The sequence below is a fragment of the Cottoperca gobio genome, chromosome 13, assembly GCF_900634415.1.
Source record: "Cottoperca gobio chromosome 13, fCotGob3.1, whole genome shotgun sequence".
NCBI lineage: Eukaryota > Metazoa > Chordata > Actinopteri > Perciformes > Bovichtidae > Cottoperca > Cottoperca gobio.
The window spans coordinates 17,447,099-17,519,187 of NC_041367.1; the positions used below are offsets into that span (position 1 = coordinate 17,447,099).

The 72,089-nt window shown below is 40.2% G+C and overlaps 4 protein-coding genes across 5 annotated transcripts; 2 read left to right on the plus strand and 2 right to left on the minus strand.

Moving 5' to 3' along the window:
• Positions 1-8,785: 8,785 nt before the first annotated feature.
• LOC115018098 (microtubule-associated tumor suppressor candidate 2-like) lies at positions 8,786-16,945 on the plus strand. 2 transcript variants are annotated; one of them, XM_029446912.1, is made up of 9 exons: positions 8,786-9,034; positions 11,593-11,659; positions 12,059-12,273; positions 12,404-12,509; positions 12,594-12,667; positions 12,784-12,882; positions 14,856-14,975; positions 15,216-15,316; positions 15,735-16,945. In XM_029446912.1, the coding sequence occupies exons 1-9, from the start codon at positions 8,978-8,980 to the stop codon at positions 15,940-15,942; spliced, it is 1,047 nt and encodes a 348-aa protein (XP_029302772.1). In that variant the 5' UTR covers positions 8,786-8,977; the 3' UTR covers positions 15,943-16,945. The 2 variants fall into 2 exon arrangements, with proteins under 2 accessions (XP_029302772.1, XP_029302773.1); XM_029446913.1 differs by having other exon boundaries at positions 8,787-9,034; positions 15,219-15,316.
• Positions 16,946-17,104: 159 nt separating this feature from the next.
• Positions 17,105-22,435, minus strand: stoml3a (stomatin (EPB72)-like 3a). Its single transcript, XM_029446529.1, has 7 exons — positions 22,390-22,435; positions 20,873-20,976; positions 20,195-20,267; positions 19,963-20,045; positions 19,595-19,798; positions 18,679-18,813; positions 17,105-18,581 (listed from the first exon to the last, which is right to left on the minus strand). The coding sequence occupies exons 1-7, from the start codon at positions 22,433-22,435 to the stop codon at positions 18,393-18,395; spliced, it is 834 nt and encodes a 277-aa protein (XP_029302389.1). The 3' UTR covers positions 17,105-18,392.
• An 845-nt stretch (positions 22,436-23,280) lies between these two features.
• Positions 23,281-28,792, minus strand: slc25a15a (solute carrier family 25 member 15a). Its single transcript, XM_029447198.1, has 7 exons — positions 28,599-28,792; positions 28,354-28,426; positions 27,516-27,774; positions 26,529-26,669; positions 26,261-26,436; positions 25,998-26,156; positions 23,281-24,044 (listed from the first exon to the last, which is right to left on the minus strand). Exons 2-7 carry the CDS (start codon positions 28,406-28,408, stop codon positions 23,923-23,925), a joined length of 912 nt encoding a protein of 303 aa, XP_029303058.1. The 5' UTR covers positions 28,409-28,426; positions 28,599-28,792; the 3' UTR covers positions 23,281-23,922.
• Positions 28,793-29,753: 961 nt separating this feature from the next.
• On the plus strand, positions 29,754-54,706 carry foxo1a (forkhead box O1 a). Its single transcript, XM_029445971.1, has 3 exons — positions 29,754-30,724; positions 49,619-49,810; positions 50,441-54,706. The coding sequence occupies exons 1-3, from the start codon at positions 30,092-30,094 to the stop codon at positions 51,626-51,628; spliced, it is 2,013 nt and encodes a 670-aa protein (XP_029301831.1). The 5' UTR covers positions 29,754-30,091; the 3' UTR covers positions 51,629-54,706.
• Positions 54,707-72,089: the final 17,383 nt, after the last annotated feature.

The window sequence follows — 72,089 nt, forward strand, 5'->3', positions numbered from 1 at the left end:
CTCCTCAAACCTTCACCACGGTTAAGTCAGATAACGCGCTTTCTTTCCGCTTCAGCTTCCCCTCTAAAAGGCTCCAATGTATACTTTACTGGGATATTTTGTACCATTTCTAACACTGATTCTTCAGAAAACATGCACAGCTCAAGATGATAACCTACAGTCATGTAAGTTTGGCTACTCGGATGGCAAGATACAAGAGTTAAGTTCTGTGCGTTTGGGGCTACAGTGTGTTTGTCAGTTATACTCTCAGTGGATAGATGTGTAAGTGACCCTGAAGAGTGTTAAAACAATTATAATTGAGTATTCAATTCACAGAAAATGTATCATTTAAGTTGTTTATCAAGCAAAAAAGCCTTTCCAGATTCTCAGATTTGTTGCTTTTTTCTGTTTTCTACCATAGTAAATTTAATATATTATTCAGTTATTCAGACCAAACAAGATATTTGAATTCTGCCTGTATCCCTATTTTCTGACATTTTATAGACATGGTATAGCCACTAGTGACTATATATTTTATAATCCAACTTTATGCTTTGCGCACCAGTTCCAAGTGAGACTTCACAGCCGTTGAAGCAGCACAAATCTCTGTGGCACGTTATGAATATTAAGCCTCTTCTTGTCAGAAGGAAAAAAAGACCACCAGACACAATTTTCTTCAAAGTCTTTTCTCAAGAGAAGAGCTGTTAAAACCTATGAGGTGTAACAGTGCAGATCAATTTCAGTTTCACTGTACATATGTGCTTTTTCACAAAGAGATAAACTTTCTTATTGTTAAACAGTCATTTATTTTCTAAAATGTATTTGTAGGGGTATCCCTAAACCACCTATTTGCACCACACAGACCAGACAGCTCAATCATTCTAATTTAGATAAAGAGGATTGTTTTTGTAATATAGGACATTCAGCAGATATAATAAAGATAAGTGTGATTCCAAATGCAACACAAAATGCTTGTTTTTAATATTGTTAACCTTACACCAGCAGCGGAGCGTTCTTCGTGCTCCCTGCTGGTGTAACACTGACCAGGGGATGTTTGCAGCAGGGGATGGATTTGTACTGTACATGCAGGTTGGAAACAAGTATTCAGCAGTGTGAGTCAGCCTCCAACCGTTTCCTTCAGCCAATCCGCTTCTTGGCTCAGCCTCAGTTGAGTAAGATGCCTTTGGAAAAAAAGCATCTGCTCACTCTCCCATGTGAATCTGTTGCAGCGAGCAGAGTTGCTGTGATCTCACTGGAGGCTCTGGGCTATGACATCAAACGTGACTTATTTTGATTTTATATCTAATTATATTTTACTACAACAGCTTGTTGTTTCATCTGTGATTTCAGCCTCCTTGAACCATCCCCTAAATTATTAATTCTCATCATCAGAATAATTATATTTTGATTCAAGGGCACAAACCTGAGAGACCTATAGTTGTAGCATGTGTCAGCACTGTTATTGATTGAGGAGCTGAATATTTCATGAAAAGTAAATAGAGCTATCTGGTTTCACTTGCACCGACAAAGTAAAGCTAAATGCTGAATTGTCTATAAAGTGCTGGAATCCAGACACAGCTAAGATATATTTATCCTGATGAAATGAAACAGAAACAAACAAAGTATGACGATGTGTAACTACCTTGAGGATCTTCCTTTTTGTGTTGCAGGGATGTTTGTTCTTGGTGATGTTTGTTGGTGACTACTCCCTGCTACAGCCTCAGTTTGTCTATGAATCAATGCCTTTTATACCAACAGAAAGCTTGAGGCGTAAAAACAGCTGTTATGAATAATTAAGATGTTTTCAACATTCTGCTTTTTTTGCTAGTCTTAGTGAATTTCTGCAGTTTAGAAAAACTACTCTCCAAGGAAATATAACGATCTACTTATACTTGATCCAGAAAATTCAAAGAAAATACAACATGGTAATCCTTTATAGGTCATTGAGGAGTGATTTACAGCACTGTCACTAGCAGGGATCAAAAATATGATTTTTAATTAAACAGTAGTATATCTTCTGTATGCATTGATGTATACATGTACAAATGATGACTACATTGACTAAGTAAAGCTACATGCTCATCCCACAGGGTTTAATCTTTCTCGCAGTTTTACCACACCAAATTAGAGCTTTAATCATGACAAACAAGACCCAATGTGAAAATTGCAATAAATTAAGCTGCCTACGTATTTTTGTAGTGTATTGTCTGGAACTGTTAAAATTATCTTCTTTGTTTGAGCGGCCAAGTATTGTTGTCTCAAGATGAGATGTAGGCTGGTGCTGAACATTTCTACCCCCTTATTCTCACACTACATAACAAAAGAATTAGTGGAAACATGGAGTGACTGAAAACACATGCAGGTCTACACAGTCGCTGTTGTTACGTGCCACAGGGTTCATAGATCCCTGACACAATCCCTGACTATGTTTCTCTGCTTTCTGACATATTTCCTGCTCTGCAGATCCCGGCAGTGGCAGCGATGACACACCTCTCCACAGCGCCACAGCGTCCCCCGGTGACGCCTCGCACGCTCAGAGCCGGCCTCAGCCTCCCAACGCCCCCAGCCTCCAGCGCCGCAGTCTGCCCCCGCAGCGCTGCTCCCCGCTGGGTATGTAGTCCGTGGAAACAAGCGTCCGCTGCTCAGTTTTCATGTGAATGTGTAGGCTGTGTGGTGTCGGAGACAACATCCTCAACCCCAGATCAAGGTCACTCTGTCCTGTGTTTACACACCCTTGAGAACTTCTATGTTAACTTGTGCTCGCAGGAGTGTTAGAGGGAGGAGGCAGCTTAGTGTTGGAACGTACATGATGACTGATGAACTGTAGCCCTCAATTCACATGTTGGTATTCATTTCTCAGTAAGAGTCAGTGGAAACTCGCAGCTCTGTAGTCACAACACTGTTTAAACCTTCAGCATGTAATTCGCAGAAAAGACAATGTTGTTACTGTTCTGTTAAGGTTACTGAAGTCATAATGTAGCAGGAAGACATTTACCCAGCAGGGTAGTTTACAGATGCTGGTGTACTGTGTGTAACTGGACCTGCATTCTGCTTGAGGCTTTCTAGAAATGTCATTGTACTCGACCCACAATTAGACTGACTGTAACGCTGTTGGCCAGGCATAAATCAGGGAACTTATGTTTTTTTAGTGCCTAACATGCTTCAGGCAATTCATTTAAATAGTGAGACGCTCAAGCTTGTATACATTCTCTGTATGCTTAAGGTAAAAGTAAATACATTTCACCCACAAGGCCTTTGTCAGGGAATGTTTGTTTGTGTTTGAGATGCAAAGTTATTTCCATCAATCGTTATTGTTTTTATTCATAATAGGTCAATTTACTTATCTTGTCCTTCAGCCCAGAAAAATCCTCAAATTACTTTACAGACAAGAACAGGAATCATTTTCCTGTAACAGAAAATAAAGCCTCTGAGCTACATGAAGGTGACGCTGAGATGGAAACTACAAAGCGTATTCACAGTGATAAAGATTTTATGGCACCATGATTGAATGTGCCTCTTGACAGGCCGTAACGCCCTGTGTTCATTTCACTTTCCCAGTGGGGGATATCATTTTAGATTAAAAAGGAATACAGAATAAAAAATAATTAACCTATAAAAGTGAGTCCTGTTGTAATGTATCTTTACTGTTGCTTGGTCTTGCATCACTTCCGTGATAGACTATCATACATGTTCCCCCTCTGTGCTCATGTAGGCGTCTTTGTTGTTGGTTGGTGCACCATGGTAGAATCTTTGCAGTGAATGTGGAGTATCAGCACCATCCAGTGGTCCCAGAGTGTCTGTGTGAGCCTGGAGCAGCCTCAGTTTCCTGCATCAAAGTCTTGTGTGAACAAGTGGAGCAGCAGCTCCAGCTAGTGGCCGTACCTCACTGTCCCTCACTTAAACCATTTCACACTTGTCGGTTACATAAAGTAGTTCCCATCCTTTTTTGGGTTGTGAACTTTTACACTAAAGATTGATTGTCCAACCAGATTGTTTCATTAGAGTATTTTAATAGCCACAACGTTTCTCAAGAATGTTTCCAAATTAAAAATCTAAGATTGGGAAAAAACAGTATACAACATAAAATACATTTTGTGTTGTATGTTTTTGTTCTCTTCATAGCCCAGTTATCATCTCACTTCCCCTTAAATTGCAGCTCCTTTGGGGTTTCCAACCCCCAGGCAGGGAACATGTGCTTTACACAATACATGCTTAGTTGGTGGCACAGTCTAACATTTACAATTTACAGCAGCAATTTACAACACAGGTGATCTTAGAGTACTCTTGTGTGTACACTATCAACACCCCACTGGTAACACATCTGTTACCTAAGTCAAATTACTATTTTTCACAATGTCAACAACAAAGAAGTTAAATTGTACCTAATATATAAAAAATAAAAGTACTCATCATACAGAAAATACTTTTATTTCATGAATTATTGGATTATTGTTGCCGGTACATTAATGTTTAACTGTAACAGGTCAAGGGAAACCTACTTTGATCGACCAAGTGCCCTAGTTAAATAATCTTTAGACATATATCATAATTTATAAACTCATATGTTTTGCATGAAAAACATCTCAGTCTGCAAAGTGAGTTGTTACTTTAACTGTCACATAAAGTGCAATGAAACAGTAAACAATAACAATATTATCATAAATAGCATGAAACAGAAATGCTTAAGTGAGGTTTATAAATACCTGTAATGTATTTATGAAGACAACATTTATATTATTTATCTTGTGTTTCAAATGTTTACATTATAAAACATATGCACATTTCTCTTTACTACACAGCCTCTAGGAGAGAGATGCAGAAGGACGTAGAGGCTGCACCAAAGTCCTCACCTAAAAGATTTGCAGTGGTCTCGCCCAAGCCACAGTCCCCTGGTGAGTCTTACTTGTGTTTGTGTGTGTGTGTGTGTGTGTGTGTGTGTGTGTGTGTGTGTGTGTGTGTGTGTGTGTGTGTAAACACATAGGCGACATATACATGAACATATCTGATATTGTATGTCTGGTTTGTTCCAAAGTGGTACAAAGGGAGAGAGCAGCAGTCACAATAGTGCAACATCATCAGCTTCTACTGTCCCTTTAAATGTTATACTCTCTCTCTCGCTCTCGCGCTCTCTCTCTCTCTCTCTCTCTCTCTCTCTCTCTCTCTCTCTCTCTCTCTCTCTCTCTCCACACTTCATTACAAGACCCATGGCAGCCTGCTGTTGTCATAGCAACAAGCTACAGTCAGAGCTGGGTCAGATTACCACAAGAAGTCAGCACGTTGTCCTTTTCTCAGAGAGCAGACAGACTATCGGCTGTGTAGAGTTCCGGTTCACGTTCAGAGTAGTAGTTGGTCTGAGCAGTGAGAGAGTAACAGAACAACCATTTGTCCATGTGGGAGGATACAAACCAATCAGCACTTCATTTGTTTGTGTAAGTGTGAACTGCTAATTGTGTCTGCAGTGTACTACTGTTGTTATTGATTAAGCTGTTGGTTATTTCTCTATTAATTATTTAATATACATCAAATAATGAAAATAAGTCATGAATCCACAACACAAAAAGAATCTAATGTACAATCATATAAAACAAAAAAGCTTAACAAGCTGAAATCTGTTAATCTGCTCTTATTTCTCATGCAGATCACCATCTAATTGACATTTGTGAATGTATTACTTGAATATAGAGTAATGAAACGGACAGCTTGGCTATTTACTGAATTGTATCGACTGTTTCAAAATACAGTACAGCTGTTACGTGGTTTCAGCTGTTTCAAGGGCGTCTTCAACCACATGTGCTTGGTTCATGTTGTCATGTACGAAAAGACCCAAAATGAAGACTGTAAGCAGACTACTTGATCACTACGACCACATGATTCAAACAGTATGTGTATAGGAATCATTCGATCCCAAACTGTTTGATCCACAAGCAGTTGATCCCTGTAAACGTTAATGGAAGTGTCAATATTTTTTTGTTTTATTTGCCCTTCTGCTCTCTGTTTCTTCAGTTTGTGGGCGGACAGCAGCAGTTCAAGGTGCTATTCGGACTGAAAGGGCCCAGGAGTTGGACCGGGTTCTGATCCAGCAGCTGCGGGAGCGCTGTGAGCAGCAGGACCTGCAGCTGCAGAGCCTTCAGGCCCAGTTGACGAAGGCCTCCCTGTGCCTGGATGTGTTCAGCATCACTACCCAGTACTTCTGCATCAAGGTAGGCTACAGCACAGCTCTGAGAGTTGACACTTTTAGAGCCCCATAAAGGGCTTTAAAGTCCAAATCAGCTTTTAGACAGCTTTCAGCCTGAATCATAAATCAGGACTGCAGCAGGTGTCACATCCACTTCTACTCCCCTTCTGTTTTATGTGTGTTTAAGGAAGCTCTGACATCCAAGGCTTTGGAGCATTTAAATCACAAGGCTATCGGAAATAAATCCCAGAAGTATAGCATGGCTTTAATTTCTGATAAATTAGACCATTAGGTCACATGGATTTTATAGTCTCTTAAATGAAAAAATTGGATGTTCGGCAGGGAAGCAATTTGAAAAACAGATGTTTTTATCTCATTTGGTTTACATCTGGTTAAATAAAAGGTCAAATATAAAAACAGCCCTTGCTTGCAGCTGCGTTATTGTGTAACAAATATGAAAAAATATTATTGAATTTGACATTCATCATGATGGATGGATAGGTCATCTCGAGCAAGTTTCAAATCTCTGCCAGTTGGTTTTCATAACCATAACTGGTTCACTGAGGTTGGGAAATAGATATATAAGCATAATATATTGCTTTAGGTGGGTAATCGGCTAAAACATGCACAACCAGCAGTATGGTCTTTGAATATTGTCATGGTGTCATGCAAACAGAACCCTGTAATATCACAGTTAATCTTGCTATTTATGATTTTTTTGCAGCCATGATCCAGGCTGATACACACAGGCCTGCTGTTAAAAACTACAAGGGGAAAGCTGTTGCGAGCTTCAAAAAAAACTACAAAGCACAAGGCGTCCACTAGCACAAATGACACCTGTAGCATCTGGCTTTTGTTGTCAGCTTTACTTTGTTCACAAAGCCAGTCACTTGCTTTAAACCTGATTGTTTTTGAACATGTACCTATAAAGCTGCAGGATTTGTCAGTAAAAGGTGTGAGGACAGCGTGGGGAAATACTGAACATTTGCGAAGGGTTTTCCAGTAGTTTAAAGAAAAGGAAATGATGTGTAGTGCATTATGGCTTTTTATACATTCATGTATATAAACTGACATGCGTTTGATAAAGCGGTGTGGTACTTCTCATACATGTTCTGCTGTTGTGTAAGATAATGTCAGAATCACCATCATACAGCTTGTGATGGTGCAGCCAGTCTGCCTTACACACTGGGACTGAGTGTGTTCTGCTTCTCAAACGTGGATTAAGCGCTTGTTTCTTGCCTTTTCCTTGTCCTCTGCTTCCATCTCCTGGCCCCACCCACAGGCTGTGGGAGATGATAAATGAGATTAGCGCTGCCTGCCTGGGCTTCGCTGTGCTGTTACTGAGACTGATTGTCTAATGGGCAGAGTACCAACTAAGGTCTGAAAGGTGGAAGACTTTGAAATATGTGTGTCTGAGATACAGTGTATCTGCAAAGGGGGCCGGACTCCCCTTTAAAATGTTAATTAATTCTAAAAGTAATGGCAGTGTAAGTGATTTTTTTTAGATGTATACTAGAGGTGAACTTGATAGCTAGTTTTAAATATTTGTTCTTTTATAAGTTCCAGTCCAACATCTTGTGTTTCTGTTAGCTGAACTGAGCTCAGCTCTTCTCTCCATGAACGTCCTCCCTCTACCCTGTCATCCAGCATCACTGCTCTGTTCACTGCTGGTGCTTCATGTCTCTGTTCTGGATTTAAAGATGTGTAGAAGCAGTGACAGCATATGCTAATGAGGTTTCAGAAGGTTGAATGTGTGTATGAGAATTAGAGAAAATAATCATTTTCTTTTGCATGAACATCAGCAGATTTAAAGTACTGTTTATACAGTATACTCATACTGTTTATATAGGGCTGGTTTATGGAGGAAATCAAATATCACTATATATTTGATCAAATTCCTCGATATCGATATTTGAGGGCTCGCTATTGCTGCTTTCACAAAATATTAACACAATCAGATTTTTGATAAATATCATCATGGGTGTGGATATAATTACTAAATGTGTAAAGAAAAGAAATAGAACAGCTAGAGCAGTCTGTATATTTTAGAAACATAACACCACTTCACTGTAATGCTGCCTTTAAAACCAGAAAAATACACTTGTGTGATATTACGACATCCACAATCTAAGATGATATCCAGTTCCATATCACTATATATAAAGATATATTGCTCAACCATGGCAGTTATATTTGATGCAAGACACTTTACATCCAAAGCTACACTTTGGACATCATTGCTTCAGCCAACGCTGTCTAGTATAAATCGTTTTTTATTAAGCATATGTGTGTTCTGCATGTATTGAAATGCTTGTATGTGGCTATTTTCTCTAAGCTGAGCAACAGAGCAGATAATTGGCCACTTATTGATCATCTCCCTCCCCCTTCTTCTCCTGCTCCACTCTTTTTGTTTTCTCAAAGATGCAAAAGACTGTACGTGTGTGTGTGTGCGTGTGTGTGTGTGTATGTGTGTGTGTGTGTGTGTGTGTGTTGCTCGCTGCCATGCGTGTGAATGTGATACGGGGCGTGTTGGTGGGGGTTTAAGGGGAAGGCAGGCAGAGCCGGGCTGGGCTGGGCTGGCAGTCTTTGTTCCAACAGGGATAAATGCCGGTTGCAAACCAGGACACAAGGTGAGGCTTCGGTCTTCCCATCTCTCCTCCCTTCTCTTGCCGGATTCCCTCCTCTCTCTCTCTCTCTCTCTCTCTCTCCCTCTCCCTCTCTCCCTCTCTCTCTCTCGCTCTCTTTCTGTATCTTTCTGGCACTCGCATCTGCCACTGCTGCCTCGTGAGTGGGCTCAGGGATGCTGCTGTATGCTAACCCAGTATGGGCCATTGCTGCTGTAGGCTCCATTTCCTCCCTCTGTGCTTTCTGGACCAAACGGTAAAGACAGTATATTGTCTGTATGCAGCAGGCTTGTTTCAGCACAGAGGATTCCTTTCTATGTGTGTGGTTGTGCGCATCTGTGTTTAGCGAGGGGGGGTCTAAGTGTGTCTGTCTATATGAGTAATACCTTCACTCGTTCCATAGAGACAGAGCTGGAGGAGAGTGTAAAGCTGTGCGTGATTATGCTGAGTCAAAGCAGGCTTGTCTGTCGCACTGTAGCTCTTTCTTTTCACTCAGAGTTTGCAGGGACGTTGCATAACATGTTATTGCTGCTCTGCTATAAACTTACACTTGTTTTTCTATTTTACGGTCTACTTTGTGTCCTTACTGTTTGTGATGGAGTAATCTGGGTGATTACATGCAATTGAATGTATAGGATAACTATCGCCTGGGGTGCGTTTGTGATTTGTTTACCTGATGTTGAAAGAAATCCCATGTTTGTGTTTCCTTATAAAATGCATGCTGTAGTTGCAGCTTCTTGTGTTCTTCTGTATCTCGTCGAGAACGAGCACCGTTACCATAAATAGCTATGTTTAATATTTTTCAGAAGGTAAGACGGACAGTGATGAAATTTGTCGCTTGTCAGAAAGATAAACATCGATTTTTGATAAGCAATTAATCATCTGTTATGTGCCAAGGAAAAATGCCAAACATAAGCTAACAATAATCACAAGAATAATCAACAGTGTAACCAACAATACAATCATTAGCTGCAGCCCTAAAGATGGATTAAGTTGCCTTGGTGAGGGCTGAATATCAGATGGGAAAATTAGAATTCATGTCACATAACTCCCTGGAGAACTAAGTAGGAGGGGTGTTTGTGCAGGATGAAGGAAATGATGGGTAGGAGCAGAGTGAAAGAATTAAATTAAAAAAGCTGCTGACTATCCTTCATCCCTCGTGAGGTCACGGCAGTCTCTCCCCGATGACTACATGTTCAAGTAAAACCTCTTAGAGGCTGACATCATTACAGCCGAGACATGCTGCATACTATCTCATACATATTTCACCCACTGCTCCGTGTCTCTCTCTTTCTTTGTTTCTCCTAAGCACCGCTTTGTGATCTTCGATTTGTTCCAGAGCAACAGTGTGCGGAGCTGTCTTACTGCATGTTTAGAGTTGTGATCATAGTCATTCAACTCTCTGGTGTAAAACCTTTTAACAATGTTGTATTTGACTCTTAGAGGCTGCCATTAAGTATATATTGTAGTGAAAAGGGATGATTCAGATATGTGGAAGTGGGATTGTATGAATAGTCGGCACGCCCCTAGTTTGGAGAAACAGACAGGAGTACGGGAACAATGCACTGCCGTGGATGGGGACAGTAGCTAAACGTATTTTAGCCACTCTAAAAAAAGGCCCACCTAAAAAATCAGTTTAAGTGCACGCTATATTTAGAATATCTCCAGTGCTTTACCTTGCTCTCAGACAGCCCTTTCTGATGGAGAACTGAAGCCAGTATATCCATCTATGCTCTCTTCAAAGCCACCAGACTCCTTTGACAATAATGGCAGAACATAGAAGTTGCTGGTCTACCGCTTCCTCAGTTGGTTAGTTAGTTTGTGTTATTGTATGTCATTGTAACCCTTTCACACAACAACACAAACTAACTAACCAACATACCATCATCTACTGTAAGTGTACACTGACTTTGGATAAGTACCTCATACTACCCCACTTAAAAATCCCTTTAATGTAAAACCCTTAGCTATTATGATTCATGGTGAACTAGATGAAACCTGCTGAAGAGAAAGCAATGTATATTTCTGTCTGATCATCTAATCGAATCAATAGTGCAATAGGCTGTAGCTGTTACTGACCTTTAGTCCTGCTTATTGTGCCAGGTTATCACATGGAGTTTAATGTCATGTCTCCAGCTAATCTCATGCCAGTGCCTCGCGTAGGACAGACAACATGATGAAAGTGTGCTGGTGTTTGGTTTGGTAAAGATACAACATTTATTTTGTAATTACACCGTGTGATTGGTTAACCGTGTTCTAACTGAGCTGATATTACACATACAAGGTATAATCATTAAACCAGAAATAATACAAAACATCATGTTGGTCTATAATCCTCCTTAAACTAACATTTTGTGTTCAAATAATCTTCAACCCTCTCTCCTCTTCATGTTTCTCTGATCTCTTAAAAGTGGAGCTCAGTGGCTCAGTGTCTTAAAGTTCCTGGGTATGAACCCAGAAAGGTGTTTCCCTCGTTGATATGAATTAGAAACATAATCAGAATAATACAAAATATTTCTACAGTACCACAAACCTCAAAATCACTATAAAGTTGATTTAACACCTCGCTAAAGTCCGTTTGAATAAAAACTGAACATTATGAGGGCAGGATTTTGGGAGGGCTGTTGTATTAGACTGCATTATATTTAGCTTGATGCACTTAATAAACTGGCAACTGAGTGTATATCAATATCAAAAAATATCAAAACATTCTTATTAATATGGTAATATTAATTTCAAGCTTCAGGCTTATAGTGTTTTACATCCATTTGTACCATTTAGAGGTGTTAACCACTGTATGTGTTTGTATTTCAGAGTGAGAGTGCCGTTGTGAAGGAGAGGGAACTGTCCCTGGAGCTCGCCAGAATCAGGGATGAAGTGGGTAAGTGGTGTACAGCGTGACAGATATGGCACCACAGGGAGGAGCAAAAGCAGTGAGTCACTCACTGCTTACTGCATAACATGTATTATACAGTATAATACCACAAGGACAGGAGGAATCCACTCTGCTGCTGGATATGTCATTTGTGTTATTTAACAAAATATGGATTAAAATCCAGACATTGCACTGCAATAATAATACATATAATTATATTACTACTACTACTTATAGAAATAATAATGTAAAATAAATAGTAATAATAATAACAATATAAATTAATTAATAAAAAGGATTTTAAGTGTTAATGAACTTTTTAATTCAATTTTAATTGCTGCTCTTAGTTAGTAGATGACCTGATTTTAGATCTAGTGAAACAAACTGAAGTTCTTCTTATTCCAGCTTTCAGTGTTGCACACTGGGAGCAACTGCAGCAGGAGAAGGAGAAACTGGAGCGTCGCTTTAAAGCTGAGCTGCAGGGATTGCGGGCTCAGCAGCAGAGGGAGCTGGGAGTGCTGGAGGAGCGGCTGAAGGTGCAGCACATGGCCGAGGCCAAGACCCTGCAGGCCCAACAGCGAGCCGAGCTGGACGAGCTACGGGCCAAGCAGCAAGAGCAGGTGTGTGTTGGGATGAAGACTGGATACAAGCCAGTTCTTTTTTTCCACATGAGAAGCGAAGCCGTAATGTCACTGAAAGGGTCGATTCACCTAAATTAATAATAATTAATTTCTCTTTTACCTACTCCAGATTGAGGATATGAGTGAGAACCACGAGGCTTCCTTGATGGAGCAGGAGACGGCTCACAATGACACACTGGCCACTCTGCAGGAGGAGCATGCCAGGACTGTGAAGAGTAAGCACCACGTTTTCAAACCTGTTGCTCTGCTGTACTGACTCTCTCTGCTGAGATAATATGATATGTTATTTCTTGCATCAGATCTGAAGATGGCCCACGAACAGCAGACCAAGTCTCTAGAAGAAGGTTTTCAGAAGACCAGACTGTCACTGCAGGTAAACAGGCAAAATGTTTTTTTTTTACAGATATTAAACAGGAATTCTACATTTTACATTGACACAATTACAGTCAGTGACAGTAATAAACAAGTTAATATGTGTCTGGTCACCAGGATCAGGTGGACACGCTGACGTTTCAGAATCGTAGCCTCAGAGATCGAGCCAAGCGCTTTGAAGAAGCTCTGCGCAAGAGCACAGATGAGCAGATTGTGGTAACTGCTGCATGATACAGTACATAACCATATACTGCACGATACAGTACAGGATCATATGTTGCATCATACAGTACAGGATCATATGTTGCATCATACAGTACAGGATCATATGTTGCATGATACAGTACAGGATCATATGTTGCATCATACAGTACAGGATCATATGTTGCATGATACAGTACAGGATCATATGTTGCATCATACAGTACAGGATCATATGTTGCATGATACAGTACAGGATCATATGTTGCATGATACAGTACAGGATCATATGTTGCATGATACAGTACAGGATCATATGTTGCATGATACAGTACAGGATCATATGTTGCATCATAGAGTACAGGATCATATGTTGCATGATACAGTACAGGATCATATGTTGCATGATACAGTACAGGATCATATGTTGCATGATACAGTACAGGATCATATGTTACATGATACAGTACAGGATCATATGTTGCATGATACAGTACAGGATCATATGTTGCATGATACAGTACAAGATCATATGTTGCATCATACAGTACAGGATCATATGTTGCATGATACAGTACAGGATCATATGTTGCATGATACAGTACAGGATCATATGTTGCATGATACAGTACAGGATCATATGTTGCATCATAGAGTACAGGATCATATGTTGCATGATACAGTACAGGATCATATGTTGCATGATACAGTACAGGATCATATGTTGCATCATACAGTACAGGATCATATGTTACATGATACAGTACAGGATCATATGTTGCATGATACAGTACAAGATCATATGTTGCATCATAGAGTACAGGATCATATGTTGCATGATACAGTACAGGTTCATATGTTGCATGATACAGTACAGGATCATATGTTGCATCATACAGTACAGGATCATATGTTGCATCATAGAGTACAGGATCATATGTTACATGATACAGTACAGGATCATATGTTACATGATACAGTACAGGATTCTATGTTGCATGATACAGTACAAGATCATATGTTGCATGATACAGTACAAGATCATATGTTGCATCATACAGTACAGGATCATATGTTGCATGATACAGTACATGATCATATGTTGCATCATACAGTACAGGATCATATGTTGCATCATAGAGTACAGGATCATATGTTACATGATACAGTACAGGATCATATGTTGCATCATACAGTACAGGATCATATGTTACATGATACAGTACAGGATCATATGTTGCATCATACAGTACAGGATCATATGTTGCATCATACAGTACAGGATCATATGTTGCATGATACAGTACAGGATCATATGTTGCATGATACAGTACAGGATCATATGTTGCATGATACAGTACAGGATCATATGTTGCATCATACAGTACAGGATCATATGTTGCATCATAGAGTACAGGATCATATGTTGCATGATACAGTACAGGATCATATGTTGCATGATACAGTACAGGATCATATGTTGCATCATACAGTACAGGATCATATGTTGCATCATAGAGTACAGGATCATATGTTGCATGATACAGTACAGGATCATATGTTACATGATACAGTACAGGATCATATGTTGCATCATACAGTACAGGATCATATGTTGCATGATACAGTACAGGATCATATGTTACATGATACAGTACAGGATCATATGTTGCATGATACAGTACAGGATCATATGTTGCATGATACAGTACAGGATCATATGTTGCATGATACAGTACAGGATCATATGTTGCATCATACAGTACAGGATCATATGTTGCATGATACAGTACAGGATCATATGTTGCATGATACAGTACAGGATCATATGTTGCATCATACAGTACAGGATCATATGTTGCATGATACAGTACAGGATCATATGTTGCATGATCACTTTGGTGACCGTAGCTGGATAACTTGTTGGTGTTGTTTATTGGTTTTAAAGACTTGTCTTTGTTTTTAGTCGTGTTATCTGCTGTTTCCAGGATGCGTTGGCACCATATAAACACATTGATGAGGACCTGAAGAGTCTGAAAGAAGTTCTGGAGATGAAGAATCAACAAATTCATCAACAGGAACTGAAGATCTCAGAACTGGAGAAAATAGTAGGGTTCAAATTTCTGTTTTTATTGTTATGGCATACTATACTATGACATTTGTATGACATAGTATTGTAGGACACTTTTAATGATATACTATAGTATGACTTTTTATGAAGACTATAGTCGATAAATCTCCTCAGAGAAACCAACACAATTATCACATTGCCTATTTTAATTGTAATATTATGTCATACATCATTTGAAGAATTTAATGTGGTGCACCTTTTCTTCTGTGTTTTTGAGCAGGCTGAAAAGAATGTGTACCTGGAGGAGAGACTACAAGTGTTACAGCAGCAGAACGAGGACCTGAAGGAGAGAATAGACAAGAACCTTGTTGTGTCCAGGTCAGATACCTTTAAATGCGTCGAGTGCACATTAAAACCTAGTTCAAACCAGTAGAGGTGAATGTAAGTGGGTGTTGAAGGCATATTGATCAAATAATAGAAATAGATATTAAAATCTTTAATTGCTATCAAAATCTTGTTATAGAAAAATGTGTTTGTCATAATTTTATAATACAACCACTACTGCTATTGTATATTATAGTATAGTATAGTTTAGTAAAGTATAGTGCAGTATAAGCCAAAGATAAATGGTCAAGGGATATACTTTCTGTGCACAAATACTGCAGTGGGCAAAAACTGTTTTATTAAAGCTATAACTGTGACCGTGCAGCTGGAAATCTCTGACTTCTGCCTTTTAAAAGAAATACAGCTCTAGTAATTTATGCTTTGAATTGTTCCTGTCTCTCTTCTTTCACAGGCAACTCTCTGAGGATAATGCCAACCTGCAAGTGAACGTGGAGAAGGAGAGCAACGAGAAGAAGCGGCTGAGTCGCAATAACGAGGAACTGCTGTGGCGTCTTCAGACAGGCGAGCTGAGCCCTCGCATGTCCCCCAGCGCCTCCCCCATCCATCGACCCTTCTCTGGACCAGGCTCACCAGCTCGCCCACACTCCTACCATCAATGACACTTTCAAGGGAAGCTCTTGTATCAAACGCTTTCTTTTATCTGGCATTTTTAAAGAACTCTTTGTTGAATGTTCCTAGGATTTGACACTATGTAGTTGGACCAACACATTTCTTTGCAGCCATGTGGTGCATTTCCAAAGTCAACCCCCAGGAATTGTAATCTCTGACCTAAAGAATTGTATTAATGATCACGCCCCTTAATGTTCAAAAGGGAATTCTCTGCCCTCGTCTTTCTCTATTCCACCGTAACGCCCCACTAAACAGACGTGCTGTGATACTGCAGGGGATGAAAGACTTGAGAGAGAGCAGGATCAGAGTCCCGGTGCCTCATTTCCATGTTTCAGCCTCCCATCTACATCACCGCCTTCTCATCCAGCGCTCAGGATAATGGATGTACGAGACATTTTCAACATCACAAGTGCAACAATGAACACAAGAAGCGCCTTTGTCGTCCATTCTCTCCCACCAGCAACTTTGATCCAGGCACAGGCAATAGTTTGAGTAAAATCACTAAACTACCTATAGTGCGGATTCTTCTCTGGGGTATGTTAACATAATTTTCATGCTGAAGGATTTCATGTATCAGGAGTGTATGAATGACCATCCATCTAACCTCAATCATCCATCCTAGGTTCTCCTTAAACAACTAGATATCAGTGTTGACCTGAAATGTATGATTACAACAACATAACTACTAATAAATCCATTGAACTGCCAACACAGTATAACTATAATATTTACAATCATTTTGTAAAAACATATACATGTATTGCTCTCTTTAAAGCATGTTCTGTCTTCCAGTAATGCATTTTATTTTAGGATTGTCTTCAGTGTGACAATATGGAGCAGAGGGCTGAGGGGCAACACAAATGACGTCTTATTCTTAATAAAACTAACCAGGATTTATTCAAAAGAAAACAAGAAGTAATTCATTGTATTCTACATTGCAGACTCATCTCGCGATTTCCAAAAAAAAATGCAGGATCTGTAGAAACCACCAAAGAGCAAATCATTAAACGCAGCAGTTCATGATGTACTGCAGCAGTTCATGATGTACTGCAGCTGTCTTTGTCGGGAGCTAAGCGATGCAGAATTAGCCATACATGGTGCGGACATTGATTGTGGTTCAATAGGTTGCATTCGTACGGTTCTTTTTCTTTCTCTTTTTAATGTGTAGCTTAACAATGCTGTTAAATTGTTGCTGTTTCTGTGGCTGGTTGATTTCTGTGTGTTTTAATATTCACCTCAGACATTTTTGTTTTTAGCAAATACTGACTGTATGATGGAAAATGTATTTTGGCTTCCAACAATTCTTTCTCCATTTGAACCTCCAATTGACTTTTGGCAAACATTTTGTTGAGAGGAAACATCCACAATGTATTTAAGACTTAAAATGTATCTAAATTAGTAAGAAGATCCTGAAAATATGTTACCTCATTTCTCATTGTAGAGAATAATCTCAGGTCTCAAGGAGAATTATGAGTCATCGAAAGGAAGCAACTGCCATGTCTTTTTTTTCTTTGTAATAATTGTATTTTTATTTAAGCTTTTGCTCATGTTTACATAACAACTCAGCTCAACTGTCTGTTTTGCAAGATATCCTTTGTATAAAAGGATTTGGATGTACAGAATATGTATAAATATTTTAAAATGCGTAGTGCAGCCACCAAGTATATAGAAATACATTCAAGAAACATTGCTTTATTAAAAATAATGACATAATAATCAGCTCCCCCAGACACATAACATGTCTAAATCTGCACAGGCAAGGATTTGGTTGCAGATGAGTTGTGTTTACTGTTGAGAGCAAGTTGATTTTGTTTAACTTTACTGTGTTCTGAAAGGGTGGACGTGATATTTCTCTCCATCAGGTACTCTGACTGCACTGTTTGTCTCTGTGTCCCGTGGACATGACCTTGTACTCATTTCCTGAATGTTTGTTTGACACTAGAATAAGAGGTTTTGTTTACAGTTTACATCCAATGCCAGAGAACATCTGTGTTTCATGGGGATGTCTATACTTTTGTTGATTGTTTACGGTAAAGATTGTACTCAGTATATCAGAAATTCATGCTCTGGATAAGTTTATATGAAAGCATGTCTTTATAAGGTTGTTGTGCATTGTTCTTTGTTTTACTTTTCTTGTGCATTTCATTAATTTATTAATTTATTTGTCCTCCTCAACAACCTCAATTGTAGCTTAGCTGGTTAAAATATTGTGGTCAGTGATGAGACACTAATGTCTAAACTGTATATGTTGCACTTTGTATTTAAGTATTAAATCACAATGAGAAAATATGTGTACAAAAGAGATTTCTGTCGTGGATACATCTTTAAAAAACATTGTTCTGTTATTCTATATTTTGCCAATCTTATAGGGAAATAATATACAGTTTCTGAAATAGACACGACTAACAGTAGAAATAACTATATAACAATGATATCATTACTACTTCTTCATAAAATTCTGCAATATATCTATGGGCACAGGGAAGATGATGGTGGAGTTCTTCTCTGCTGCAATGGTGTTGAGGGTCTGCAGGTATCGCAGCTGGAGACCAGACGGTGACTCAGAAATGATCAGAGAGGCTTCTTTCAGAGCCCTGGAAGCGTTCATCTCTCCCTCTGCAGAAATGATCTGAAACACAGACAATCATTATCGTTATTATCAGCATCCCTCTCATTTCATGGTTTAGAGTGCATCAAGAGGAAATGAAATGAAACGCCCTCTTCACCTTCGCTCTGGCCTCCCGACTGGCTTCTGCCTCTGCCGCCATGGCTCTCTGCAGCTGGTGGGGCAACTTCACATCCTTGATCTCCACACGCTCCACCTTGATACCCCACGGATCAGTGGCTTCATCCAGAGATTCCTGCAGGGGAATGTTGAATAACAAATACTCCAGTAACATGAAACCATCGTCTCCAACAATCAGTTTGTTTTTAAGTAAACAATCATGATTATAAAGCTTCAGCTGTACAGAGCTTTCTAGCCTTTATTAACTAATTGTTTTTGGTTTTGTGGTTAATTTGTTCTCTGGTTAAATCTCAGCACAATTAATACCATTTTAGCAGAAGCAGCAGCTGTTTTATTTAAATAAGATTTGATAAAAGCTGTAACAAAGGAAAGAGCAGCTGATATAAAAAGAGATATAAGATATTTTTCTGTTGGTTTATACTATGACTTTTTAAAACTTTTTTTAGAGCATACTTTTAAAATTATTTTGTTAAAAGACATACTATGTTTACTTTAGTTTTTTACGACATACAATATTGTGACTTTAAAAAAGTAATTATGGCATACTATACTGCAACTTTTTCTCTGACATTTATTGCATTCTACACACATCTTTTTATGAAATGTTTTCTATTCTATGACATATTTTATTAATTTATTTTAAGACATAGTATAAACATAATATACTATGCTATATTTTTTACTTTTTATATTTATATATTTTTTAATGGCATACTATACTGTGAAATGTTTTAGAATTTAGTGTTTGGATGTAGTTGGCCTAAAATGTGTTTTATTGCCCCCATAAAGTCAGACAGGATGTAGGGGTCAGACAGAACATTACTTTTGATTTTCATGTTCAACCATTCCTTTAAAATATTTTTGGAGTTAACTAATGTCAGATTCCCACATCTCACCTGCATACTGATCGATATGCCCTCTCTGTCAGAAAGCAGTTCTGAGAGGTTTTTGGTTCCGAGTACGTTCCTCAGGGTGGTTTGTGCCAGCAGCCGTGTAGATGTGTGTGCGTTGCTCACATTGGTCACAGATGAGATGGGGCAATGTATGCGGAAGTACACCACGCCGTCCACAGACACTGTCACTGAGTCTCTGGTTAGGATCTGCGAGGTAAGAAGCTGCAATTATGATGCTGCCACTAATTTGATCACCCAGGAAGATGACAGACAGTTTCCATTAATGACAGAGACAAGCTGTGACACAGGAGACACGCAAATGATACTCCCACATTTAAATAGAACAAATGCAACAACAACAAAAAGCATACCTCTTGTGGAGGGATATCAAAAGACACAGTTCTTAGATCGACTTTCACAAAGGTATCAGTGCAGGGCAGAACAAAGAAAAGTCCTGGAAAGAAATCAAGACCCTGCTTAGTTTGTAAACATTGTAGATTAATCCTATAAGATCATAGTTAACTACTTTCTAAGCAGCTAAGCTTCTGGATATTTCTTTCCCCACAATGTATACTCATGTATGAAACACATTCAGTGACAGACCTGGCCCTTTAGGTTTCCTGTCTGTGATCCGGCCGAGTCTAAAAATGACAGCTCGCTCGTACTCCTTCACTATCTGGATGTTAGAAACACAGCCAGTCAAACAGAGAACATAAGAAACATCAACAATACATTAGCTTTGTGTCATTCACCTCTTATAAAATAGTGGTTCCTGTCAAACCACAGCCACACATAGCATCTGCACATTTCATTTATTTGAATGGTAGATAATGCATTTTTATTAATGAGTTAAAAAAGTCCTTCAACCCTACAGGTTACCCAGCCTTAAATCCACTATGTGGATTTCTTTGGCGCCCCCAGTGGCTGTGGTACACAGCAATGCATGGGTGATGAATAATGTAAAAAAAACAACACATTGAATAGAGTTGGCATCAGAGTCATTTGAACGATGCTGTAATCACATAAAAAGTCTTCACATATTGGCTTTAAAGACACATCGTGCCACACTTTAGTGTGGCAGACAGGAGACGACTAAATGATCCTGGTTCTGTGTTTTATGAATAAAATAATTACATTTCTGTATCCCAAATGTGCTTCACTAAAAAAAAACTATAACCTTTTTAAAAGCTAGACTGATTGAATTAGTTTCGGCTTTACGGTCCAATTCCAGAGCAGTGATAATCATAATCAGTAGTGAACATCAGTGAGCATATACTCTACCTTAACACACATAAATAATGTAATCGGGAAGGTCACAGTTATAAGGAGGAGGGATATGAGGACCAACAGCCAACCGACACATCCCAGTTTCCCTGAGTTTTTATCTGCAGCCAGAGAGAAAAACACTTCACAAGTTTGCATTGGAGAACGGAGAAGTACAACGTTTTAGCATATTTTCCATGGCACATTTGTTCCACATTTGTGAGCATTTAAATCCAGACCAAAGATTGTTTTGGTCATTTTGTTCACACGGTTAAACAGTAATATGATCCAGTGGGTCAGCACCTTTTATCAAAGGTGACCCAAAACATTTCAAGCAGTGAGATGTAGTCACTACAGGTGACTACACTGCATTGTAGTGGAACCACACTTCTCATTTGTCACTAATGATGTAATTAATATCTGTGGGAAGTCACGTTACTTCACATCCACCTGAGTCACAGGGTGTTGTGTAAAGCTACTGAACTGTTGATTCACCATACTTAAAATGCTTACAGTGTGATGTAGTTCTCTCCTTCTGTTACAGAGACCATATTAAAGAACAAATACAAAGTCTGAGAGTAGATTCTTTAGTCAGTATAGGTCTGCAACTAAGTACATTACATTACATGTCATTTAGCAGACGCTCTAATCCAGAGGGACTTACAGTGAACTAACTACAGGGACAGTCTCCCTGGAGCAACTCAGGGTGAAGTACCTTGCTCAGGGGTACTGGCACTGGTATTGAACTCATGACCTTCTGGTTTGGAAGGTTTGCATTATCTTTAATGTGTTGATCATTATTTGTATTAGTTGATAAATGCCTTATTAAAATGTCAAATAAAACAATAGCTGGAAAAACAATCATATTCAGTATCCAGATTTCCTGATTTAATTCAAAAATACAAACTATAGAAACATTAATATGAGCAAAAGACTTGGGCTTGGAATGGGACGAGGAATATTATATATTATGTTTCAATCCCCACAAAAAAATGACAAAAATGGTTTAAAAATAAATATTCATCCAAATATTCATCCCAATTCCACAGCAGATTTGGCAAGGGGCAGGTGATGAATTCTGAAGCCAATCAGTGTTCTTAAGACATACAATAATACATGGGGGTTGCTATTGTTTTGTTCAGTTGATTCAGCTACTTTCTTATTTATACTCTTTTGCCTACCTGCTTACACCAGGTTTTGTAGCGCTGTAATTTTGTATCATTGTGTAAAATAATATAAAAAAGATATACAATAATAATAAACAGTGTAGGCAATAAACAAAATGCTTTAATAATTAATGCTTAATAATGCTTTAAATAATTAAACATAGTTTTGTGTAAAATGATTCTATAATCTCTGTTTAACTTTCTGATCCGGTCCCTACAAAAAGCTCGCTTGGGGCCCTTAAACACATTATTCTTTATCCCTGGCATGTTCACCCCGAATAATTGCCACTCAGCAAGTTGTTAAAAAAACATTCTTCATGTAATTAGAGTCAAACCGTCCCTTTTTAAAAGATCATTAAAAGTATTTACCTTCGACATTCTCCACGGCGATCTGAAGTTTACCCTGTGTAACCATGTCGGCTGTGCTGGACGTCGTTGAGATCATTAGTGAGTTTGTTGTCGGTGTGATGGAGCAAGTGAAGCAGCGCAGCACTTGTTTACTTGTTTGTTCTCCCTGCAGGGTGTTGCCTGGCCCCTACCATCATCATCTGACACACACACACACACACACACACACACTCACACACACACTCACACACACACACACACACACTCACACACTCACACACACACACACACACACACATAAACTCATACTCCCTACTTGGTGTGTGACTCTACCACAGGTAACATGAACCACAGGGCCTAACCAGCCTCTATGTGGTACCTGTATTGGTCGTCTTAGAGTTCAGCTCTTGTGCTTTTCCATTATACTCTTACATTCACGCCCAGAAGTCTGACACCTGTTGAGTGCAGGTTATGAATAAACAATAGGTGGCATCCAAGTCATGAAACGTGAGAGCTGGTGCAGGTACGAGGAGATGTGATCATGCTCGTGTCTCTCCTCTCTGCTCATGAAATGCATCCACAATTTCAAGAAAATCCTAAACAAAATATGCGTAATCTAGTTTATATGTAATAGTAGTGTTGGGTTACTAATAGTAATGCAGATACAGAATGTAAAACAGCTAGAGGACACAGTAAAGACCGAGTCATTTCTCTAATATGAAGCTGTACAGTATGTGTGTATGAGCTATGGTGTCATAACAACCGACATGTGAGCTGCTTGTTACCATCATTTACCAGTAAGGTCCCTTTAATTGACTGTCACATGAAACTTGGTCACATGACAGTCAGCTCACTACAGTACGCTACATGATGAGTGCATGTGGTTCACAACACTACACACAACAGGCTCACTTTGCCTTTTTGTAACATATCTTTTGTCATATAATTTTATTAGTTTGAAAAGCAATCATGATCATTTTGTTAGTTACAGGATTTTGTTTGTACAAACCAAAAAAGAAATCTGGCTAAATATGTGATTTATTGCATCATGTAAGACTACTCAAACATTCCTAGCAGTAGCAATTTCTTTCGAAATGATTCCCAAAATAAGAATGTTTCACTTCCTCCCAGTTTTCTTATTAATTGTTGCTGTTACGGAACTCCATTTCATTGGTAGTCATTTCACATGTTTCTATAATTTGATTGTGACTCAGATTTTTTAAGCTTCACTTTCTTTAAAAAAATGTTTAATATGAATTTAAAGTTTATCTGAAAAACAAAACATTTTATAAACGCTAACTGAGCAATGTGTGGTGAGGTGCCACCCAGGCATCATCGATCCTGCTGAAATATATTCACAGGTAAAGTATTACACTTATGGACTTATGGACTGTGACTGGCACAGTACAACATGTGCTCATGCGCAAGATATTTGAATACAGCCATACCAAAAAGACCAATATTTGTAGAATCTTTTAAATCACATCTAATCAAACACAAACAGAAGAAGAGGATTGAGCACAATACTTTCTTCAGGTGTAAAGATCCTCCACATTAGTTACCAGCTGCATCCATCATAAACTGGCGACTAAACTCATAACCCAGGAAGAGGGCTCCGTTGGCAGGGAAGGTGCGTATCATGGTAGGAGTCAGGCCCGAGTACAGAGCAGTGAACCCTGTGGGACAAGAGAGAGTCAAGTGGCCACACAGGTCATTCCCCACAGATGAGCCCCAGCTCGGGCCAATTACTGACAAGATGCATCTACAGTGCGTTTACAGTTAGACCAGCAGTGGTGCATTCAGAGCTTATCAGGGTCTAAAAACCTCAGCTCCCACATCAATAAACTCAGGGCTTGTTTTGTAGATTTTGCTCAGGTTTTATGACAATAGGAGGCTTGGACTCTTCTCTATTACAGAAGCTCACATTAAAATTCTGACATTTGATTACAGTGCCCTCCCAAGCATCGGTGTGACAGGTAAGGGCAGCTTCATTTGTGTCACGTCAACAAACATCACAGTGTCAAGCTTTCTTAAATGTGTCATAATGAATGTACTGTTAAATAAATGACACTGTATTAGACCTGTTCCATGCCAACAGATGGTGGGGCATGTGGCTGTGACTCAGTACATTAAGCATACGGACAGAGATGACATGTACAGTTATATTCAACTAAACACACAGAACAGGTCAGACTGTACCTTTTCACACACACCACCATTGTGTTATCCGTTTACAGAGAAAAGTGGAGTAAAAATATCCCTTTAGAGGCTGCGCTGTCGTGCTGGCACCCGTAATGCCATTAGCACCATCATATGAACTGAACATGACAAATGTATTACTGACCAACCCACACAAATTACTCACTTTAAATGGATACTTCCATTTTTTCTCTGAATTAATGGTTTTATATAAGTGGCATGACTTTAGAAGTATAGAAATACATCACAATGAATGTACAGTATGGATCCAAAACTAGATTTATCTTTTCAAAATTTCAGACATACCTGCAGTAATATTATTTTTGAAGTGCTTTTTTCTCTTGCTCTGCAATTGACATTTCATCGGCTTTCAGTGGTTACACGTCAACTCAGAATTCCCCTGCTTATTCAGCGCTTACTGTTTGATGCAGAGTTCACCGCTTTCAGCGATTACACTTCATCTGACTCTTTGACAATTTCAATTTCTGTCACTATTACACTTAAATTAACTCTTACTAATTTCAGGACTTCAAATGTTTCAATTGTCGATTTTCAGCTGTGAGCTCGTTTTTTTTGCATGTTATATATTGTTATATGTGTGCAGCCCTTTCAAATCTCAGCATGCTTTGCTCTTGTTATGCTGGACAACTTTTATCCTATACATACTAATATTCATATATGACTGCTTGTTACGCACTGGTGTTGTTTTGCATTGTTGTCTAATAAGTCTGATTTATGTCACTGATAAAAGAACCTATCTCCTCCAGGGCCTACTCGGGTCATTTGAATAATTCTGAATAATTTTGTCTCATTATGCAAGTTGACTGGCGCCATGAGACAGTACACTCATAAACAAATACTGTCTGTGTAAATCTTCTGTATTAAATCCAGATGCCAGTTTCTACCGTTCTCTCTTTTTCTCTGTCAAACATGACACACATACAAACAACTGCCTAAAAGGGTTCATTCTGTCACTAAAGTGTGGAAAGTGAATATTGGATATTAGACATGGTGGCTGTAATACCACTATGTCTTACTGTATTTTAAGGTACTTTTTCCCCAGATGTATAGGAGGTTAGAAAACCCATGTGTTTTGACTACACCTTGGCTAATAATATATATTTTTAAATAATGATATTTTCTAATTTCTGTGTGTAGTGCTTAAAATGGTTTGGCCTATTTGAAGCTAATGTACTTGCAAGATTCTTGCTGTTCTGAGTTTGTGTTCTTATGGTTGTTGCTGTCCTTTAAACTGTCATTGTATGGCAATGTGATGTAAACCAGTCAGCTGAGCTTCCCTATTGTCACAAATATGGTCTAGAAGTAGAAACCTTTGAGATATTTGAGAAGATAACAAGGGGAAAAATGATCATTTCTAATAGGGGGAATTCAAGAACTATGCTGTTTAAAAATGTACATCCAAATCTTACCCTCAGTGCGTATGATACCCATGAAGGTCTTCATGAAGCCCTTTTGCGTCCCAGCTAAAGAGTACACCTGGATCCTGGACTTAACACAGTCGATGGGATAGACCGTAATCCACAGACAAGCTCCCCCAAATCCACCGCTGAACATGAGTGGAAGAATACCTGCAAAGACCACAATGATTTTTGTTGGAGCAGATCACGTAAACAGGCGCACATCATAAACAAAAGAAAACTAATGAAATATAAATGGAAAATAATATCCATACCTATACTTTCCTTGTCCGTGCCCATGTAATGTGCAAATTTAGTCCGACACATTTCATAGGCCCCAAAGAAGCAGAAGTAACCGGGTATCTCCCTCACTATGGTGGATGTCAGGCCTTGGTAGAAACCCAGGGGGCCGTTTGTCTTCAACACTGTCTTCACTACCGTCCACACTGTGCTGGAGTCACATCACAAAATACAGTCAAAAATGTATAAGCTGAAACTAAAGATGTGCTGCTCATCACAAAGTCTCTTTTTGGTCACACTAACCTTCCTTGTCCAACTGCGATCTTGCCAGATGCTTCCATTTCGTGCATGGCCTGCAGGCGACATTTCACCAGCTCGGTGGGGCAAATTGCCAAGGAGGAGAAGATGGAGGCTAAAGACCCTGCAGATGCCTTCTGAATATCACTGATGAGCAATGAAAAGGAGTACAATAGAAGTAATTAAAAATAATGGATTGTAAGTGTGTGTACAGGAAGACTACTTACCTATAAGGATTAGTCATTTTTTAGATAAAAACATAAATCCCTTCCTAACGTTGCTGTTGGAGTCTTTGAAAATGAAGTGCACTAACTCTAAAAGCATCCTTTGAATGTACCCAACATGATTTTCTGGGAGTATGGTTACATTTCCTGCTCCAGATCTGATATAATTGTCTCTATCTCAAACAAAAAGTCTCCAGTACACAATGTCTCCTTCTCATTAAATGTCAAGGGACTGGCTCCTGGCTACATGTCTGAAAAAGTGTTGAGTCATTCTCATCTAATATTTTTACATCCAATTACAATAAGGATGTTGTTCCTCGTCACATTTTATTTTATTTTATCGAGCTGCTCACTAATCAGTTCGACATGGTAAAGTTGAGTCACAGTAATCTAAAATATTTCACTTGTTATGATGGTTTACAGTATTAAAGAACATTACTAGGGTTTAAAGGTTAATTGTTGACGTTGGTCTCTTATGAGTTAAACTCTTATTAGTTTTGTTTAAGGGCGGAACTAAGGGGAAATGTGTTACTGCTCAGGGTGTGGATAGAGGAAGCATTGAGTCATGGAGGACATGGAAGGTCATTATGCAGAAAATAAGACACTTCTGAGAAGTCACACTGAAGCTCTGGAAAGCAGGCTAAAGAACCACAGTCCTGGATCCTATAATCTTTGTTATGTCATATACATTGATAGGTCAAAATGTTATGGAGTAATGGAGCTTATTGTGGATACACAAATAAATACACAGAAATGTCAAATGTCAAACCTGAGATGGGCTCCTTTATCCATCCTGGACACAATGCGTATCACATCCTGGCAGAGACCATAACTCAAGAAGAGCACAGCGTTCTCACTGATGTTGGCTATGAGGGCCGGGGTTGCGCCTCTGTAGAGACCACCTATGCCCACCTGCCTGAAGGTGGATGTGAAGCAGTGGATGAAGCCGCGGTACATGGTGGGGAACGTCTGCATCTTTACCTTTGTGGTGTCAAAAGGCTGACCGCTCAGCACGCAAGCTGTACCACCTGAGGAAGGATTTCAAGAGTCATGATTCATCAGAGCCGAAGTTTAAACACTTTTTCTTTTCTTGCTTCCCCAACTATATACACATACAGTATAGTACACAGTGGATGAGAATTTGCCTACAGAAATGCAGCGAGAAAAGATATAGATAGAGAGGGGGGGAGAAAGCTGTGCCTCATCCTTAAACAATTGATCAAAAAAGAATCTAACTAGTACGTGTTTCAGTGGTTTATCTTGAGCATACCATCATCTAAATAGTGTTCAGCACTATTCTATTAATATTCTGAATGAAAAGAAATATACCAGAGATGAAACACTGATGCCTTTTTTTCCCTCAAGAAAATGAATGTTTAACATGTATTTGTGGTAGATAGAGAGGAGACAGTGGACACAGCAGAAACCCAGGGGACCATATATGTTGTATTAACTTTAACTAGTTCAATTATAATGAAGAATTCAACTTTGTAATAGGCTTGATTTCACTCTTTTTAAAGTCATTAAGGAGCCATGTTCTACACAGACAGAAAGACAGACAGACTGACAGAAAGATAGCAGGTCGCATCATACAGTAGGTAACTCACCGACTGCTCCAGCAGAGAAGTCGATAATTGCCTGGATTATGGGATGTGGAGCCATGATGAACCTAATGTGAACCTAAACATTGAAGCTATTTGTTAACCGTGGCATCATCTCTTCAACACAAATACAAACTAGATTTCCTGAAGAAATTTAGCACAAATCTGCTCAATTATAAAACTACAATAAAGACATAATAGACTTGGTATTGAAGACTACAGACATAAATTATGAATTAAATATTTCTCACCTGTGGTCTCTTAATGTGTGTTTCTTTCCCTCACAATTAGCAACTCTGAAAACACGTTTTGCACTACAGGCTGTCAGCGCGTTGCTCGATATGTTCGCAAAATGAGACCTTGCCGCATAATGAAACACAGATGTACAGGAACGCAGGACAATGTGAACATTTTCTTTTTCGGTTTCGGTTTTCTCGTTTTAGGTTGCGCTCTTACTGAACTTCCGCTTTCTTATAAACCTATTGCGAAATCCATTGGCGGATTGCAACACATTGAACATGCGGTGTTTAAAAGTGTTCACTTTACGCACACCAAGTGCTCATCTTCGTTCTCTATGTTTGCTTTAAAAGTATTCTATTAAATCGAAGTTGCCAATTTATTGTACTCTAGCCTACATGTTCTATTTTCATCTCAGATTGGCTTGACACAAAAGTAGCTGCTGCATATCTTAACATTTTATTTGATACATGATAAGTTACAGAACAGAGTAGCAAATAAATCAAAGGGGGAAAAGAAGCACACTGGTGAAAAGAAACAAAAATAAAAACATGTCTTTAGGTGTGGTGTTCACGCTGTATATGGAGAGCTGTATGCGGAAGAGATGAGATGATGGCTGTGTCTGGTTGTAATATCTCACAATGGCCACAAGATGTCAATAAAGCCCATAGTTGGCTGAGAATACCCAAACACTTTCTGGCCCAACAAGCAGTTCACCAACAGCTCTAAGCAGAATAATGTTTTGTTGTATTCATTTAACACCGAGGAGCCATTTTTTCCTCGTCTTTCAAAAAAAATATTCTTACATCTTTTTTCTTTTCTTTTTTAAACGTCTGTGTGTGTGTTGGTTTGTATCTATTGTATAGAGTTGTCATTATCAGTATATAGATTTAAATGTTCCTTTTTTTATCTCTGTAGTGCCGCTAGTTTTGAATTTTGTTATTTAAGTTAGTATTTGTTTTTAGGTTTTGCAAAAATGTTGTAAACTGTTCTTCAGGTTACTATACACTGTGATTATCGGCTGTTGGCAGAAGCAGAAAGAATGAAAACAAGGACCATTTTTTATTACAACTCTTTCGATGCCATTCATTGGCGCTCTTCTGGTGTCAATCAAATATGGGCGGTGTCAGCTGATACTTCCAGTAAGTCCTCACATGCTGTACAACGCAGAGAGTCAACAGGCTGTACGGAGCGCAGACGGAACATCACTACGACTGGATAACAAAAACAAAGCAGCGGGTCAACACACTGTGGACACACAGACAACTTTTTTTCACAGGAAAATCCTTTTTAGAAACATAGTTTTTTAATATAGTTGACATAGATGTTGACCGGCTTGGGATGTGACATTCAGTGTAAACTTTGCGCCCAGGTGGAGCACTATTTTCCCGGACAGATTTATCTTGTATTCGCTCATATTTCAAAGGCAAAGTTGCGACTATTGAGTGGCGACAGGTTCGTCACATTTACATGACATTGTAACACTTGGCTCCGTCACCACTCGACCATGGCGGAAGCGGCCCAGCAGCCACACCTGGTGGAAATCGACCCGGATTTTGAGCCCCTGTCGCGGCCCCGGTCGTGCACTTGGCCTTTGCCCCGGCCGGAGTTCATCAACCCGGGCGACTCCAACACGTCCTCGCCGGTGCCGTCTGTGAAGCAGGAACCCACCGGCAACGACTTCATCAACAATCTCAGCCTGCTGGAGGAGACCGAGGACTTCACGGAGCAGAAGCCTGTCATCCTGTGCACCGATTTCCAGTGTCAGGAGAACTGCGTCCACCAGCAACCTCCACAGCAGCTACACCAGCAGCAGCAGCAGCAGCAGCAGCACCCGAACCCTCAACTCCCGCATCAACAGCAGCAGCAGCAGCAGCAGCAGCAGGTGCCTCTGCTCTCCTCCCCGGTCGGCTCATCGTCTTCGGCGGCCGCGGCCGCAGCTGCTGCCGCGGCCCAGAGGAAGAGCAGCTCCTCCCGGCGAAACGCATGGGGGAATATGTCATATGCAGACCTCATAACCAAAGCTATCGAAAGTTCTCCTGAGAACCGACTAACTTTGTCTCAGATTTACGACTGGATGGTGAAGAGTGTGCCTTATTTCAAGGACAAAGGAGACAGCAACAGCTCTGCAGGCTGGAAGGTACGTTTTTCTTTTCTTTTTTTGGGGTACTTTTATCCAGGAGATACAGTGTGCGTAAATGTGTGTGTTGGGAGTTTACAGCATGAATGGCTTATGGCTGCTGCTTATGCCCGATAAAGCAGCAGCCTGTGTCAGTTCTCATACAATGTTTTCCAGTCGGGCGTTTGTCTATCTGTGGCACTTCACTGTGGGTTCACATTGACTTGATTGTCCTTTATGCTATGTTTTTTTTATATCCTGTGGAATCACTGTAATATCCATCCAGGGATTTCTGGATCTTTCTGTGGCTTTTAATAGTCTATTGTGACTATATAATGCTTTTTGATCCGAGTTGTTTATTGTTTATCTCCATCATCTATGGTTGTCACTGTTACATCTCCTGCAGTCCTAATACCCCCCCCCCCCCCCCCCCCCCAAGTGTTTTATAGACAAAAAAGCATTCATGAAGAGTTAAGTATCTGTACAGTTGTTAATCATTTGCTCTCAGTCATGCCCCCCACCCTCTTCATTGTCATCCATCCAGTTCATGGCAATTTAGTAAACTGGCCAATTGCTACCATGACCTGCAACAGTCATCTGACTTCTCCTTGCAGTATGTGATTTATATGAGTCTGCTGACTCAACAGGGTTTTTCTTTCTCCCCTCTTTCCCTTATTGCTTCCCTCATGTGCTTTTCAAAAATGCTGTGAGTTCTGGCTTGGTGTTTGAGAGAACACTCCTATCTCTGCTGTTACTTGGAAATGTATAGATTTTAAGGCTAAATCACAGTTTTCTATATTAGAGTGATGCGCCTTGAATGAAGCTGTGTTTGTACGTCTATGTCGTAAGGAGATACCAGAAGCATTCATGTGTCCTGGTAACGTTCCAAAAACGTTACACAAGAGGGGACTTAACATTTCTGATGTGGTGTGGCAGGCCCTCCCACTGAACACTATTGAAGGGCGTAAACCTCCCTTTGGAAACACATAGTTTCAGTGGTGTCTGACATTAAATTGATGACAGTCCATTCTCCCGGCAGGAAATCATATTGAGCCTGTAGTCACACATTGAGAGATTTATTACGGCTTCCCTCTGTTATAGGCTGTCTGGGTTACAGATGAAATTTAAAGCAGTTGTGGTGGAGTTTTTGTCTTCCCCTGTCAGACCAGGCTCCCATGTTTTGAGTCATGTGCTGAGAGCTGACACATTTGTGTCAGGCACGAATACCAGCAAGAATTATTATTGATATTATTTTTTTTATTGAATCACATAAATGGATACAAAGAGTTATAATAATTCAGTCCACTATTATATTTTTTGCCATATACTGGTTTTGCTTTTTAAACCATTTTTTATAAAGTTGTTCCATATTCACCCATTTGACCACAGTGTTTACAAAAAGCACAAGACTCGTGTTGAACTGTCAAACTAATTCCTGTCAGTAAAATGATACGAGAGTGAAAAAAACCCCTTCATAGTGGTGAAATACACACAGTAAACAAAGCAGGCACTGGGCAGATATATTGCTGGAGTGGTGATACTGTCCAAGTAGGTTTGGTCCTTTAAGGAAAAGCAACGTTTTCCGTCTTTAATCATCATATACATTGGTACTTTAAAAGGTTCATCACCTATCCTGCTCTATGGATTTGTTATGGTTTGTAGGCATGGTGCTTTTAAGTGTGTGTGTGTGTGTGTGTGTGTGTGTGTGTGTGTGTGTGTGTGTGTGTGTGTGTGTGTGTGTGTGTGTGTGTGTGCGTTCTTGACTTTAGGCTACATTTCAGACTAAAGACCAGTTCATTTGGAGATGGCTTGTGTTAGGTTAGGTTATAGCTTGAGGTACACAGGCACAGATACAACTGTTCTCAATATTAGTCGTGTAAATCACAAGTTTTATCGTATGATTTATTATATTGTTTCTTTGGACAACAATATGATAATTGCTGCGATCACAAAGTCTATATGATATGATCAACTCACAAAAAGCAATGGGAATTTCAAAATAATGGCGTATCTTAAAGATATTGGATCGTTGGGGATTGAATCGATATATCGATCCAGATCGATGGATCGTACTTCTAAAGATAAAACAACCTTAAAAAAACTTAAGATGCATTTTTGTGGGAATACATCTATAAGGACCGAGATCATTATCAGTAAGTTTGTAAAAGCTAATGGGGAACTGAATAAAGAATCTAATGGCAGTGTGTAGGTGACACCTCAAACACCTACAGAGTGTCAGTCAAGTTTGTCTGAGGTTGTGGCATAACAGAGAAACAATCAGGACGTGGTGTTGACTTTTAAAGATAGGACCATCTGTCCCATGATTTTTTCTTTTTCTTTAAAATGATGTAATAACCATTTTCTGATTATATAGGAGACTTGTCACTTGTCAGCAGTAGAACCAACACCTCAATGAGCATGAAACACAGCTGTGGTCAACACTTTCTCAGTAATACTCACTGGTTACAGTGTAATTAGGAAGTTATTATATAGCAGAGTGTAGTTATTATGTACAATGGTAGATCTTTCCATTTTGCAAAACATGCAAAAGAGTCAAAGACTGTGAACATGTCTGTGTGTCTTCATTAATGTCCCTAAATAAACAGTGACGTTTCTCAGTGCTGTTCCGTCCATTTGACAGTTATTGTGTGATTGGTGGATTGGAGAGGGGCGCTCTGGGCTGGGCTTGCAGCTTATCCTGCCATGTTGGGGGTGTAGACTGAGTAATACTGTGGGAAAGCAAAGTGCCATTCACTGCTGCAAGGGGAGTTATTCATAGAGCTCCCCTCGGTTCCACACAGGGGGGATATCACACATTGTCTCTTCAGAGCAAAATTACTTATGAGCCGGGGCTGAGGAAAGGTGACGAGATGTGGAATGGTAATTTTATGTGTTTTTTGTTGTGTTGTTTCTTCTCCAACAATCTTTTGGATGTACACTTTAATTTCCAGAAAGTTTAATTTGATTAATCAATATTAAACTCCTTAATTCTTTCCATTTAAAATGTGGTGAAATATGTATATGTTTTGACGTAAAGTTCTCGAGTATAGCTTTTTCCTTTCCGCCCTGTGATATTCGGTCTCGACTGAAGTGACATGTCTTATTGGTAACATTGAAATATGTCAATTGTGAGCAGACCTCACCTCGGACTCTACATATTCAAACAAAAGCACTCAAAACAATTAACAAGCAACCTTTGATTTTAACTCAGTAAATCTTCAAGACAAAAAAATAAAACAACCAGAATGAGAGCCAAGCATGTTCTGTAGTTTGTGGAAGTATTGGGCGGATTCATTGGTTGAGTGTTAAGTCATAAGTGAAGTTTGTGGTGGCTCCTTCTGTGTCGTTAGACGGTGATTACGATGACAGAAGTCACAACATAAATGCTTTCTAGGCTTCTAGACATCAATGAATGTTCAACATCCTCAAACATTGATTATAATTCACTTTAGGTTCAGTCTTTTTAAAGATAACCAGCCATCATTTGTCCATGTGACTGATCTCTCTGAACAGATGGGTCTCTTTCTCCTGAAGGGAACGGTTGAAGCGCATGTCGTTTTCATTCGTCTATGATTAAGACTGTCTGCTCTGTAATTGTTTGAGGCAGTCCTCCGCAGTCGGTCGTGTCTGAACTGAGTCATGACAGCCTCCACACTTTTCAGGCCGTCTGCGACAGTGTGAATTTTGTGGACAGTTGTGCCAGGTGAGACCAGCTTGGAGAAGATCTACGAGTGGACTGGACACCGGCCCTGGCACAGGACGCCATCCAACAGGAAGAAGAACAGATGGCACAAATGATGTATCACCAAACCTAACTGCAGAGCTGGTTAATTATATTTGTCCCATTTCTGTTTTTTCTTCGTCATTATTGTATATCGTTCAATTATTACAAACAGCGTACACAAAAAAGTTGCACACATGCCTTACTACAATACACTATATACACACATCCTTGCATACCTGCCAAAAATCTGTTATTTCTTGTATTTCTCTAGTATACGTACGTCACCACAATATTTGGTTTCAGCCAGTGGAGCTGAATGGCTCAGGTGCCCTTTGATGTTAGTATCAAGATCAATTTGGTCGTAGTTTTTCTCAGTACATGACGCTCTCTTGACCTGAAATTCCTCAACCTACGCTGGTAAATACTCCCACGGGTCTCAAAACAAACTGTGCCGGAGCAGCCATACACATAGGTCTGAGCAGATTGTACAGCAGGTGACACAAGGGTCATTACCATGTAAATGCACCCAGTGACTCCAATCCCTCTCAGTCTTACAGTAAACACTGCAGGTGTCACTGACAGGGTCAGGATTCGAGTGTGTGTGGAATACAGGACAGGCATCTGTAATTTGACTTGATAACCAAGTCATGGATCCCATGCATCTCCAGAATGCAAATTGAGCTGTATTAATATTTGGGATTTGACCAAAGCAAACAATCTTGATATGGATCCCTTAGATGTGTTGTGTACTAAGCGGGACATTTCACAGAAATCAAGAGATTACTAAAGCTTGAACCATAACAAGAGTTCAAATATAGATAAAATGACGCAATACAGATGAACTCTTGTATTATGGCATCAAAGGGAGTGCTTTATTGGTATCAATGGTGTAGCACTATTTCTAGATTGCTTTTGTCTCGCTGTATATTTGCCCAGCCCTACCCAAACATCACATTGAAGGCAATTCTTTAAAGTTTGATTGATTGATAATGAAGTCTATGAGTCACATGTACCCCTGTTTCGTTTAATTATCTTTGATTTTGGATGGTGTAACTTTCCTGCCAGGTTGTTCTTGTTCTCCATACATTTCCCATTAACCTTAGGAATACGGCTTAAAGAAATACAGAAGCAAAGAATTAGGGCGTTTTAATCCTGAGCGATCACAAAGCTGGTTGCACTTTATCACCAATCACAAACTGCGTGTTTCTCTGTGTCTGAGTGCGTATTAGTAGGACAGGGAGCTGGAAAGAACAGCAGTCCTCCTGTTTCTACTGGTCTAACACGCACACACGTCTCACCCCCCTGAGGGAGTCGAGGAGGCCGACCTTGGCATTGCCCCAAGACATGAGGGGCAGCTGTGTTTCTCAGGCAAAGAGCTGGAGGAGCTCTCCTCACCCTCCTCCTCATTTCCTGCGCCGCCTGCCTCTCCATTCCTGGTTTTCTGCCTCTGCACAAAGCAGGGCACACTTAGAGTTGTGAAGAGTCACCCCCCCTTTCCCCACCCCCTTGGTCAAACCCCAAGGAGCTAACCACTTACTGTCTTCCCAGAAAAAATTAGGAGATAAAGACAACGAGAGAGAGAGAGAGAGAGAGAGAGAGAGAGAGAGAGAGAGATAGAGAGAGAGAGAGAGAGAGAGAGAGAGAGAGACCCAGAATGCTCTAAGTTCAGACTGGGTGACACTTGTTAGGAGTTGCATAACACGACATTTACTGGAATCAGGGAGCCGCAGGCCAAAGTCTGGTGCCACTGGTTAGTCAGCGGAACTGTGAGGCACTGTGTGAGAGATATGTGGGACGCTAGTCTCCTGTGTGAGTGTTTGTGTGTGTGCACATAACCTGGGCCTCATAATTAAAGCCCTGCTGCTGGCAGATGCACAGACACGATGGCAGACAGACAGACAGGCCGATACAGGGAACATTCCTGCACAGGCTTTTATATCTTTTTTAATGTGGCGTGATATACTGACTTTCCTTCTCTCCCCAGTTGATTTTAATCCGATATCTCCTTGTAACTATTACTGCTGTCGTGTCATGTGACATGTGATCGAGCCCGAGGCCGAGCGGTTGGGAGGCGGGTTAAAGGAAACGCCTGTGTGCTTGTTCTATGGGCGCATGGACGCGGAACACCTGAGTAATTTTATACTCAGAAGTTAAACTTTGTTGGCTTCATGCGCCACTTAGCAACTGTCATAAGAATGAACGGGGCCCCGCCTCCAACGTTGTATCCAGTTCTGTTCATACATCCATTGTGAATTGATGAACTCTCTGTGTAAAATGTCCTGGTAGATACTAGGAATTGACCAATTGTTGAGTCTATATCATGTCAAAAAAGAGTGGGAATGCCCATCAGAAGTTCCAGAAACCCAAAAAACTATTTGCATTTGTAATGATGCAAAACTAAAAAATGCAGATCTGTCTATTTTCTTTTGGATAATTGACTTAAATGATCAAAATGTTCTGCTGATCAAGTAACAGGTTAACTTCCTGGTTCAGCATAAGTACATACACTTGTTAGGCTTTTCTTTGGCTCAGCATGGTATAAAAAATGTGATGTCAAAGAGTGAAAAATGTTGTCATGGTCAGAGTGATGTAACTGTGCCCATCCACACTGATTTGATTGGGCAACAGTGTGAAACTAATAGCCCCACAGATTATTTCACAACCTCATGTTGTCCTTCTGCCCCGCTCCACATTTGTTTACCTCTCAGCCGCAGCGTTAGTACTCTGTTGTTGCCTGTCTCATTCCCTCTACCAAGAAACATTTTAGAATATTAATGACTTAAACCTCAATAGAAAGAAAGCAGGTCAGTGTGGTGCAGCTGTGATTTGGAATTATGTTTATGTCTGGTGGTACACGTGTGTTTATTTATTTATGGATCTAGCCATTCTGTAGCTATGAAGTCACTCCAATTCGACCTCAAACGAGTATTGTCAATTGATTCCATGTGCTGGCGCTGTCTGGGTCATTGTTTCGCAGTAAACCTTTAACAGCATGGTCCAGAGTGACATGTGAGAATGCCATCGGGCAACAACAGAAGCTGTGAGACACATACCACACACGGGGATCATGCCTGTCTGTCTGGTTGTCTGTCTGAGTTGAAGAGGCTTTACAAGTTCAGATTCTGTTGGCTCATTGCTCTGCTTGCCAGACTATTACAAACACAAGGATTTTCTTCACTCGATGGCCCCAGAACATGCAGAACCTATGTAACATGCAAATAAGTTGAACTTCAAAGTTGCAATAATTGAGGTTCCTGTTGCTCCACGGAACAAAACAACCACTTTGTATTGCAGATGGTTGATATGCTTTTTGATGTTCCAGGTGGCTGGCTGCACCAGTCTGAGCCACCAATGATCATTTTTAGACAGCTGAAACAAAAACATATTTCTTAATACACTTTATGATTGTTAGAAATGCCGCGTAATGAGTTTCCGCGCTTGTCATTGCAGAAAAACACCATTTTCTTCCATTATACAGCTGCTAAATTTGAATCCTTTGGAAATCCCTCATTGGATTTTTATTGTTATCTACATTATTCTACATTATTATTTTTACATTCAGAGCTTGAAATTGGAACCAAAATGCAACTGATCAGATCCCAACACTATTTCCCTAAGACAGGAACATTCAGTTAAACATACTTCATTTGAGCATTATCTATTAAAGCCGTATGTTTACTGAGCTGAGGAATAACTATAACTATATTATAAGTTATACTTTCGACCTCAGTTAGTGACACAGCTGGTTCTACACTGGTAACTTCACAGTTAAAGAGCCTTTATCTCACTGGAAAGGACCCAGGAAAATCCCAGTAAAGTGCCCCTTTCATGTCAAATGTGTACACGGGTGTTTTCCACCCACCTCAGATACTGACATCACACAACCGTGCAGCACTCCTGCCAGTGTTTTGTCAGTTCTCTTTCTGGCTGTGGACCAGAGGACAGATCATTCAGTGAGTGTAGAGTCCAGTAACTGCACAGAGGGTGAACGTGATACACATAAAAGATACCAGCACAGAGTAGAGCCTCATTCAACAGGAAAGAGGAAAGGTGCCCACGCAGGCTCTGGAGTAGGAATCCAAATTGAGTTGACATCCAGCGGCGTGGACAGAAAAACAGTCAGTGAGGATGAGTCAGATTGTTTTGTTTTCCTCAGTGCGGGTTTAGTAGTAGCAGTCCGAGAGCACGTGACCGTTTGTTTTGGCAGAGGGTTTGCCGAGGCATGGCAGTTTGTTTCACGGAATATGCTGTTGCTCTGCCTGCCACCACAACTTCTCATCAGTCAGAACTTTTGGAAAATTCTCCTGTGGGGTTAACAGGAAGACCACAGCATTGTTTTACAGTGTGAGAAGAGGAACCTGTGTGTGGATTTAAAATAATTTCACCATTCAAATGAGAAGTGAAAGCCCTCAGCACTTCTTCTTCACGCATAACAAAATGTGGTGTCCTATCAATTTCTCATAGCTTCTGTGTGTGAACCGGCCGCAGACACACACAGGGAGTGAGTAGAGCAAGGCTTTTACGGGACCGCTCACTGCTGAGGGCCCCACACCACAGGCATTACCCAGACTCACATTGTTGTGCAATTCCCGCCCTAAAGCGATTATGCACGGTGCCTGTCAGACTGGCCGGGCATTATCACACAATCACACATGCCTGAATGCATGTGTGATTGTGTTCACATCCATCAACGCTCACAGGAGCTCTGTAGCTCGCTGGCATGGGTGGAAATTTAAATGCGCACTTTCATTCAGATTAATCTTGACATGTAATAATTATTTTACAGATTTGACCTAAAGGTGAGAAATATAAGAATAGTGCCCTTATTGCATTGCTGTATCTACATATCCCACATCTTCTATTCAGCACTAATACTGGAGTTTAAAGAATCCTGTGTCATGAATCATGAATTTAATGTTGCACATGATGAATGTAATAAACAAGTGGTGCTTTGCCATTAGTGTTATCTGTGCAGTATATAAGTTATGATCGCTTTGTATGCCGGTACATGTAGCGGCCGTGATTGCATGCATTATCTCTTTTTCTAGAATCTATTACTTTTCTCTTCCTCCACCTGCTCTGCTCCCCTTTTAACATATGCAAATGTGCGCTCAAGACTGACAGGAAGTGGGTGCTTTGAAATCAGCACAAGGTATGCAGTACCAGTCACAGGGTAGTGATATCATGGGTAGTGGAAGCAACACTGATTCTGTGGCCTCTTCCAGTGTGCCCTTCATTTCTTTTTAACGTTCTGCTGCTTTCCTCCAGTCAGAGCTGGGAAATTAAATGATTCAATGTTATACCTTATCTTTCTAAATTCTCATATTGAGATATTGTGGTTCACACTATCAGCATTATCAGCTCAATAATACCGTATGACGTAAGTTAAATAGAGCCAAAGTAAATGCTGGAGTGAGGCTTTGGTTTGCTCATGTATGGCTCCCGTCCTGACCTGTTCGCGTGCCCTCTTGATAATAGCCCCTCTGACTGGGATGCCAAGGCCAGGTCTTGGTGCCCTGGTTTAATGTCACACATGCTATCCACTGTCCCTCATGACTGATTCGTTTTTTATTATTATATTCATTAGAGGAGATTTTGAATGTAGGGCTGCATTTCTGTAGTCGTCCATCTCAATCTACTATTTCCAAATCAAAACATTAACAAACCCTTTTCCCATTATTTTTCCAAGGCCACCGTCAGTACTGGACTTTTTTCAGCGAAATGAGCTCACAGTAGCACAACACAGCTGTTCTTATGAAACTTTTATTTAGCATTGTAACACAGTTACAATATATTTAATGTGTGTCTTCTATTGGCGCTGGGGTAATAGCAACATGGCTATATAACAATGATACACAAGTGTTACACAGAGCAATATGTTTATGTTAAACAAACTGTGTATTGCATTTCCAAAACACATGAAGATATCTTTTAAGATGAGCATGACACATGGAGTCTCAATGTAGTCCAAAGTTTCTGTTAAAGCACTCTTTCTGTGAGATTTGCATATACAGTATATTTATTTTTTATTTATTTTATGTATCACTGTTATTTCCTTTCAATAATGAGCCCATGGACGAAGAAAAAAATCAACTATGTGATAAAAGGACTATAATGGATCCACTACGTCTCATAAAGTTTCTTTTAAGTTGTTTTCTCTGTGGCAGAGTATGAGTCATGCTAGTTATAGAACTGGCCAACAGGTAAGTGCATTTCAGCCCAACATACAGACGCACTGACTGCTTCATGGACATCTTGCATGAAGTCTGTTTTTTCTTTTCTTTTTAACAGCATGTTTATTCGTACTTATGTACATTTGTATTTCTAAGAAAAAACAGAAAGAAGATTTATTCACAGTTTGGCAAACAGACCAGATAAAGCCAGACAATCCACATGGAGAGGAATCTCCAAATAGACTGAGGCCATATTAGTATCACGCGCTCATTTGGTGACATTATTGATAATATGTGCCCTCTTTAACACTTTTTTAAGCGCTGACGTGCAAGTGATGTCCTTGTTTAATTTTACAGGAGAGTTTTGGTCTCAGTCCGTATTGAAAGTGCGGGTGGTCGTTTTTCTTCTTTTTTACTGTTTTACTTTTTTACAAACATTTTTGGCCTGTTTTCATGAAGACAGTTTATAAGTGCACTTGTGTGTGTGTCAGTGCTTTACAGTGTAAACCAGCACAGAAAAGAAGTGTACCAACGAGAAATCCTCTCGGCTCTGTATCTGAATTTAAATTGATTGATGGAATCAACATCCAGCCATAAAACGGCTTTGGGGATATCCCCGGGTTTGCCAGGTTGAACTGGGGTAACGGGCGTTTAAATATAACCCCCCGAACACTCCCTCCCATGGTGGGCTCAGGCCTATGGACTCAGGCCGCCACACAGGCACCCAGCAGTGTTCCACACACTGCATCTTTATCCCGGTAGAGCAGGCAGCAGCCCAGCCCAGCCGCTGTGCTGATCAGAGGCAAAAAATATCCCCGCTCCACAGACACAGCTCTGTGCATTTACAGACTCACATTGTGTTGCACGCAGCAACACATGCACATATTTCAGCATGGTAAGCTTAGCCAGCACAACCCGGTCCCTGTCTGTACACATGAGCTGTGTGCTGCTTAATTCTGAGGCAGGAAATCAGCGAGCACAAGAGAGAGCTCAGCATGTCAACAGAGATTGCTGTTCACACGCTGCTGGAGCATCATCTTAAAGTATATGTAGCAGTTATGTATATTATACATAAACAACATATGAATAGTCTGAAGAAAAATACAAAATGTAATGTGAATCATTTAGTCAGTGACTCACTCACCAATGCAGCCGACATGCAGGTGATATAAGTGCAGCGCAAGGCACTTTTTCTTACAGCATTGTTCTTTTTCGAGAGTTATAGGGTCTTTTGAAGTGCAAGCCTTAAAAAGAGGTGTCAGTTGAACAGCTGATGGAAGAAACTGATGCATCTGTTGAGGGTTAAAAGAAAACCTTCAAAAACGTATTTGATCAGTTTTTAATTATTATAATCACATCATTACAATGGAATGAGATTAAAGTCAATAAATCATCATATTTAATTATTACCCACATTTTCTTATTTCTTGAACACCGCTGCCTTAGAGCAGATAAATGCAATTTGAATTGACAACTTGGCCATTGTTGTGAATTAAAATATAAATTATTTTCTTTTCTTTTAACAGCTTGAGAAGAGTAGCAATCATCAAACATGAATTATGTATTCTTTTTTAGAACTTAATAGTTTACCACTGATTTTCCTGCATGATTCTTGTACATGTTGATTGCTACAGAATTGGCTGTAGGCAACTCCTCATCCTTTTCTAATAGGCTTGGTGAAATCTCTAATCAACAACCTTTTTTAAAGTGTTGATTGTGTAGTTTAAAGTTTGGTACTCACTAGCCCATTCAGCAGCAAAGTTTTCTTTTGCAGTCATTTCTCCAAATGTCAGACCTCGGCCCAACCAGAGGAAATGGCAGATGATTTCTTATTCTCGCACCAAGTTATGTTTGCTTGGATCCATAATGAGGGCAAGTGGAGAACCTTTAAATGTACAGTAAGAGCTTTATCCACCATTGTAATCCAGCTGGAAAAGCCTACCTGGACGAGGGGCCCCCTCTTTCCTCTTTCCTTTTGTTTTGCGCAGTCAGACTACAGAGTTTTGATTCGGAAGTGTTAGCTCTTGAACCCGCTGTTTGCTTCAGCTAGTCCCTTGCATTGCACCTAGCAGGGCCTCATTCTGCAGTGTTTTGCATAGAAGCCAGAGGCATCAGCGGGATCAGTATCAGGACTAGCCAGCTCTTCCTGTGCGGATACAATGCAGCAGGAAGTTCGCTAATAGCCCCTCCACTCCGCCTCTCATCTCACACTATCATACGGCGATGAAAGATCCTGGAGTGTCAGTGGCTTTGCTGCTTCTCACCTTATGCACAAAACCACTCACAGTATTTATCATACGTCTGCAGTGTCTGTGAGACCGATCAATCTTAAGCTTACCCAATCATCATCCGCTCAGGCTTCTAAGTTCAGCTGTGTGTGTGTGTGTGTGTGTGTGTGTGTGTGTGTGTGTGTGTGTGTGTGTGTGTGTTTGGAGGAGGGCGGTTTGTTGCACTCAGATTCCTTGCAGAGGATTGTGAAAAGGAGTCCTGCCAAGAGGCCGTCAGTAAATACATTTGCAGACAGATTTGCTTCTGCATGACCTGCATTTTCTGCCTTTCCATCTGCGCTTTATGACCGTCATATAACTCAGCATCTCACGATGGCCATTTTGGAGTTGTAAGTAACCTGTAAGTCAGCTGCTTGGGCTTAAAGAACTTAAAAGTCAATTTAAGGAGCTCCACACTGAGCACTCTGTGTCCGGGCCTCCTCTCTCCCCTCTCTTCGCCAAATTGAATAATTGGAAGTTGACGTCAGCGGGTGAGAAAGGAATCCTTTTTGCTGCAACATGAGTGTGCAATCAGCTGTGGCCAGTAGTGCACGTGCATGATGTCCCAGAGGAGCATGTGAAGAGGACAAGGGAGGAATAGAATACTAAGAAGGGGGCGGGATGGAGGGAGAGGGCAGAGATGATTTCTATTTCTGGTTGGATCATGCCCTAGGGTCAGTTTCCAATTTTAATCTGGGACTGTTTTTAAAAACAGAAATTGTGGCAAAACATACTTATTTTTATATCACCGTTAACAGTGACACATTTATGCGCTCCTGGCCAGCCGAACCTGCGGCGCTGTGCTGTGTTGCTCGCTGCTACGCAACTTTAATGACAACAATCATTTTCTTTTTTCCGGACTGTTTTAATGAAACCCGAGGGTATAAATAATAAAAGCCCGAGGCTTTACATTTCCTGAGCTCTACTTTTTTATTTCCACTGCCTTTTTATTATCATTGCTGTATTGACTTGAGTAAATAGGTCACTGATTATCACTGGCCTGTTCAATATTGGTGCTGATAATAACTTATCAAACTGCAAACACATAAAGTCATCGCAGTCTATTCAGATTACTTTGTGAATGTGGTATTGCTTTATGTTCTGTGTGTGTGTGTGTGTGTGTGTGTGTGTGTGTGTGTGTGGGATGCAGATTCCTTGTGTGTAGCTGAGCATGTGTGAAGATCAGTACACCCAGACTGTAGTAGTCAACTTTTATTTTCAATAAAGCTCGACACTAAAACGATCACACTGTAGATAAACACTGTTAAGCGAAACCAGTTTAAACTATTAAACCCACGACTAAACGTCTATGAGTCAAACATTTTAAGGCGACATTTAGGTGCAGAGACTTGCATTCAAATCATTTGATCTTTATTGAACATTGATGTCCGATAAATCAGAAATCCCCCCCCCCCATTAAACCACCAGGCAGAAATCCCCCCCAAGATAAAGCGAAAAATCCCCCCAAAAAACAAATAAAATTTGAGTTATGGCTGTTTGAGGTCATTTGGTTTAGAAAGAGCTTTCCCAAAAACTATTTGAAGTTGAGTCAACTCATTGTATCTTTAGCCAAGAAGAACTAAAAAATAACTATTACTCAGCTCACGTGCTCTTACCCTGCCTCCACTATGTTCAGCCTCTGCAGCCACAACACGCCACCTTTAGCGAACCGGATTTCATAATCTACTTGTTATAATCAGCTACTGGATCACAGATACTAAATGCATCTCACATGAATGCCATCAGTGTGTCTTTAGATGTTTCTAGGATCCCAGTGGTTCTCCGTCACTTGTCGCCCCACCACCTCACCTGGAGCTGTGTGCTCAGCCTCATGCTGTTGTGAGGCAGGCAGACCTGCTGAGCTGGTGTTAGGCTAATAACAGGTTGACACGTTTTCTGTCTTAACCACATTGCTCTAACTCAGCCCGACTCAGCACAAAGCTCCAGACATGACCAAGCTTCAGCTTAAGGGCTACTTACTTTGGGGGTTAGAAATGGTGCGATACATACTCTATAGGTCGTCCTCGTCACAGCCGCAGACATTACGCAGAAAATAGCTAGTTACAGTGCAAGAACAGAACACCTGCCTGCCTACTTTTAAGCCTGAAACATGGGTAGCGAAAGGTGAAAAGTCTGTTCAGGACAGCATCTCTAACGAGTTCAGTGGAAATAGTGCAGGGAAACCACCGGGTTCCATATCTCTGCTAAATGTGTGTGAAACTTAGAGAACTGCTGGTGTGTGAGTTCGAACCTGCTGCACGCTTTCAGACTGTGAGGATGCAAAATTGTTGCAGATGCTTAATGCCTATAGCTGTATGGGCTTTGCAGCTGAGGTTTCACTTGTGGCTTGATTCAAAGCAGCACTGCAAGTAGGTGTTGTAGCACTCTTCTGGGGATTTTTTTCATTCGACGAGTTGACATTTGAGCAGCTCTGATAGTTTCAGCATTGCAGAACCTCAGTGTGCCAGCATCTGTCTGTCTCTCCAGTTTTCTGCAGGTTCTTTGCTACTGTCTGCAGGAGAAAGAGGAGGACAACACAGGATAAGGACATGTAGGAGTTGTAATTGTAATTGTAAGGAGGTAACAGAAGACAAGGAAAGAAGGAGAGGAGGGAAGAAGATGATGAAAGGAACGAAGAGGTCAAAGAAGTAAACGTGAGGAAAGAGTAGAAGGGAGTAATGAGGTGAGAGAAGACAGGGCGAGAAGGAGACGAGATTGAAAGAGGGAACGGAGAGGAAAAATAAAGAGAAGGAGAGAAGGTGGAACAGGATAGGGTGATGCTCCGAACACTGTGGCCTTTTTAGTAGGGCTGCCAGTGGGGGAGTTGAAACCAGCACAGTGTGTTCTTTACTGATCCATGCCCACTCACACACAACCCCTCTTTCCCTATTTCTTAAATAGCCTACACTCAAAAAGCACATTCTCCTGCTCCCTCACACAAACACTCACACCACCCAGACGTCCATACTGCAGCCACTTGTTGAGTCATGACATATTTCAGTTTCAGCAGTCACACGACAAAGTGAACATTGCTTTCATTTGATAGATATAGTGCGACATCAGGGGTCAGTGCCTGTTGCTAGGGGCGGTTGGATGAGCTAAATTTGCGGTGTCCACCTGGCTCACGCCACTGCGGCTTTAGCATTCCATGCCTTTTTACTCTGCCTCACGACCGCCGCGTTTCCTGTGAGGCAGGAAGTCAGCTCTGTTTCCTGTCACAGTCCTCTTTCATGTGGTCACTTCCTCGTGTTTTGCCACAGCGCTCTGTTCTGTTGACTCAGATAACGGAGGTGGTGCTCCTCGTGGTGGGCTCAGGCAGAACGGAGAAACGTCTTTTTATTATCTCTGGCTCTAGCCTTCAGAGATACAGTAACGTCAGGTTACTGCCTGTTTTCACAGCATTTATTATGATTACATTCCTCAGTGCGGTATTAACTATGTTATAATTGAAAGCAACATTGGATGTGTTGATATCATTTACCGCCTTTACACAATCTTTAGTTTATTTTTCCAGAACTGTCTCCATCCTTTTGTTGCTTTTCTTTTTTTTGTGGGAAGAAACAAAATAACGCTTCTTTTGAGATAGGACGGTGTTGTCATATTTTTATACAACACAAGATAGGAGCGTCCTCGAGTGACGGTAATCAGAGTTCAGTTCTGTGAAATAGGGGGTTTTGTAACCTTGCTGAGGAATGTTGATTGTGATGGCTGCCTGGCTGGGAATCCTGCCTTCACTGTTTCCTAAGAGATACTAACAAGTTGGCTCTGATTACGATTGAACTTTGCACACAGTGATTAGCTGGAATGTTAAGATTCCTGTGTACTATGACCAGAGATAAATCAGTGTCACATACAGTCACTGCATCCAAAAGAAGTGGACTCTTAATTTGTAAAAGAATATATATATATATATGTATGTATATATATATATATATATATATATATATATATATATATATATATATATATATATATATATATATACATAGTAATTACATTACAATTACATCCAAAGCGACTTACAAAAAGTGAAACAATCATGAGGACACAACTCTTATTTAATTTATTTAATTATTTAATAGGCACACACACACACACACACACACACACACACACACACACACACACAGTGGGAGACGAGGCTTTACCATTGGCCCTGGTAGAGACCCTCAGCCACACCCCCCCCCCTCATGTTCTGCCGAGTTCTGGTCCTTACCATCAGAGCAGTTTTTATAACCATTCACGTGTACTGCCTCTTTTGATTCAAGTCTTTTAAACTGCTTTTAAAATGTTCTCCAACACTCAGACTGTGACATAAGCCCAAAATAGAAACCAAAGCGTCAGAAGTGGAGACTTTAGACTTTAGCTGTGAGTTTCTCCTTTCTATCATCAGGAAGATATAGTGCTGTTACAGGACGTCCCGGCCATCTGCACTCACATTGGAGTCATTCCTTTTCGCAGCACAGCTGAAACTGCCAGCACTCTTAGCAGTCATGGGAAAGAGAAGCTCATGACCAGACTTTACTCCTCGCATTATGTCATAGCTACCGATTTGCACGAGGAGGAGGGGGTAGAAAACCATTTGCTAGGCTAATCAGGTAAGGGCTGTCGCGTCCCTCAGGTCATGAAAACTAGCTCGAGACTATTGGCTGAGGCAGTCAGGTCATTTGATTCAGGATTTCATTCATTTGTGAAGTTCCAGTGTTCAGGCTCCCATGTGCCCTAGTGCCTGAGGTCCTCCAGTGTGGAGAGGGAAAAGGGTGGAGAGAAGGAAAAGTAGATACCGTATAACCGAAAGAAAGACGCATGCATCTACTGATGGACGAGAGGCTCGTAATGTAGGCGCGCGAGATGTAAACATTAAGCCCCGCTCAGCCGTGACATTAGCTAGCTCAGGGGAGCTCAGGGGAGCCTCTCGTCCACGAGTAGATGCACGCTGTAATGGAGGGTAATAGTATTTGATAGAGCAGATTAGTCAATTGATTGATCAGTTGATTTTCTGAACATGAGTCAATAACGATTCTGTTAATTGATTAAAGGGGGACGCCACCTATTTTTCTCATGGAGGTCAGTTTACTTATCATGAGGAGTCTTACTTACACATTTGTATAATGTAATTTGTGGCTCTGGAGGGAGCTGTCTAAAGTGTTGAGAAAATAACCCTGATGATGTCATCATGGTGTTAGCTAGGGCTTGAGAATGACCATTTTTAACTGAAAGCCTTCGTTACAACTGGGGTTTGCCGTTTAAAAGATGTTGGGAGGGTCTGATAAAAGACTGTATCAAGTTGCATTATGGGAAATGTAGGATAGTTTCAAGAGCTTGACCCATACCAGGGACTTAAAGTTAGGATATCTCAGCCTCTTCCTCTTCAATTTTGAGCAATTTTATTTATATGTATCTCTTGCAAGTCTACAAACGTTATGGAAGTGCAACACTGAATGGCTGGAGTACCACTTTAATCTTTGAAGTCATTTATTAAGCACAAATGCCAAATGCTGTTTCAATCTTATCAAATGCAAGAATTAGCTCCTTTTTTATATCATTGTTGTCAAATTAATAACTTTTTGTTTTTGGACTGTTGGACAACACATTTCAAAATGTTTTAAAGACATGACTTTGGGCTATGGAAAACTGTGATGTGCATGTTTCACTGTTTTCTGACTACAAACTAAACAAGTCATTGAAGTTGAGAAATTAATCAACAGTGAAAATATGAGAAGAAGTGGTAGAGATGAGGAGAAGCAGAGGTGATGGCAGAGCAGAGGGACTGTGAACCAGATGTGAAGCAGTGACTCACAGCGGGAATAGGCTAGATGACGTTCGCCACTACGCACGCTAAGATCTGCATGTGTGTGTGTGTGCGCCCGGAGTTCCAGCCTTACTTCCAAAACAACAAGCTTTACACATGCACAGTAATGTCTGGCAAAAGGGCTCATTACTTGATGTTGTGGCCCGAACACAAAACCATACAAGAGCCAGAGTGTAAATTATTCTCTGAGGGTAAATAGTCACTTCAACAATGATTTTGAGTTTGAAATAAATAACAAGTGAAGCCTGAAATGTCCCATTACAGTAGTGTTTCCAGTAAAGTAGGACAGAAACGGCCACTTTCTGTGGTTTGTTTAGCAGACGTTTACCCAATATTCTCGCTCTTGTTTGCCGGGTTTTATTAATGCTTCACTAGCTTCCTGCACAAAAAAATTAGTTTTTCCACTGGGGGTGTCACTAGGCAACGTTAGAGCGCAGTATTAATGTGTCTGTAAGGAGGAAAGATTAGTCTGTTTCCTCCCTTTGATTCTGTGCTGGTTCAGACAAGACACGTAGTCAGGTGGAATGTGAGTGTTGGTTTAATAGTGCTTTACAATGGGCCCCTCTGTTTTTGTGAAGGGAATAAAGGCCCACATGTACAGTTTGTTTGGAGATAAGATTGTACTTTAATCTTTGTCCTGTTCACAATGTGTTGCTCATGGAGGAAATGTGTTCACATCAATTGTGTGTGTGTGTGTGTGTGTGTTTGTGCACATTCGTTTAGTTCAATTGCACAAGGCATTAGATTGTTGAGTGACCTTAAAATCTCCCTTTTCTCTTCTGTAAGTCAGCTGTCAAGCCAAATGTGTTTTTAGAAGAGAACTGCCTGTACGAATGGATTTGCACTAGTATGCTAAAGCAGATTTGAGGTGATTCAGAACACAAATCTCTCTGTTTGTCTGCTCCTCACCCAGCTTCTCTCTTTCTCCCTCTCCTGCAGAACTCCATTAGACACAATCTGTCGCTGCACAGCCGCTTTATTCGCGTGCAGAATGAGGGGACAGGAAAGAGCTCGTGGTGGATGCTAAACCCGGAGGGCGGGAAGAGCGGCAAGTCCCCGCGACGCAGGGCAGCCTCCATGGACAACAACAGCAAGTTCACCAAGAGCAGAGGAAGAGCAGCGAAGAAAAAGGTAAATAAATACAGAATCCAGCTAATGCTTTTGTGCTCTGACATCTCTAATATTTAATTATTTCACAATGCCAAGACTGTCCCTACACGGTCTTTATCAGTATCACAATTGATGATAATAATAATAATAATAATAATAATAATAATAATAATATATTATTATTATTATTATTATTATTATTATTATTATTATTATTATTATTATTATTATTATTATTATTATCATCAATTGTGATACTGATAAAGACCAGACATATAGGATTTTGGTAATATTGTAATCCTATATTGGTCTTTTCTTGGTATTAATGACTACATTACAAATACAATTTTCTGGACTTCTTAGCATAGTACAGGTAACATAAATGAACTAAGAATGATTATATGTGTTTGGTAGTAATCAACACACTAACGTATCTTCTTATTGTTTCTTGTAGCCATTCTCAAGATATTCTCACGTTATTTTTAATTCAAGCTATTTAGCAAGAACACTTTTAGGTTGTTGTTTTTTTTTGGACCATCCAACCCTGTATTTTATTTCCAATGGTTTCTGCCCAAAACATATGTTACATTGATTCTCTGGCTCATACAGTATGTGCATTGGTACACTAAGAGTCTCCGTGTCTCCCCACAGCTGTCCTTGCAGGGCGGCCCTGATGTAGGCGCAGACAGCCCAGGCTCCTACTCCAAGTGGCCTGGCAGCCCCAACTCCCACAGCAACGACGACTTCGATGCATGGAACAGCTTCAGGCCTCGGACCAGCTCCAACGCCAGCACTGTGAGCGGCCGCCTCTCACCCTTCATGCCTGAGGACGACCTCGGGGAGGCAGACCTGCATATGGGCTATCCAGGAGCCCCTGGGGCCAAGATGACAGCCACACTGCCCAGTCTCACAGAGATGACGGGCTCTCTGGGACACAGTTCTGAGAATGTCATGGAGAACCTTCTGGACAACCTGAACTTGCTCTCGCCCAACAATTCTCAGGTTGGAGGCGGTGCGACAACCCCTGGATCCTCCCAGTCCTCCCCCTCTCCGATGATGCAGCCGAGCTCTGGGTATCCCGCTTACAGCTCCCCCAGCATGGTCGCACAGCCTCAGCAGGAGTACCACAAGTGTGTGTATGGCCAAGCGGGAATGAACACCATGTCGTCCATGTCACTGCAAACACTGCCAGAGAGCAAGCCCAGCTTCGGGGCCAGTATGGGCCAGTACAGCTGCCCCGCGGGGCTTCTGAAGGAGCTGCTGACGTCAGATACAGACCAGCACGGAGAGCTCATGCCGTCAGTGGACACTGTGGTGTCTCAGTCCAGCGGAGGCTGCATGCTGCCGCCGTACAGCAGCAGCCAGCATGCAGCCAAACTCATGGGAGGAGGGAATGGTCATCCGCATGGTCTCTCTCACACTATCTCCCACAATGTGCACAGCCAAGCCCCGGTCACGTCATCAGCTATGAATGGCCACCTGCTCATGTCGCTAAGCCACAGCGGGGGCACCGGGCGTTTGCCTACAGTCAAAAGCCCTATGCAGATGCCTTATGGCCTCTCCAGCCACCTCAGCGCGGGAGGCATGCCCGGGGGCTTCTGCCCTCTCAACACCAATGGATACGGCCGGCCAGGCCTGCCTCAGCCCTTGCACCAAGAGAAGCTGCCCAGCGACCTGGACGACATGTCCATCGAGAAGTTTGAGTTTGACATGGAGACGGTGCTCCATGATACTCTCATGGACGGGGACTCCCTGGACTTCAACTTTGAGCCAATGGTGACCCAGCAAGGTTTCCCCCACGGAGTGAAGACCACCACACACAGTTGGGTGTCAGGGTAGAAATTGAAGTGCTGTTGCTGTTTTGGTAAAAGGCACAACCAGAACTCATTTGAGACAAAAAAGTGTATTTTAGGATGTTTAATCCTAAACCCAACTCCAGCTGCAGTTTCTGTACCATCAACATTTCTGTTTTCAAAAATACTTTTCGGATCACTTCAGCCGACTGTGACTGGTCGTGATCAGCTGAGGACGCATCTCCATTAGAGCCCCTGAACTGGTGAATCTGAATAATTTCTTGAAATATCAAATATTCTGTACAAACTAAGTGCCAAACATTTTTGCCTTAACATAAGAGCCAAACTGAAACACACCTCTCTGGTTTACTCAAGGTTACAGATACTATACAGTGGTTGTGTCTGAGATTTTGTTTTGCAAGTGACACTGCCAACTACATCTCATCATCAGCAGCAGCACAATCTGTAGAAGTGCACAAACTCATACCATGATGTTTACTGTGTTTCCACAATCAAACGTTTTGTATGTACAGCGTAGTGATAATTGATTACCACTACGGAAGAATTATGAAGGTAATCTGGCTCATGGGTTTGTGGACTGACGTGATATAAAGTGAGAGACTTCTCAAGGGATCCTCGGATGATTTTACATAATAACTCGCCTGAATGTATATAATGACATCATACAGTTTGTTAAATCAGGCCTCTTAGTGTATTTTCTAAGACTGTAAATAGTGTTTACAGAGCGCAAGCAAAAGTCAAGGCAGCAGAAATGAGCTCACGTTGAAAACTGGATCGGATTCTTTTACACACATGTCGAGTGGACGGATCTGTGCTTGAGGATTCTCCTCAATCAGGCTGTAAAATGGTAACACACTTTCTGATTTCTTGTACATACATTAAGAATGTATATTAAAATGATGTAGTAGATGTTTACTGGATTTAGTATATATTTGAGACCTAAATTATTTGTGGTTCATATACATTTATGCTGGTGCATAACCTAGACTCGGATATCAGAATTGTTCTGAGTTGTGCGTCACTCTGAACCTTAATACCACAGGGGCCTATTTATTGTGCCTAACAAAGTAGATATCGACTGCAGACTTGAAGGGTTTTATATTGTAAATTTCTACGGTCCAGAAGATACTCAAATCCAGCAGTCTTGAAGAGAAGTACAGTGAATTCTTTATTTTCAGTTCCCGCTTTTTCTTTTTTTTAGAAGTCATGAAGAAACAAGTGACTGTACATTGTTATTGCTAAGGTTTCCTGAACGCTTCGCAGCTCTGTGAATGTTAAAAGGTCAAGGCAGGTTGGTGGCTATAAGATTCCCAATGCTACTGTTGTTTTCACACCGGGCTGAGTCCAAGACCTGCCCGAGATATTCATTAAAGACACTGTGAGTGACCAGCCTGTCCACTGTTCAGTTTCACAACCGTTCTACATTTTCTGTCTCAAAAGGTCAGTGTGACTCATTTAAATTAGTAATGTGTGATTCCTTTGTGTCCATTAGAGCCGTCTGATGCTACCAGTAGGATCAGCTTTACTGCTTTTAATGAGACTCCACTTTCGCTCTGCCCCTCCTACCTCTACCCATCTCTGTCTTTTTAAAACATTTGATAACATAAAGATAACATGTGACTTCATAGCTCCAATCATCTTCTTAATAACAAGTCTATTTTGATTATATTTTGCTCCTGAAAAGCGCCACTAAGTGTTAAGTATTTTATCTAGCATGTATATTTGCATTTTCTGACTTGCTTTTCCCACTTATCGCTGTACTAATACTGAGCTTGTCAGCCTGTCAGTGACTTATTATGCAGAGTCACAAATAGTGTATAAGATTGTGGCTACCTTTGTGAACATGGTGTCTGTAAACATGACTGCTTCTAAGGAAGCGGACTGGTTCGCTGGTTTAGAGATAACAAACTAAAACTGCCTACTCTACATTAATGTTAATTGCATGATTTATCCATAAACCACATATATCAGCGTGTGTCGGATCATGTGTTGTCAAGGGCTCTGAGTATGCAGGTTTTTATTAAAGTCATACTAATGAGCTTGAGTAACGACCAGGGGAAAGCCCTTTAATTAGTTTGGGTGTTCAAAATGAAAACGTACATACTCCGGACCAGTAATGGCGCATGATCTGACACCGCTGACATAGATTTTTATGAAAGCCAGCGAGCGGGGCAGGGTTAAGTAGAGTAAAATGAAATTCCTAACTTTTCAAAAGGTTGTTAAAGAAGCTGCTGTTTGGCGTTGGTGCCAGGTGTTGCCTTTTCTTACCCAAACATGCCATAGTGTACTATAGCCAAATTTGCCTTTTGAAGTCAAAGTGATATATTTAGCATTTCTATCATGTGATATGTTCAGAATTATATATATTTGTGCCGGTCACTCAAGTCAGGATAAACTGTAATGAATCCATGTAGTCAGTGTCACAGGATTCACTCTAAAAGTAAAAGAGCTGTACTAAGTAAATTATATCTCTACATTTTTAAATGATTGAATCTATGCATTGTATTCCTTAATTGTATGTTGCTATTGTTATATTTTCCTTTTCTTTGAACTTATGACAGAGATATTTTATTGTAACATAGCGCTGTGAGATATTATGGTGTTGTTGTTGTCAAAACTCTATGTTCCAGATAGTTATATGGGGAAAAAAATGAAGTTTATTTAGAAAATAGATGATGCAGTGATTAATATGCTAAGCTTTTGTAAACTGACATTGTTGTATTTCTTGTATTTAGCTAAAGTTTCTAGAAAATAGCATCAAAAAGCAAATTACTGAAACAAATGTAAAGATATATTGCATTTTTAAAATGGAAAACACAATATTTAGTCTGTCATAGAAGTCCTGCTCAGAATGCAGATTCTGAACCAATTTTTGTAATTTTATGAGTAGAAAGATATCGCACTTTTACTTACATTTTATAACAAAGTGCTCCTCATGACAAGAGGAAGTTCCCATTACATATTTTAAAATAAAACTCTGTTACATCGAACTCATATACAGGAATAAATTGGAATTGTGTTGTGTGATCTGCAATCAATAAGAATATGTAACTTGTTCAATATTAATGTATTAAGACCTGAATAAATGTACTTCTGTGTTAAAGATGTGTCAGATTTTCATTCAACAACGACACAAATATTACATGCAGAAGTTGATATTAGCATCTTGGAGTTTGGTACAACCATGATGGAGACAAAGACTGTCACCATGTTGCTGAAGAAGTCTGGGAAAGTTAGTAAGTGGTCGATTGAGTTTACATTACTTTATTACACAGAAGTAATCTACCTGGCTGTCTGAAATATCAGCTGGTTGCTTATTTGAAGATATTGTTCTGCATTTAAAATGATTTCACTTATTTGAAGTCAATGTACATGCAAGATTCTTGCTGTTCGGAGTCGTATTCTCATGATTGTTTGCACTTATTGTAAGTCGCTTTGGACATGTAAGTTGGTGGAAGCAAAAAAAGGTATTTTTCAGAATAGAAGTTGACTAGGTGGGAAACCTGAATTTAAAAATACATCCATGCAAAAATAAAAATGACTTTTTTCCAATACCTGTATGCATACTCATGACACTAAAGTAAATGGAGGGATAAAAGGCTACTGAGGTCAGTTTAACTTTAACTTAAAAATAGCTAAGCTAACAAGTTATGTTTAAAATATTTCTTTAAGCTATGGCTATAGCGAGAGCTCTGGGCTTCATAATATTGGCCACTATACTGCTGTACTGCCTCCAGAGCAGTCAGTAACAGATGATTGTACATCCAAAACTCCAATATGGTATATTATTTATCTTCTTTAGCACTAATACCTAACTGGATAATGGCTTTGCGGGAGATGATTGTCTGAGGTTGTCTGGCCTGAGATCACATTTTCATCCCAACTAATAAGCCAACTGACATTTCCAGGTCAAAGTGACTCATGTAGAGGAAATTCTCGGTGTACCAATAGACAGACACCATTGGCAATACAACACAGTGTGTGATGGTATGGAAAATATAATAACAAAATAATAATATCTTGAGAATGGCCATTCAAAAGATGTTTACAAATATTATAACTTATTATAATAACATAATGTAGCATTAGTTATTTTTTTAAATAAAGAAATATTAACAAGTCATGAGCTACATGGGAAAAGCCATTGTAGATTGTCATCAAAGTATACGCAGACTAAAATAAGTCTATTTCCCTCCTCCTTCCATGCAGTGCCCACACTTAACTGGAAAGTATGCATTGTCACAGGAGGATAAAGGATCCCAGAACATGTCCAGAGGTTTGGTTTTATAAAAGACAGAACATCTCCTACTTGTGTGCAGCACTCTCAGTGCTGGCGTCTCTTTTCTTCCCTACAGTGATGCTTTTCCTCACAGCCACATTCCGCACCATGCACCCCCTACCAATGAACCCAGTCACCCCAGACAGCAAACTGCACAGCCTCCCTGGCCCCAGTGTCTTTGACTTTGAGTTGTGAGTAAAAGATAACCTTTCACTAGACAAGCCACAGGGGACTAGTCTCATAAAAAGCCCTGGCTAAGAAATGTTTTTAAGAAGTTGGACTTGTTCCAGTGCTCGACTATTGCTTTTACTTGAACATTTTTCTCTTCCTGCTCATTCCTACAGGGCTGAATTTCACACTGAAGAACATCTCTGTGAAATGGGTATCAGCTGATGATGATTCCTATCCCAGATTCTGAATATGTAACAGTCAGTTTAGTGACTAGCATGTTGAGTAGAGCTTGGAAGGCACAACTTAGTTCAAGAAGGGGCACACTGTATGTTTCACCTCGCCCTGTGTACAGGAGTGTTTTGTAGTGTTTGCATCTCTTTACAGTGCACAGCAATGTGGGCCAAAGTTTTGGTGTCAGAGCGAAGTGGGAGGGAGAGGGAGAGAGGGGGCAGAGAGGAGGCTTGTGAGCACATAGCTGAGGAATGTGGGTGTGGACTCCTGCCAAAGGCATATGCGATCCTTATGTTCCCCTGAGTCCGAGGAGGCAAAATGCAGTTAGACAGTCGGGGCCATGTCAGGACACAGACGCAGTGTGAGGACATAGTAATATGCCATGGAGTTCACTATCTTTGTTGCATTTGTGTTTTCACATTCCCACCCCCAGTTTCCAAATAGTATTTCCTTCTAATCACATATTGAATTAAAGACAATGATTTAAAGAAAATAAATGATTAATGTGAGGAGGGACAATAAAATAACTCCTTAAATCTAAATTCTTGACTTTCCTTTAGTGCAGTGGTCTTCACTATCTGTTACGTGACACATTGACAGGACAAAGTCAACAGGAGAGCCACTTTTAAAGCAAAGTATGAAAAGCTACATCCAGTCATGAAAAGCCTGTATGCTTATTAATCTGTCATCCCATCCAGAACATACAATATGCAATGCAGCCAATACATTCAATAAAAACAGGATTAGCTTAATACTGGGATGATGTTGTCAAACTCTGCAAACAATATTTATGCTGAAGCCAAAAATCAGTGTTTCACAATTTGAGTCTGAGGAGGTTTTGGTGGACGGCCCACCATCTTCCCCTTGATTTGCGGTGGTTTGATGCTCCAAAGCCAAATCTTATTTTTCCTCGTTTGTCACACTTTGTTTCTGTCCACCTGGTGTGCAACTTTTTAAAATAAGAAATCACTCCATTTTACGTCTGTAGAAACACACGCGAACTAGCATGAAATGGTGAAACAAGTAAACCGGAGCCAAGCTAACGCGAGTATGAAGTGCCAGGTTGGTCGTAGTATCCTCCAATATAAATGCTCCAATTTAGCGATATATATATATTTTTAAGCTAATGTCCATATTCATAAGCATGCTTATGATAACATATTTTTAATGAGCTTAAGTTTATTTATTTCTATACTAGCCCACCATGTATCTACCCGTCCAAGAGCACATTCGCCATTGTAGTGCTGATAGACTGCCAAAACTGGCAACTCCGCAGTGAGTCTGTGTCGGCCGAGCAAATGCAAATATCTTGTTTCTAGTCTATATTTGCATCTTTTATCAATTATTTGTATTATTTGTAGGCTAATAGAGCAGACACTTTCAGTGTTTTAATGGGTTATATGTTGCTTGTTTTTAGTGTTTTTATGAAATATCTGTATTGACTCATAATCATATCTATCACCCCTTTATTTAGCCCACTGCCACGCGAGCCACCAATTAAAGCTTGGCGAGCCGTAGGAGGCTCGCGAGCAATGCGTAACACTGCTTTAGTGGGACAGTTTGGTCAATATTTGCAAACACAAGACTCTCAATACTAGAATACTGTGGCCGACAATCAAGTCAGCTATTTCCTAATACTTGGCTATTAATAATGCGTTTGTTTGAGCTCACACTCTAATGTCATTCCTGAAAATAAGAAAAGCATTTACAAAAGTCTTAATGTGAGAAATTTAAAGATAAATGTGTTGAGAGAAATACAAGTTAGAATTAAATAAAAGGGATCTTTAGTAAATGACAGACCCATGGGTGGTCACTAGCATTAGCTCAGCCCGCCTGCTGCACTTTGGGAATTAACCCAGAATAATTTTATATATTATTATTTTTATTTATTTTCTTTTTTTTCCAACACAACATAATTTCTGTCAAATGTTGTATTTGTACTATGTTGTTTATCCTGTACACACGACATCTATTGCACGTCTGTCCGTCCTGGGAGAGGGATCCCTCCTCAGTTGCTCTCCCTGAGGTTTCTTCCATTTTTTCCCTTTTAATTTTGGGGTTTCTTTTAGGAAGTTTTTCCTTGTGCGATGCGAGGGTCTAAGGACAGAGGGATGTCGTAACCTGTACAGTCTGTAAAGCACACTGAGACAAATGTATAATTTGTGATATTGGGCTATACAAATAAATTTGATTTGAAATTTGATTTTGATTTTAGTACTTCCTGATCATCACAAAAACAACAAAGGGAATAAAAGTGTGTTCTTGCAAATCTTTTGCAATTTAAAGTGAAATGTATTAGTGGCTACATTGGGTCAGTACACTTGTAAAAATAATTAGGATAGTCTAGAATAATTACACTGGATCAAAAACTTTATTGTACGAAACATCTTAACATTTTTTTACCTGTATTATATTTGACTCTGGAAAATAACATTCATAAGGATTTGATTATACAACAAAACGTGTTTCAAAGGGACTCAACCGAAGCAATTTAAAATGTAAATAGGAAAACACATTTTTGAGATTTACTGTATCAACTGTACTTTATCACACTTATCTTTTCCAGCTATCATGCAAGCCTGAGCATGCACAATTGTGTGGCGAGTGTGGGTGTTGGAGGTGTGTCTCCTGGGCTCTGTAGGTGAAACAAATAAGTCTCAGAGAGACTTTGGGCCCAACAGACACCAAGCATTGGGACCTGTAACTAGTGAAGTGCCGACGTGAATGACAGACCCATGGGTGGTCACTAGCATTAGCTCAGCCCGCCTGCTGCACTTTGGGAATTAACCCAGAATAATTTTATATATTATTATTTTTATTTGTCAGTCAGTTTATCTACCTTTTTAAATTTGTTTACCTACTTGTTAAATGTATATTACAAATCAAAGAAAAAATAAGTTCAGACAACTCAGCCATCAAGATTTCTAGCTGGACCCAGGAGATGGAACAAGACTAATGTCGTATAACATCAAATGCAGTGATATGCGAAGCTCCACGTTTCCTAACAGAACGGTTCAATGCTTAATTTTTATTTCCAAATTCATCAGCCCAAAATGACGCTTCAGTCAACCCAAATGCTCTCTGCTTGCATGTGTTCAAGGAGTTGGCCCAAGTGCCTATAGTTTGCTCATATGCCACTTGGGTAACTGGTCACTGGTAAAATCATGTGCCCAAAGTTTGCCAATATGCAACTCTGGTTGGTTCAAGTACTCCTCTGGTTATCCCAAATGCCCACCTGGTTGGCCAAACTGACCTTCTTCTTGGCACCAATGCCCTTCTGGTTGGCCCAAGTGTTCTTCTGGTCGGCCAATGTGTTCTCCTGGTCGGCTCAAGTGTTCTTCTGGTCGGCCCGAGTGTTCTTCTGGTCGGCCCGAGTGTTCTTCTGGCTGGCCCAAGTGTTCTTCTGGCTGACCCAAGTGTTCTTCTGGCTGGCCCAAGTGTTCTTCTGGTCGGCCCGAGTGTTCTTCTGGCTGGCCCAAGTGTACTTCTGGCTGGCCCAAGTGTTCTTCTGGTCGGCCCGAGTGTTCTTCTGGCTGGCCCAAGTGTTCTTCTGGTTGGCCCGAGTGTTCTTCTGGCTGGCCCAAGTGTTCTTCTGGTTGGCCCAAGTGTTCTTCTGGCTGGCCCAAGTGTTTGAGCCCAGTACCCCTTTGGTTGGCATAATTGTTCATTTGGTAAGCTCAAGTGCTGCTTCAGTAACGCTCTGGATGACACTTCTGGTTGACCTTCTTGTTGGCACCAATGCCCTTTTGATTGTCCTAAGTGCCCTTCAGATGGCTCAAGTGCCCATCTAAATGCCCCTTTAGTAATCTCTTGTAGTCATCCCAAGTTCCCACAGTTTTTTCACATGGCTCTCTTATGGCTCAAGTGTCCTTCTGGTTTCTCCAAGTGTTCCTATGGTAAACCCCAGTGACCCTTTGGTTGACACGAGTGCCCTTTCAGTAAATCCAAGTACTTCTGTGGTAGGCTCAAGTGCTAATCTAATTCGACCTTGGAGCAAAACAAACCACAAACCTAACCATAAGCCTGCCCCTGAGCACAAGAGAGCTACCACCTTATTGTCCTCCCTGTCCCACAGAAGGTCTGTGCATCACACTGATCAGATGATAAGTTGCGATCCATCCACTCTGGGGCCAACAGACGTCCTTGTGAAACAACACACTTCATGAGTGGGAAGAGACAAGAGAGAAAGACGTAGAGTGACAGAGAGAGTAAAAGAGAAACAGATGTAGCTCAACTGCTGTGTAAGTTGAGAGAAGACAGACAAGCTTGGGGCTGTGATTTGTGTCCTGACTTGACCTCTCCAGCAGCACTGAAAAGTCACCCAACAGGCAGGTCACCAATACATACTGATCTGATTCTCTTTCTCTTTTTATCTTCTCTGTTTCTGATCGTGTTGCTGACCGTCACTGTTCCTCGCTTTGTAATTTATGCATCACTGGAACCGATTAGCCCCATATGACTTTAGCTTCCTGGTTAGTTACATTCCACATCAGTCTCTGCTTCTTGCAGCCTTTGTTCTGTTACACTTTCTCGCTCAAGGAGTTCACGTTAACCACCTCTGACATTATTTTAGTATATATCCCCGAGAGCTCCATTTATGTCATGTGATGTAAGCAATCTTTGAAAGAAGAGCTAGACAGAGCAGAGCCTGCAAGTGTTTTGTTGAAGACCAAAGCGTGTCAGAGCTCCTGGTCTCTGACATCTGAAGTGGGGTGCATTAAGGGAGTTTTCTTTCATAATGTCAAGCCCTCTGGTGATGGGAAGAGAGGACTGAAGTGAACATTCAGAGAATCTCAAGCATTCAGAATAGATCCAAAGGTTCACATCTGATGCTTAATGGATTTAACTTGACAGCCTGGTAATATCTTATGACTCTGCAATGCACAGAAACAATCAGAGCCCTTTTTCCCAGCTATACCACAGGCGATGTTACTACAGTCTGCCTTTGTGTTGCTCAAAGCTGTCACGAAATGTAATGGGAGTCTATTTATGGCTGTTCGCTCAGCCTGGCAATGGCTCACTCACAGACATTTTCCATGATTTATATGAAAAATGCCCCTCTCCACCCAGCTTGGGTTTGTGGTTAGCTATGGCTGGCACGCGACTTATGGTATTTCCTCCAGAGTGATAGTAAGAGAGTCACACACCAGCACTCTCAAGAATAAACAAGGTCTTCAAGAAAGGCACACAGGATGTAAACACTGAAGTTTCTATGGTAAAATAACAAGCGAACAAAGAGGGGAAGAGGGAGAGAAAAGAGGAAAAGAGGAAAAGAAGTAAAAGATATGGACAAAGTAAAACATAAACAGACAAAGAGAGTTAGGTGAGGCAGGTTGTTTGTGTAGCATGTTTTGCATAAAGCATTACATGAATAAAAACTGTTAAAAACACATTAAAAGGAAAGAAAAACAAATCACAGTATGAAATGAATTTTCAATGAAAATACACAAAAGAATAATCTACACAAATAAAAGACTAACAGGCAGAAAGAAAAAGTAAGACATTACAAAGCACTTTAGGGAACAATTTAATTAGTTAAATCTATTTTACAGTAACTAAAGTACTTTAAACAGCTAAATATTTCCTGTTGTATGCTTTCTTTTCAAATTCACCTCTTCCCAAGAACATCAGTGTGTGGTCTGTCTTACTAGAGAGACAAAAGAAAAACAAATGTTAAATTTCATATATATAAATCCAACACTGCATTCAGACAAATTCATTCCAGGATGAACAACAGGATGCAGTGACGGGACTTTGTTGGGTTGTGGCTCTTGGTACAGTCCATTTTCTGGATATGGAACAATAGCTCTCATCTGCATGTTTATGTCCCGACTTAACACCCATAAGCCCACAAAGATTGTCTACTCTCTCTTGTGGATGGAGCTGCCGCAGTATGTTTTGTCTCATGACTGACAACTATGAGTTGTGGTTCTCTAGTTTTCCATTAAGAGAGCAGTTCATCCTAACAAATGTTAAATGGGCCACTTTAGCCCCTGAGAATAAGACTTTTTTTTTGTTTGTTGTTATGAAAATCTAATTTTTATTTAAAGGATACACATGTTAGTATTCATTACCGGTTGGCTTTACCTTGCCATAAATCATGGGTTTTAAAGTGTTACTCATCAATGGCAGGGGAAAAGGTGCAGCAGTGGGTCATTCAAGTGATGATGAAATTATTCACAAGCGTATTATATTCTGTGTCCCCTCTCCTCATGCGTGTCATAGGGTGTTACACGCTTGTTTACGTTTTATCCAGGAACATATCAGTAACCTGAGCCCCGGCCTAATAATCTGCATCCAGGGTACATGTGGGTGAGAACCAAGTATCAGCAGGACATTTGAAAACAACACCATCAACAACACTCAGTGTGGCTGACAAACACTGATCGCTGATCCTAACAAAGCAGCTTGGGAGAGGATGGCAGTGAGTTGCAGGTAGAGGCAGTCCCTCTCCATGTATCAACCACAAGGTGTGTGCCATCTCTGCTGCAGTCAATGATTTATCTTCTGATAACAGAGTCAACAACAACTTCATTGTCTGATTTTTGTTTGTTTGTTCCGACGTCCGGGCTGTCCCTCACTACAGCACAACGCTTTGAATTTACATAAAAGGAATTTAGCTTATAGTTTGCAATAAGATAATTATTCCAACTTGTGTTTCAGTCAACAGAAAAAGGCCCAACTAGAGCATTCTGCCTGCTTTTTTAGTTAATTGCTTCATTTGCACAAATCTGAGAAGCAGACATAATAGAAGTGGGAAAAAAACAACCAGTGATGAACCCAGCAGAGAACAAAGCAAAGGAAATGACAACCAAAACCCTCTTTTTTCTAATTTATAGCGTAGATTTTTTCCCATCTTTTGTTTTAGTAGCTTTGTTGTGGTAAACACTTTTGCTTTTTATTTCAAGTTATGAATTATTCATGATTAAATACTCAGTCTGTAACTCCTGTTACTTCTTTTATCCTGGAATTTATCGTCTAAACTTCTATTTTTGAAGGTTTTATATGTATGAAGAGGCTATTAAATGTGTTTATGTTTTGTAACAGAAATAAACACTGAAACAAAATGTTCTCAGTTTGGTCAAAAATGTTCCATTTACAACTCCAAAATATATGAATATATGCAGTTTAAAGTAATACATAGTCATAAGACCTGTTTCCTCATACATATCAGCTTATTTTCTATGGTGTTGTATTTGTGCTTCATTTCTGAGCGAGCAATGGGAGATTTGGAGCACAGAAAAATATGATTTGCTAGCACATTAATTATATTTTGAGGTAAAATGTGCTAAATAAATACATTTGCATGTTTGTTATTATCCATAGTAATGTGCAATAATAACCCCTCTCACTCGTTTTTACTTGTATGCCCTTCCACAAACTCGATGCGCTAGCAGACCGCTGCACACAAGCTCACATTGTCTCTTTCTCAACTCTCTCTGTGCACGCTCAACTTTGCCTGCACACCAGCTCAACCTGGCGCAGCGCCACGAAATGCCACTAAATCAACCAATCGTAGAATTGAAGAAGGTAAATCCTGATTCGCTGCTTTGTCTCCCATCACAAAGGGATTTTCCATTTTCATACATGAAAATACATACATGAGAAAATGGGGCAGGTCTGACCTATTATTGCTGAACAGACTGCAATTATAACTAGATCAATTTATTAATACCTATATAATATTATTGGCTAGCACACGAACAAGTCATGACATTTATTTATATATCCCAATATCACAAATTACACATCTGTCTCAGTGTGCTTTACAGACTGTACAGCATACGACACCCTCTGTCCTGCACAAGGAAACACTCCCTAAAAGAAATCCCAGAATTAAAGAGGGAAAAAAATGGAAGACCTGAGGAGGGATCCCTCTCCCAGGACGGACAGACGTGCAATAAATGTTGTGTGTACAGAATGAACAACATAGTAAAATTACAACATAGACAATCCATGTGACAAAAATTATGATGTGATCATATTTGAAAAGAACCCAGGACGAAAAAAGTGTCCCGGTGCGATATAATAAAAAAATGATATTATATAACAATGATTAAGCTAGAGAGGCTGTTGCATTTGCTATCGCCCAACAACACTGCATCTGTCTGTTTCTTTTACACCTTCACAAGGACTTTCTCTCACGTTAACGGTTTTATCTTGAACTTATTGTAGGATGTCTTAACAGAAATATTGCTAGCTAATGTTGGCTAAACAAAGCACAAATGCTAACAAGTACTGTACGATAATGTAAATAATTCTCCAAGTGGATTGGAGACAAACAGCCAATGAGAATTTTAATACATCTTTTGAGCACAGAATAGATTTTTGCCTGGTCAAACAAGATAATTGTTTTCTTGCGTATAATTTCTCTTCAAAATAAAATGTATGTGCTTGCAATATATTTTTATACAGATAATACAGATCTTAACCCCTACTGTTGCACTGTTGCTATGGTAATATCATGTTTCTGTTCTTCGCATACATTCTGATGACTTTATCAAAATGGAAAATTCGACAAAGAAAAGTACAAAGAAAATAATCACCTCTTATTTTTCGGTGGCTGAGGGATAATAATACTTAATTGTAAAGATTATAGCAGAGTAAAAGAAAAAAAAACATCGAAATCTTTGGAGAGGGCGACTCTTGTTCATAAAAAGCCAAAAGGGCCACAGTAGACTTGATTCAGTATCTTTTTGTTTTCAGTCAGACCCCTGCTCAAGAGTCACACAGGGTGGCTCATGGGAGATTAAATGGTCCAGGATTGGATAAACTCTTGATTCTTTCTCCCTATAACATATGTGTCGTGGTATCAAGGAACAAACGATCCTGCTGATACTCTCCGAGTCCCTTTACTATTGCTCTTAATAATGTTATGGAGTTAGCACTCTGTGGATGGCCAAATCTGTGTGTTCTGAGCACTTATTGACTTAGAGAGTTCAGGGAGGAGCTCATGTCAATAAACTGGCCTGCCCCATGCTGGCTGCACCATATGGAGAGGTCTGGTAGTAATTCGTGGGAAAGGCCAGGGCATAGTGCCAGGGAATTAGAGAGGCGGGCGGCAGGATACATTTTAATTTGTGCTGCCATGTGCAAAGGCATGCACCTCCAGCCTGGGTCGGTTCCTGTGATTAGGCTGGGCAGCGTATTCTTAGAAGAGGGGAGGAGCACAAAAACATGGAGAAATAAAACAAGAACCAGGAAGTGCTATTGATCATCTAACGTGAAGTGTCTTAATAGAACGATGTGATGTGAACAACATCTTGACTTTTCATTTCATCCCTATGATGATCAGATCCAGACAGCAGTTAGAGACCTTTTCAAAGCTCTATAATCTAACTGAGCTTTAATAAAGCTCCACTAATCAATATCATCTATGGTTTAAATCCCTGTTTAATGTCAAAAAGTCCTTTCAAAGTACACTCGCATTAACCCTGTCACTAGCAGCAGGCTACTGTTTTCCTTTGGTCCCAAGCAATACACTCATGTGTAATATATCGGACGAACGGTTCTCAAGATATGCGAAAGACATACATGAAGACAGACAGACAGACAGACAGACGGAGATTCCTTGCTTTATACTTAGACGCTTCACAGATTGACTTCAAAGACTTACTATTTTTATGAGTCTGTTTTAATGTTTTTATTTCAGTATTTTTGTAATTTCCTTTAAAAGCAGGTACAGTATAGCTGTCATGTAACAGTTTCCCATTGAGCTCCATGTCCCTGATTATCTCATCATGAAGAGTGAACTGGTGTAATTCTGAGGATAGATTTGGTCCAGCGGGATGTGGTGTTGTCCTCCCCGGCTCCGGCAGGGAGGGAGCACCTTCACGTCTCCACGGTGACAGATTCCCATGAAAGAAGCAGCACACTCAGCAGCCACTGAGGATGAAGAGCTTTGTTCTCAAATGAGACATTCAGGATTTTAAAGAAAACATGACTCTTCCTACCAAAACTGTAATCAAATTATGAAACTGTTATTAAAAATGGTGGGTTTGTTGATTAATCACTGGAGGCTTGTCAGGTGTAAAGCTTTAAGCATTCCTTTGTTTCCTAGACAATAATAATAATAATAATAATAATAATAATAATAAGCTTTATTTGTATAGCACCTTTCATACAAGCATTGCAGCCCAGAGTGCTTCACAGCAAAAACATAAAAATTAGTACAAGATTAGACCGAATAAGAGCATTTACAGTACAATAATCACAGTGTTGATGTAAATGAGTCTGAAATACCATTATAAAAATTTAAATGAGTGGCATAGAGTAGCAGCATTAAAATGTTTATAAAATATCCCCATTAAAAGGCTAAAGTAAAGAGATAAATAGCAGAATTAAAATAGTCTTTACAGAATAAAAGCATTTAGTAAAATATATATTAAAAGGCTAAGATAAAAATATATAAAATATCACCATTAAAAGGCTAAAGTAAAGAGATATAAAATATCACTATTAAAAGGCTAAAGTAAAGAGATATAAAATATCACCATTAAAAGGCTAAAGTAAAGAGATATAAAATATCACCATTAAAAGGCTAAAGTAAAGAGATATAAAATATCACCATTAAAAGTCTAAAGTAAAGAGATATAAAATATCACTATTAAAAGGCTAAAGTAAAGAGATATGTTTTAGCTTACTTTTGAAGATATTGAGCGAGCTTGCCTCCCTAATGTCTGCAGGTAAAGTGTTCCATAGCTTTGGTGCATAATTGATAAAGGCTGCATCCCCGATTTTCTTTTGGATGTTTCTGGGAACATTTAATAAACCAGTAGTGAATGATCGTAATGTTCTTGGGGGCACATAGTTGATTAGAGTTGTAACTTGGTGCGGTTCCGTTTAGGGCTTTGTATACAAGAAGGAGGACCTTAACGTCAATTCTAAAAGTTACTGGAAGCCAGTGTAGAGCAGCTAACACTGGACTGATGTGGTCTCTCCAATGGGATTATGGACTATAGACAGTGAGATATGTCCAAAACCTGGAGGCAGCCTGAGTATAGGGAATGACCTGCTCTCATTAGTGAGCTGCAGAGAGGATGGCAATTACCACTCTGAGCCCCACGGGGAGACAGTGGCAACTCTGAAGGGACTTGTTAGCTTTGTGATACACTGTGCATAAAAGTGACACCTGTTTCTACATGTGCAAGACTACTGTATAGAGGTACCATAAACACTGCTAACTATATTTTAATCCGGAGATTTAGCATTTTCCAGAATTTGTATTTCTTTGAGTTATAATTTGTCAAGTCATATGAGGATAATTCATTTATAACTTATTCATTTATTTACTTGACAGAATGGATCGTGTGATATAAGGTTCATATGTGTTAACTTCTTTTTAAAGACAGAGTCTATTGAGGTCCTGGACCAGAGAGCACTCAATAAACGAGCGAGAACCTGTTGGACTAACAGATATCTGAAGAACAAGCCAATGAATCAAAACTAAATATTCTGTGCTTCTACGTTAAGTCAATTCACTTCAATCTCCAAACACAGGGATGGTAATGTTATGTCACTGGATTGGAGCCACATTATAAAACCTTTTACGGATGGTGCTCACACACTTGTCAAGGACCTCACATGACCTCATACATACATTTCAAGGGAACATTTTAAAACACACTATAGAGAGCAAACATTACTCTTTATATACAGTCTCTTCCCAAAGTGCTTTGATGGAGTGCATTCATGTTGAATAGTATAGAATTTATTGCATGTCTGCGGCAAGCGATGTACTAAAGGGACATTTTAACCAATTTGTTTATACAACATTGTTTTCTGCTTTTACGCCATCACACCAGTGATTGCCATTTTTTTATTCACTAAGTTAATTGCTGGGATATGGGAATGTTAATCAGTAGCTTTAAAACGGAGAGCATGAGACAACAAGACCAGCAATCAAACAGTCTAAGTCCAGAAACCAACCATATTAACCAAACGCCTTATTTGGAAGTAAACTTCTTTGGAAGCTACAACCACAATAACAACACACACTTTATTACTTGGATACCATATCCATATTCTCTATTGTTAATGTTGACCTACTGTACTTATCATAGCTATCTGTGCGTAATGTTTTACAATGCTATAAATAAAAATACAATTTCACTTCCAGTTTTACTTCCAAAACAAATGGCTTGATAACGTGTGGGGTTGTCTGACCAATCCTGTTGCCCCATTGATCTCTGCTGTAAAGCTGTATCAGCGACGTCGTCACATCCTCAGACATGTTATGTTATGTCACTGACATCTAACAACACACAGTGAGAAGGAACAACAGACACAAAAAAGCTATTATTTCATTGAGCATAACAGAGAGAAATGCCTGTTCAAAGATCTTAAGCAACAGTCAAATACGCAGCTTCTGTTAGATTTTATCCAACGTTCTTGACAAGAAGATAAAATAAGATAATCTCATAATGACAATTCCACAGATGCGCCCCTTAAGTGCCTTGCTCAAGGGGCGCATCAAAAACTAACAAAACTGCCTTTTTACAAAGTATACACTGTATTAGTCACTACAGCAGTGTCAGTGTTACTCAGGGAGGAAAAATGCATGAGTGTATGTTCGTAAGAGAAAGAAAGGAAGGCTGTACGTGTCTTGGGGAGAGCCGATTCACTGTTGCTAATGACTGCCTTCCCATGAGCTTAATCAAAGATTTGTACATTTAATTGCTGTCAAGTCAGCGCTCACCACCTGCCACGTCTTGCCACACATGTGCTCACCCCCTCTCCGGGAGCATTTCCAGCTCCATCTATCATCCGCGGCTGAAGGCTGAGACAACACAGCCTGCTGGGCAACCTGCACTCAGCCGTCCAGCCGGGCCAAGCCAGGCCTGCACAGCATGGACCCAAAGGCCCTGCTCGGCGCGTCGGGAGGTCTGTCAGCACCTGGGCCTTACAGTGCCAAACCATTCCTCACATTATTAAAAACAGACTAGCCTAAAACTGACACCGAATAAAGTCAGTGAGATGTATGTTTTTGTTTTCTTCTCTCGCAGAGGCATTCACATGACGCGTAACCTGGCCATGACATGAGATACATATCAAAGCAGTTCTGTGAAACGCCGCCAACCGTGCGCCTCTCTGGGCCTCACCCTTACTCCCACGCTAATCACTATCACCGTGTGTGAGAATTGGTGGTCTGCTTTGTCCCTCAGCACAGCCCGGGATGGAATGTGGGCCTGATCTGTTATCAGTCTCAGCTTGTTTTCCCAGCTGATGCCCACAGGCCCGGTGTAACGCAGACACTCTTGCATGAGCTGTGTGAGGATCTGTCAGGGCTGTTGGTTAATGCCTCTCACCTTTTGATTTGTGAGGCTACAACAGTATGTATGACATATGTATGATACCTTATTAGTTCCCAAAGGCCTGAGGTAAACAGTAATGCAGCATCAAGTGTATTCTGAATGACTGGAGGGACTTATACCCTAACCCTCTGCCAGACAGGATCCAGTATTAGGGTGCTGTTTTTGTGGACTGTAGGTCATAAGTGGGGAGTCCATGAACACTTTGGACAGGCAGATGTTGGATCATATCTCCATTTAACCCTGCACCTGTAACTCAATTTTGGAGAACAAAATCCATTTATTAACAACATAATGACATTTACAACTGTGACTGCTTTACACTTTTAAAAAGTAAAAAAACGCATTACCCTCATTTATTCAACCATCAAGTCTGCAGTTAGAATTGTAAATAACATTTGTGCCTCACTAGGGATATTTCTGGCTTTTTTCATTTTGGGGCAAATACATGCTATTTTCCTGGCTTCCTGCATAAAAATAAATAAAATCAATGTTGTGCCAATCATTGACATTAAATGTTTGTGTTTTTTTAAACAACAGTTGCATTATGTAAACACATTTAAATGAATGAATATGTGGTAGTTATGATCAGGACTGACGTTGTTTAAGAGATTTAACTCCGTGAAAGGAAAAAATATATATTTATTTATCATTTATGGCAGTTTTAAGGACATCAGAGCAACATTCTTTTAAAGTGAGGGACAAGAGATAAGGGCATATTTATTGTTATTCAGTCTTATATACAGCAGATATATAGAGCCTTAACGATTTTTAAAGACAATCTAAATTGATATTAATCTCCACTTTACATGTGCTTTTTCTCCCTTCTCCAGTTACACTAATAGCCAAAATAACACATAGTATTTGTATGACAAAAACTGAATAGGAAACTTAATAGTAGTAGAATTATGCTGTTGAAACAGATGTCAGACCGGTTTCACACATAGTGTGGTGGTGGCTCAGGTGTTACAGGTTGTCCAATGTTACACTCATCCCTGAATGTTTGATAATTATCCCATACACAGCCCCGGGTTAGACAGAAGAAAACAGGCCTGACCTGTACGCTGGGAGTCACTTTAACTGTAAGCGGGCAAGTCTGGACAAGGCCTTCTGTAGCCTGGCATCTCTTGGGGACAGAGCACTGCATGCAAAGTGTCATCCAGACCTGCTCTCATGGGTGCCTGAGCCAGGGAGCAGGTGGAAGGCTGCAGCTGCCCGGTTGACTCCCTCAGCTCATCAGTGGTGCAGCCTTTTCACTGTCTCGGGGGAAGAGGAAAGTTGCCTTCCAACGGGTTCTTTTTTACTTCACATTCTTAAAACATTCTTTAAACCTCTTTAACCCATACTCTTGTATTTGATGATTGATTGCTGGATTCATGTCTGTTTTATCCTTTCCCTCTTTTAGTAAATTGCAGCTTTATGTGTGTTTTTTTTTTATCTTGTTTGACATTTTTGGAATATGATTATTCGCTCTATTGTCGAGGGTTATATGAAAAGATTGATACCACTCTAATTTCTATCAGACAGAAATGACAGCAGTGTCAATCTTCTCTCAACAAGAAACATTGCAACATGTTCTATCTACTTTTACTGTCCTGAGTGAACAGCTCTGCTTATTGATTGATTGATTAATGAATCAATCAATACAATATGCCACTGTTACTTTCTAAGAAAGTAGACTAGATTACTTCAAGTTCTTTTCTCACTAAATGAAACTAAATGACAAGTATACAGCAGAACAGAGTCCTGTGTTGAAGACGGCTTCATCAATACTGAAAGAGAAATACACTTTCATTGTGTAAAATAATTGGTGTAATCAGAAGCCTTAAATGGAATCCACTTGCTCAGCGTCTGTCATAGAGAGTACAATGATGCAGCAAATGCAAACACTTTTGGTGATGTACAGACCTAATGTTCATTTATATTGCTGCTCCTGATTCATTTGATAAATCTGCGTTTCTTGAGCTCTAATCTGCAGGAAAAACCAACCAGGCAACCCAGTTTGAGGACCAGCAGAAAGGAGGCTGGACCATATGGCAGCTCTTCAGGGAATAAAAAAATAGATAGAGTTCACGATCTCTCTCATATCGTGACAGCAGATGCAAACTGAGTGGTCTGTTTCGCTGACTCACATGTTGGGCCACCCACGTATGAGAGCTAAAATCACACACTGTTTCCACGACAACTATAATTTATACCTTCAAAACTACTTTTTCTCTCATCTCACACAAAACATTTTTTTTAATTAGAAACTAGCTTCTGAACTACTTGTGTCATAAATACTGCATGTTTGTAAAGTTTGAGCAAAATAAGTATAACAGAGATCATGTGCCTTTGTTGGGGAGGGATAGACTTTGCATAGCAGGTAAGCTAAGTCCAATGAAAATAAGGGTTGTGAGACAAACAGATCTTTTTTCATAAATTTGGCATATTGCCTTCACGGATGTTGAACCGAGTCAAGGGCATAAACAAATCCACATAAATCCCACCGCAAG

Coding starts and splice junctions, on each gene's coding strand:
- LOC115018098 (XM_029446912.1), top strand. CDS start 8,978: ATGGGCCATTGCTGCTGTAGGCTCCATTTCCTCCCTCTGTGCTTTCTG. Junction 12,668..12,783: donor AGACCAGACTGTCACTGCAG/GTAAACAGGCAA, acceptor TCTGGTCACCAG/GATCAGGTGGACACGCTGAC. Junction 14,976..15,215: donor TCTCAGAACTGGAGAAAATA/GTAGGGTTCAAA, acceptor TGTGTTTTTGAG/CAGGCTGAAAAGAATGTGTA.
- stoml3a (XM_029446529.1), bottom strand. CDS start 22,435: ATGGTTACACAGGGTAAACTTCAGATCGCCGTGGAGAATGTCGAAG. Junction 20,268..20,872: donor CATTATTTATGTGTGTTAAG/GTAGAGTATATG, acceptor TCTAACATCCAG/ATAGTGAAGGAGTACGAGCG. Junction 20,046..20,194: donor CAGGAAACCTAAAGGGCCAG/GTCTGTCACTGA, acceptor ATTTCTTTCCAG/GACTTTTCTTTGTTCTGCCC.
- slc25a15a (XM_029447198.1), bottom strand. CDS start 28,408: ATGGCTCCACATCCCATAATCCAGGCAATTATCGACTTCTCTGCTGGA. Junction 27,775..28,353: donor CTTCTCTGCTGGAGCAGTCG/GTGAGTTACCTA, acceptor ATCCTTCCTCAG/GTGGTACAGCTTGCGTGCTG. Junction 24,045..25,997: donor GGGTATCATACGCACTGAGG/GTAAGATTTGGA, acceptor CTTGTCCCACAG/GGTTCACTGCTCTGTACTCG.
- foxo1a (XM_029445971.1), top strand. CDS start 30,092: ATGGCGGAAGCGGCCCAGCAGCCACACCTGGTGGAAATCGACCCGGAT. Junction 30,725..49,618: donor ACAGCTCTGCAGGCTGGAAG/GTACGTTTTTCT, acceptor CCTCTCCTGCAG/AACTCCATTAGACACAATCT. Junction 49,811..50,440: donor GAAGAGCAGCGAAGAAAAAG/GTAAATAAATAC, acceptor GTCTCCCCACAG/CTGTCCTTGCAGGGCGGCCC.